The sequence below is a fragment of the Sceloporus undulatus genome, chromosome 1 (assembly GCF_019175285.1).
Source record: "Sceloporus undulatus isolate JIND9_A2432 ecotype Alabama chromosome 1, SceUnd_v1.1, whole genome shotgun sequence".
NCBI lineage: Eukaryota > Metazoa > Chordata > Lepidosauria > Squamata > Phrynosomatidae > Sceloporus > Sceloporus undulatus.
Genome location: NC_056522.1, coordinates 321,992,283 through 322,053,295, shown reverse-complemented (window position 1 = coordinate 322,053,295; position 61,013 = coordinate 321,992,283). Strand labels below are relative to the sequence as shown.

The 61,013-nt window shown below is 41.7% G+C and overlaps 1 protein-coding gene across 1 annotated transcript; it reads left to right on the top strand.

The window, feature by feature from the left end:
• Positions 1-2,787: 2,787 nt before the first annotated feature.
• Positions 2,788-57,808, top strand: DISP2 (dispatched RND transporter family member 2). Its single transcript, XM_042472504.1, is given in 10 exon segments — positions 2,788-2,819; positions 21,734-21,958; positions 34,992-35,450; positions 38,137-38,166; positions 41,100-41,223; positions 43,777-43,889; positions 45,454-45,566; positions 49,120-49,184; positions 49,186-49,218; positions 53,425-57,808. Coding segments are annotated over 10 exon segments (4,611 nt in total). The 3' UTR covers positions 56,842-57,808.
• Positions 57,809-61,013: the final 3,205 nt, after the last annotated feature.

Sequence of the window (61,013 nt, the reverse complement as noted above, 5' to 3'; positions counted from 1 at the left end):
AAAAGATTGTATGTACAGCACTGTGTAAACTGATCTCGATGCCATTATTGGGTCAGAATCCAGAGTAGATGCCTCCAGAGCTTCCGTGGACTCTATTGTACTGGATCATTTTGAGTCTGTAAGTACCGAGGATGTGGACAAGATCCTTAGAAGCGTTAGGAAGACAACCTGCTCACTCGATCCCTGTCCCTCATGGCTAGCGGCTCAGGGAGGAGTAGGTGTAATTACCTTATTACACCAAATTATTAATACATCATCCAGGGATGGGCAATTTCCAACCAGCCTGAAATTGGCCACAGTAAGACCGCTGATTAAAAAGCCCTCCCTTGACCCCCTGATGCATAGTAATTATCGGCCCATTTCGCTATTGCCATTTTTAGGGAAGGTGATCGAGAAAGCGGTGGCACTCCAGCTTCAATCGATCTTGGATGATACGGATTATCTAGACCCATTTCAAACTGGGTTCCGGGCGGGCTATGGAGTTGAGACAGCCCTGGTCGCCCTGGTCAATGATCTCCGTCTGGGCATAGACAGGGGTAGCGTGTCCCTGTTGGTGCTCTTGGACATCTCAGCGGCTTTTGATACCATTGACCATGGTATCCTTCTGGAGCGCCTGAGAGAGTTAGGAATTGGGGGCACTGCGCTCCAGTGGTTCCGATCCTACCTCTCAGGAAGGTTCCAGATGGTGCAGCTGGGAGACGTGTGTTCTGATAAGAGGGCACTTACATCTGGTGTCCCTCAGGGAGCCATTCTGTCTCCCATGCTATTTAACATTTACATGAAACCGTTGGGAGAGATCATCCGGAGGCACGGGGCGCGGTGTTATCAGTACGCTGATGACACCCAAATAGTCTTCTCTGTGTCTCCGACCGATGCAGTGACCAGGGATGGCACCTCTCCTCTAGACGCCTGTCTGGAGTCAGTAATGGGATGGATGAGGGAAAACAGACTCAGGCTGAATCCAAAGAAAACGGAAGTACTTGTGATAGGTTCCCCAGGTCTAGGTTTGGAGATTTGTCCACCTGTCCTTGACGGGGTCACGCTTCCCCTGAAGGACTCTGTTCGCAGTCTGGGGGTGCTCCTGGACTAGTCGCTTCACCTTACATCTCAGGTGGATGCGACGGTCAGGAGTACCTGTTATCAGCTTCGGTTGATACGCCAGCTGCGACCCTACCTGGGCCGGGGGGACCTTGAAACTGTAGTACACGCTCTGGTAACCTCTCGTTTGGATTTCTGTAATGCGCTCTACATGGGGCAACCCTTCTACCATACACGGAAGCTTCAGTTGGTCCAGAACATGGCAGCAAGGCTGGTCACTGGATCTTCCAGGGCTAGCCATATAACACCAGTACTTGAAGATCTTCATTGGCTGCCCATTTGCTTCCGGGCACAATACAAGGTGTTGGTTGTTACCTATAAAGCCCTAAATGGCTTGGGCCCAGGGTACTTAGAGGACCGCCTCTCTCCATATAATCCGCCCCGCACTCTCAGATCTGGGGATAAACATCTCTTAAAGGTTCCAGATGCAAGACGATCTGTCACCTCGCAAAGGGCCTTCTCAATTGCGGCCCCTAAACTCTGGAACTCAATCCCCAACGACCTCTGCTCGACCCCCTCCCTAGACCAATTTTAAAAAGGGCTGAAAACATATTTGTTCAAACAGGCTTACCCCCAATAGCCCTATTATGTTCCCCTCCCCCCATTGTTAGCTTGGAAGTGTTATTATGTATTGCTGTTGTTTTTATGCTGATATTGTAATGTTTTTATTGTATTTTTATCTGTCATTGGGATGATAAATCCCACTATTGTATGCCGCCTTGATCCCTGGAAAGGCGGGATAGAAATAAAATTTTTATTATTTTTTTTATTATTACAGCACTTCATAAATAAAGGATAATAATAATAATAATAATAATAATAATAATAATAATAATAATAATAATAATAATAATAATAATGGTGCTACAAGATCTCTCTACAATATATGAGCCTGTTGGAACTTTAAAAAAAAAAAAGTTGGTAAAGCTGCTTTGGTGTTCCCAATCTGGGAAAGGTGTGAGATCAAAATGATGATGAATGAGATGATGGATGATGAGGATGATGATGAGGAGGAGATGATGATGATGATGATGATAGAATCATAGAGTTGGAAGAGACCAGCAAGGGCCATCCAATCTAATTCCACCGCCAGCGCAGGAAATCTAAATGAAAGCATCACCAACAGATGACTATCCAGCCTCTGTTTAAAGACCTCTAAGGAAGGAGACTTCACTACATTCAGTGATGATGAGGGAATGATGATGATGATGATGATGATGATGATGATGGCTCTTGGTTTCTTCCATTTCTGAATCTCTCATCTTTGGCCTGGGCTTTGCAGCATTTGCTTAGAGCAAGGATAGAAATCATGTGTTCCTTCAGCTGGTATTGGACTGCAAATTCCAATAGCCCTAACCAGCAAAGCCTGTTGTGAGGAAAGCTGGGGGCTGTAGTCCAACAACACCTGAACAGTTGCTTGATCCTTGTGTAAATCCTTTCCATACACGTTAGGTGTGTGGGAATGACACTGAGTCTGCCTGAGTCAAAGCAGCATATCTGGCATTCCCATGCCCCAGTCCATATTGCATAATAACTGACACCAGCCAAGTTATTCTGGCACCTGAGGCAGGAAAAAGTAAGAACCTCTTTCCATCCCACACAATAAAAATAGCACAACAATAAATAAAACAGCTAACCATTTTCTGCCTTTTCATCACTTGCAAGATCTGATGCTGGGGTGGCCACTTCATGCTGCCACATATTAAGGCTGGCCCATTTGGGTGAGTGTATATATGCATGTGTGTGTATAAAAGAGAGGGTATATGTGTGTGGTCTCTGTCATGACGATACTGCATAGGAGGAACATACTTTTAAAAACTTTCTGTGAGCTCTGTGAATGCAGCCTCCAGTGCATTTGTTTCTGGCACTTGTTGTATTTATGCATAAATATCTAGAAATCACCTGTCTGATCTTGGATGCTAAGCAGGAGCAGGCCTGGTTAGTACTTGAAAGGGAAATCACCAGGGAGTACAAGGTATTGTAGGCTACATTCAGAGGAAGCCAGTGGAAAACATTTTCTGAATAAAGCTTTCCAAGAAAACCCTGTAATAGGATTTCCATAACTCAGAGAAGTTTATCACACAGGGGACAATTGGAAATATGAACGATGATTAACCCATGATAATTGTGCCAATGGTTTTCACATGATGTTGAGATTAATCATGATTAAAGTGTCATTGTCCTATGAATAAGCAAGCAAGAAACAGCAGCAATCATTCATGGGATTTTCCCATGAATGGCTTTTTGCTGTTTATTGTCTGGTTATTCCCTGGTTATTCACAGGATAATGGCTCTTGTGTTAATCTCATTTTAATCACATTTTAATGTCAATTGCACAATTTTCACAGGTTAATCATTGTTTAAACTCCACATTTTCCCTCATGTGATAAACTCCAGAGTAAACTTGAAGACACATAACAGCACACCTACTGTATTTGTTAACGATATTCCCCAGCCTTTCCATATCAGCATCCTGCAGTGATTAATACTGAGCTAAAAGCAGTTATGTAGACGTTCTGTCAAGTGGTCTAAACTGGGGGTGTAGCTACTGGGAAGCAAAATAAGAATTCTGCATCCCCATAAGAATCCTCCACCCCTGAATTTTTTCTTCAGTCCCCAAATTTCTAGCATTGCAGAGGATGCAAACTGTTAATACCTAGACCTCTTACATTTCTATGTCTACATACCCTTTATACTTTTGCCTGCCCCTTTTCTCTTGATGCCTAAACTGCATTTCTGAATACTCAACTGAGGATTGAAAAAAAATTCATGGTAAGGGGAGTAAAATTCTTATCTGGTGTGAATGTGATTTTGCCCACCCACCTCCCATAGCTCCACTGCGGCACTGAATGCATTTTCCATTTGAAAAAAAGGCTGGTTAATCAAACAAAACACTAATAAACAAAAAATGGGGGGAAGGGGGGGGGGGGGGTCTCCTTGATATGATTTTTCCAATTTCCCCCTCAACACTACTTTCCAGTACTCATATCCAGCCTCTCAGATTCAATATGAAGGCTAGATTTGGACCGTGTCTCCACTACCCTCTTGTACAACATTTCATTGCTGCCAGAAGGAGAGTTAGCCCTACCAGAGTAGATTAAATTGCTCTGTAGTCTAGTTCCCATCCCAGCTCTGCATGTGAGTGGCATGTCCTCTTGCAGCCTTGAAACTTGTTTATATCCACCACTTCAGCCTCAGATGTCCCACTATACACAGTTGTCCAAAAGCCATTTGTGAGAGCAAGCATGGTGTAGTGGTTTGAATGTTATACTCTGGAGACCAGGGTTCAAATCTCCACTCAGCCATGGAAAGCCACTGGGTGACCTTGGGCAAGTCACACTCTCACAGCTTCAGATGATGACAATGGTAAACCCCCACGGAAGAAACATGCTAAGAAAATCTTATGATGAATTCGCCTTAGGGTTACCATAAGTAAAAAATGGCATCATCAACAGCAACAACCAAAAGCCGCAGGGAAGGGGAAGTCTAGGAAAAACTAACAGAGGCTTAGTCTATCTTAAAGACCAACCAATTCAATGTAACTTGTTCTCATGTTAGTCTTCAAAGTGTCACAGAATTCTTTCCATTGATGTGTGTGTTTTTTCTGCATTGTATTAACCAGGAGTTGGAAACAGTCAACTAAAAAAGTCAATGTTATTTTGCTGCCTGAGCCGACGTACAAAGTGTCCCCACCTCCCATTCCATTTACAAAATCTAACTGGACTAGCAGTTCTGTCTTGCTTAAACACTAATAATGGAAAGGCATCCTTCGCTGACACGGAGAGCAACTAGCTAATGCAGTGGACCCAGGACAGGTCATGTGCTATTTACAGCTTTATCTTGGATTCTATTAAGGAAAACACAGATCTCCACTACAGAACTTAAATGTGGTGCATGCATACATTGGAGCTTGTCCAAACCAAATTGATGCATTGGGCCTGGGGCTTCTTTTTTAAAAAATTTGCACAGTGGACTTTCTAGGCCCAGCAATTGTCCTGCCTTTACCACTACAAGTCATTTTTGGCCCTGCTTTCAGAGTATTTCATCCCACAGTTTCTTATTCATTTTCCAGTGTCCATGTATTGGAAATATTTTTCAAGGCTAGCTATGCACTGTGTGGTACTAGAAGGGGCAAATTAGCAGTATATCATTTCAAGAAAGGTTACTTACATACTAAAATGGTTCCAGATGAATCAGTGGTATTTAAAAACCATAGAGGTTTTTAATTGAAATAAATCAGCTTGATTTTGAGCTTGGGTGAAAAGCATATTACAAAGGTCAGAACTGTTCCTAATAAGATGCATTTGCCAGCATGTATGAAACCATGTACAGTAATTTATTTCTGCTTCTATGGCTTTTATAACTTCAGGGTACATCTGCAAGGTCTAGCTTGAATGATAGAATCTCAGCAAAACTATGTTCTTGTGGTACCTTAAAATGACAGCAAGCATGTTATATATTAGTACAGATATGTTCAGATATGTTGCTCACATTATCCATGAGCCCCACCCAGTATGAGAAATATTAAAAGATTATGGGAGAAAAAAAGGGAGGGCATGAAAAATTTCTACTTCATTATCCAAGTGTTTACTGTTAAATGAGAAATAATAAACACAGTAAAGGATCATAAATGAACACAGTGGGATTCATATATGAGTATACATAGGAAGGGCATATGCTTAGCTAGGTAAATCTTTTGGTAGTACAGCCACCCTTTCACATTTGCAGCTTTGACTTTTGTGGATTTGATTATTTGCAGATTTGATTAATATGTTCTCTCTAGAAACCTCTAGATCCTCCAGTATGACTCTATGTTCAGTTCCTGCTGGAAGCTAACCACGGAGTCATGCTGGAGGTATAGGGTAATTTAAGTTTCCTAAGGCTGCAGCTTTTAGTAAGAAAACAAAAATATTAAATATCTAAAAAAAAGCCAGGCCTGGTCCAGCTTTAAATTAGCAGAGCAGGAGAAATGTGATCTTGTCTAACTATGCTTCTCTGAGAACTGAGACTGACTCAAAAACACAAACATGTCTCTGGCTTTGCTTCGCGAACGAAGATTTAGGAAGGACTCATCCCGTGCTTTGTACAAGCGGTTGGTGACTAAAAAGGCCAATCCGGGACAAACAGGTCCGGTTGCAGAAAGCACAGCGGAAAGTCTCCTTGGGTGATGTTTCTGGGTTGTGGTTCTTTCTGCGTTGTTGTTTCTCTTCGAGACTCGTTCGCCGTGAGCTTTCTAAAAAGCCTGCAGCATCGTGGATAGTGCATCTCCATGCCTCCCGATGTGAGGCCAGGGCAGACCGTTGTTGGTGATCAATTTGGCCAAGCCTGAGATGATGTTTCAGAGAGTCCTTGTATCTCTTCTTTAGAGTGCCCCTCTTACGTTGACCCGTGGCGAGTTCACCATAGAATACTGTTTTTGGGAGGCGATGGTCCTTCATCCTAGAAACGTGTCCTGCCCAGCGCAGCTGCGTCCTCAATAGCATGGCCTCAATGCTGATGATCCCTGCTTGCTCAAGGACAGCAACATTTGTCACATAGTCAGTCCAGTGTGTATTTAGAATTCTGCGTAAACAGCGCTGATGAAAGCGTTCGAGGAGTTGTAGGTGTTGGCGATAGGCGACCCATGTTTCAGACCCCTAGAGGAGAATAGACAGTACAATGGCTCTATACACACTGATTTTTGTGCTTCACCTCAAGTGTTTGTTACTCCAGACTCTTTTGTGAAGCCTTCCGAATGCACTATATGCCTTAGCCAGTCTGTGATCGATCTCTTTATCAATCTTGGCATCTGAGGAGATGATGCTTCCCAGGTAGGTGAACTGCTGGACGGACTTAAGCACAGATTTTAAACTACAAACATGTAGCTTGTAGTTTAAAACAAAAGTTTACTAATGGCTTTAATCTATATTTTCATAAAAGCTATATCCTAATCTAACTAATGAATAGTTCAGGTAAAAAGAAATCATTATCTCACCATATTTCCAAAAAAAGTTAAGAGAGGAAGATGGAAAAGCAACAGTTCAGTTGAAAATCTTGAGAGAGAATAACTGTTAGTCCCAAAGGGGAGTGACCTAAATTACATGGTTAGTTTGAACTGGGGGAGGGGAGGGAGTTTGCATGCAGGAAATCCCTATCAGTCTAAAGGAGGGGGAAAGAGAATGCAAAAATCTTCCAACAGGAGGACTTAGAGATTCCTAGACAGAACACTTCTCTAGGCGTTTGTTGGTCCTCCAACATAATTCTACGGTCAACCGCTTGGTCAAACTCCATGGCCTGTTTTGAGAACTTTAATATTAAATACTAAGTTAATTAATGATAATGGAAGTTGACTACAGAGTTGCACTGGGGGATCTAGAGAAACCTAGTGAGGTGTTCTCAAGTTTTAAAAAAGTGGATTTATCCACTTTCATGGGATAAACCCCTATCACCAACAAATGTGGATGGCCCACTGTAGGTCCAACTTTACTGGAGCTCTCAAAGTGTATGATCCACTGAAGTGGGGTGCGAAAGTGTGTGTGTGTGGGGGGGTGTAAAGCAGAACTGGAGGGGGCAGGAGAGAGAATAGCTAGGTGGGGAGGGAATGGGGTTGGAATTGAGGGAAAACCTTTTGCTTAAATATATATGTTCCTAGTACTCTGTGAGCAACAATAAATGCATTAAAGATGACAAAAAATTTCATAGCATCTCCTCCTCAAATAAAAAAAACATACAACATTGCATATTATACAATACTATACAAAAGAAAACTGAAATGCATCTTTACGCACCTGAGAAAAACATGTAAGTCAAGTCAGGCAAGGAATTGGGAGGCACCAATTCGAAGCAGCTTCTGTTTAGCCCACAGTGTCTCCTTGCTGAGTTCATCTGAAAGGCAGAGGAGGCACAAAGCCAGCCATACAGTCATCCTATGCTACCAGAACTTGGCATGAGTCCTGAGACTCAGACTCAGCCAGTTTCTGGCAGCTTGACTGAGTGCATCTCACTCCTTCTCATCTACACATGGAAGGAGCATTATAAGGTTGGCTGATGTACGCATGCCTTTTACCATCCTCCAGTGGGCAGAAAAATTTGAGGGCAGGACTCTGCCTGTACTGCCCCAGAGTTTCCCCAACCCTAGGGATGTAGCTAGAGGAGGTGCAAAATGAGGACATTTCAACTAAATAAGAATTTTATTCCCTCAAATAAAATTTTCCTCTAGTCCCAAAACTTTTAACATTGCAGAGAATGAAACACATTTGGTGTGTTCACATTCCCTTGGTAACTCTGGCTGCCCCTTTCTTAGAATCTATTTGCCTAGAATGTATTTCTAAATGTTCAAGTTGATGCTATGCTAGAGATTTTGGGAGCTGAAGGAAAAATTTATTTAAAGAGTAAAATTCTTATGAAGGAGTCCCCTAACTGTCCCATCCTCCGTAGTTATATCTCTGCCTACCTTTTATCTGTAATAACTCACAATGTCTCTTCAGTAAGAAGTCTCCATCTAAAACTGGAGATACTGGGAAAGAACTGGGAATGCTTTCGATGCAATGGCCCACAGATGGAAGAGATCAGTATGTATTCCTATTCATAAAAAAGGAGACACAAAAGATTATCGCAGCTACAGAACAATTGCACTAGTTTCCCATTCAAGTAAAGTCATGCTCAAAATTCTGCAGCAGAACCTCTTACCATATATGGAGATTGAAATCCCAGAAAAGCAAACTGGATTCAGGAAAGGAAGAGACACTAGAGATCACATTGCAAATATGCATTGGATAATGGAGCACACCAGAGGATTCCATAAGAAAATCTGCATGTGCTTTATTAACAACAGCAACACCTTTGACTGTATAGATCATGAAAAGCTAAGAGGAATGGGAGTGCCACAATATCTGATAGTCTGATGCATAACATGTACTGAGGACAAGAGGCTGCTAACAGAGCAGAATACAGAGAAACAGAATGGTTTCTAATCAGAAAAAGGTTCAGGCAAGGCTGCATTCTACCATCCTATTTGTATCCAGAAAATATCATAAGAAGAGCAGGGCTAGACTTAGAAGAAGGAGGAGTACATCATAAGAGGACAGTACATCAACAATCTAAGATGTATGATTTCATACTGCTAGCGGAAAACATCACAGACTTGGAACAATTACTAAGGAAGGTCAAAGATGAAAATGCCAAGGTAAGATTAATGCTGAACATAAAAAAACAAAATGACCACAGAAGGTCTATGAGAATTCACCATAGACAACAAGAAAATTGAAATAATTGAATAATTCCCATACCTTGGTTCAAATATTGATCAGAACAGAGAATGCAGTCAGGAAACCGAAAAAAGACTGGGATAAGGAAGGGCAACTATGAAAGAACTGGACAAGATCATAAAGTGTAAAGACGTAACTGTAAAAATCATAAAGGGTAAAGACAAAGCATAAAGTGTAAAGCCATCATATACCCCATCACCATGTATGGATGTGAGAGCTGAACAGAGAAAAAAGCCTATAGGAAGAAAGTCAACTTATTTGAGATGTGGTAGTGAAGAAGGGTGCTGAGGATAGTGTGGACAGGCAAAAAGATAAACAAATGGGTTCTAGAACAGATCAAGTTGGAACTCTCTCTGGAAGCCAAGATGACTAAATTCAGGCTGTTGTTCTTTGACACAGCATGAGGAAAAATGACTCATTAGAAAAGGGAATGATGCTAAGAAATGTGGAAGGCAATAGAAAGAGAGAAAGACCACATGCCAGATGGTTAGACTTGATTAGGGAAGGCACTGACCTGGGGCTACAGGGGATAGAAGGTCTTGGAGATGGCTCATCCACAGGTCAGCATGAGGTTGACTCAAGAGCAACTAACAACAAACAGCTACTGTACTGCTGAACCATGCCCTTCCAACGGTTTCAAGTCAGCCTATCAAAGGTCAACTCAGTAGTTCTTCACCAACATACTTGCACTGAACAAATTTCAGATGCAGATTGGAACTTCACACACACAAAAAACCTGCCTTTGAGGGGAAATGAGCATTGATGTAAATTATGTGTGCTTGACAGAAAGTTCCTGTAAGAATAAACAGTTCCTGAAGCTTTTCAGCAGCCAAAGGGAACAATAGAGAAAATGGCCACTAGTAGAGACCTCCAGCCTCTCATCAGATAGTCAGAGGCCTCCACAGACAGTGCTTTGACAGGTGAATCACAAGAGAGGAATGAGTAACAGTCCATAGACACAGAGCTCGGCAGGAGAGAGTGAGTAATGTGACATTTATTAGATTGCACAGCCCTGGCATCCATCAAAGTCAGAGAGCTGGAGAGTGACATAACTATGGGCAGAAAAAGCTAAGGGGGAGGCTGTCCATATGCATTGGCCTGCTCCTTCCTTGCACCCTCAGTGGTGGCTGTTTTTTTGGAAGGCTGCCTAGAGCAGTAGCTGAATCAAGTTATGTTGACAGTGACAGATGCAAAGCAGTCCATCAGGCTGTTTCGATTGCTTCTGCAGAAGGCAAGGCACCCTGCTGGCAGTGGTGACAGAGCATGATGCTCTGAACCTGGAGAAGTCACAGGATCGAAGCAGAAACAATAGAGGGATGCATTTGGAAAGAGCCATTCCCTGTTTCCAGTTGTAAGTTCCACTTATGGAAACCGTTGGGCGAGTCTTTGTGTCCATTTGCCTGTGTTGCTGCTGGAGATAAGGAATAAAAACAGGGACACATGCATACTACTGTGGAATAAAAAAAAAGTGAAAGGAATAGTCCCAATGCAAGTTTGCAAATAAATCTGGTTTCCATATTTTCCAGCATTTAGCAAAAATAAAAGTTGTTCTTTGTAGGAACAGGAGGAGAAGGAGGCGACAATGACCTTACAAGGAACAGGACATTTTGAAAATGAATGTTTTATACTACAGCTCCCATACTCCTTTGACCATGCTGGGTCCCTGGATGCACCTGACAGAACCTGTAAGCCAACACATTTAGAAGCCAAATGTTCCCTATCCCTCTTCTAGGCAGTGGTGATTGGCGGTTTCTCTGTCACTGGGTCCATGAATTTTAATCTGAACTTTAAAAGTACTGAACCTACTTTAGAGACAGACATCAGCACTTTACTGAGCTCCTTTAAAATTCAGATGAATCCCAATGTAGAATCACTGATAGGGAAGATACCAGCTGGCATAGATGCTAGGGTAATTTTGTCACATCCAGAACTAGTTGCCTTTCAAGAAACATGGAAAAACTCAAATGCATGCTCTTAATTCCATCCTGCCCCCCAAATAATTTTCTTTCACCCTACTGGTCTCATTCTTAGTGCAACAGTTTTCCATGTGACCAGTCATCAGTACACATTACAGAATCAAGATCACACTCACTTCATTGCACTGCTTTGTGGTGGTGGGGGATACTTATGAATGTGAATCTGGTTGCCAGGATGCAATCTGCAGAGACTTTATTTTTTTAATGTCAACATTGCAGCAAGCTGTTGTGTAATCTGGCCTTTTTCAGATCAACCTCTTCACCCACCTGCTTTTTGAATGGAATTTAAGGATTGCTTCACAGCAGATGAAGGAAGATCAGGTGACAGGCACAGCAGCTACATTGTATCTTAGCTCTAACAGTAATATTAGACACAACAGCTAGCAGGACCAACAATGGAAGCAAAACAAACAAACAGCTTCATTTATATACCACTTCATACTGAACTAGCAGTGTCTAAGCAGTTTACAACTGTAAGCTAATTGTCCCCAACAAGCTGGATGCAAACCTGAGTCAAGCTTGAGCCCTTTTGCTGGTATTGAACTCGCAACTTTATGGTTTTGAGTGAGTGGCTGCAGTAGAAGCATTTAACCACAGCGCCACCGGGCGCAACACTCTTCTATTGGAGGATGAATCTGTGTGATATACACATTTTGCCATTCACCTCCTACATTAGCCCCATGCCTTCAGGGTGTTGCAAGATGTTGGTCCATTGCTGGTGTTGAAGCACAGTTCAGCTGCTGGTCCAGTTGGCTTCTGTATGTACATTGGAGGTAGTGCCATCTTGTCCTTTGACTCAGACAGCAAAATTCCTTGGGATAGAGTTCAGGGTTGTGTCCTGGCAATCAGAATTTTGGCAAAACTGGGATTGCAAACTGAGTTCTCAGCAGGATCTTGGCAATAGCTGCAAGATCTATTGCCCATTGAGTGTCATTAATAAATGAATGCATTTAAGTCTGTGGGTTCATTACATACTGCCTATTACATGCTGAAAATACTGAACCCTCCCCCTGGGGCTTGCAGAGAGCAGTGAGATCTTGACTCACTCAGCTCTTGCATTAATCTTTACAGATGAGCAATTATGTAATTCCATTTAATCAATACAAATGGGCCTTTAAACAATGCTCTGCCATTTTGATTGTTTGACAGGAACTGTAATTTGCCAGTTTGCTTCTTACACTTAAACACACAGCTTAAAGAAATTTGATATTGTGTGTGTGTGTGTGTGTGTGTGTGAGAGAGAGAGAGAGAGAGAGAGAGATCTTCAGTCTAGAAATATAAGGGATGTCAGACATCAACTGGCATCCTGTTGGAGAATTACAATGGCATAAATCAAACTTGTGCCATTACAAGTCTAATTTAATAGTCTGAGATCCAGACTATTTGAAAGCCCATATTTCCCTATATGAGCCTGCCTAAGTCTTAGGCTCTTCAGGGGAAGGCTTTCTCTACGTCTCACCAGCCTCCAAGGTTTGGTTGGTGGGGAGAGAACCTTCTCAGTGGCTGCTTTTCGGCACTGGAACCCCTTCCTGGGGGAGGGTTGATCTGAATATAATCATGATGATGATTTTTCAAGTCTGGCCCACTGCACTATTCATGTATTCAAAAGGTTGAAAAATGCCCTAAAATTGTCCCAGCTGGGAGAAGAAAGTCCTGATCTTACAACTGCAAACCAAAATCATATTGCCAAACTAGTCATGGGGAACCTGGATTCCAATTCCCATCAGTCCCAGGCAGTAGTCAAGGATGTCATAAGTTGTAGTTCAAGAACCTCTTCCCCACCCCTCAATCCTAAAATCATGTAATGAGTACCATTAGTCCTGACATACATGTCACTCAAATGCCTGTCACAAATGGACAATTACTGTGTAATAATAACACATTAGTGTTCAGAGTGTGAAAAGAGATTTGAGTGCCAGCTCAGTGAGTGAGTCACTAGACAGATTCATGCATTGTTATTACTTGGCTTTATTGTGTATTGCATGGATGAGGAGTTTGCTCTTGAAAGGAACATCTGCATACCAGGTATACCAGGCCTTCCCATAACCCAGGTAATCAACTCTTCATGCAGGTTGTAGTATCATATGGGGAAGGATGTCTCCAGGACCCTCTGGAAATTATATGCAGGGCCCACTCTACCATCAAGAAGAGGGAGGCCAAAAAAGCAGTCTCTTGGCTATGCCTCCTAAACCTTGGCCAGTTGGGGAACAGAGCTATATATTCCCCACACCATCCTGGGCATCAAACCATCCTGGGCATAAAATACTATTTGAAAACACTGAAGTTCTGGACCATACCAACCACTACCATGTCAGGATGCACGGGGAAGCCACTGAGATCCACAAACATCTGGATAATTTCAACTGTAAAGAAGAAACCCTTAAAGTGAACAAAATTTGGCTACCAGTCCTGAAGAACAGCAAAATAAGGACTCAGCAAATGCAAATGGGAAACCATTCAGAGTCAGGGGCTTTCCCAGCAGATAATTGACCACCAATTAGCAGACATTAATCCTCGTTTGCATTAGCCTCCCAGGCTGAGGCCAGCCATCAACACAAAACAATACACATGCAAATCACTCCTGCATTCCCAAGCTCACACAGTATATATACACCCAACTTTTTCCAGGTAAAGCATTCTCTGAAGATGCCAGCCACAGATGCTGGTGAAACGTGAGAAAGAAATTCTGCTAGAACATGGCCACATAGCCCGAAAAACCCACAAAAAACTATGGATGCCGACTATGAAAGCCTTCGACTTTACCTATCTATCTATCTACCTATCTATTGCATATATTGTCACCCTTGTGGTCTCTTCCAGCTCTATGTTTCTATGATTCATAGAGCTGGAAGAGACCACAAGCACCATCCAGCCCAACCGTCTGCCATCCTGGAGATCTTTAGGACTGGGGGGAAAAAAGATGGGGATCACACAGCTGCCCATGGTACAGTGGGCCCTTCCTATACTCAAGGATCCATTCCACCCCCCCCCCCCCCCGGTGTATGGGAAAAAACACGTATGCTCAAGTTCCTTTGGTTTCTATGGTGGCACTCTCCTGTGTGCGCATGCCTGTTGTATACACACCATTTTGTCCTCCAGGGCTTGCCATAGCATAAGATTAAATTCACATACCGCAAGCCCACATATCGTACAGGTGCATTGTATTATAAAAACATTTTGTTTTACAGAGAGCTTTCTGGGCATGGGTAGGCTTCTCATATTATGAACACAAGGTAGGTGCTGAAGCAGAGCCACAGACAATATTCAAGCAGACATTTTACAAATTCCAAATAAACCACCTCCTGTGCACAACTTATAGTATTTATTAGTACTTAAAAGGATGTCCAAGACTGCAGTGGCAAGAGCTTGTAGTAAAAGGAAGAAACAAATAGAGAGAATATGATGGGAAGTGACAGCGTTACCCTCCCTGTGGTTCAGGGTTGTTCATTCAGCACAGTGATGCCCCTTAAGCATGTATCACAGTGCCCATGGGTGAAAGGCCATATACATCTATGCAGCAAAGATATAGCTCCACTCAGACATCAGTACAAAATGAAAACAGAGCACGGGCCAATGAACATGCACAGCAACTCTTGTCAGCTGAGCCATCAATATATAACAATAAACTACTTTTCTGCATAGGAAAAGTAGTTTATTTTTATATTTTAAAAGTGGCTTTGCCCTTTTATGGAAATAATGCCAATTTTCGACATGAATTTTTCCTCAGAGCTTGAGAGAGTTCCTTTACTTGACTACAACTCTCTAAATGTCTCCTCTCAGCTTTGTGGCAGACAATGCCAGGCAAAAATGACCAAAAATACTGGCATAGCATGTTGGCCCTTAACAGTTTCCCACAAAATGCTGTATGATGCATATAATGCATGCATGGCTTTGGATGCATACATGGGTGAACAGAGAAAGACAATGATGGCAGGATGGGATGATCATCATGAGAAGCTACAATTGTTGTGGAATATTTCAGGGGAGAAATGTAGAAATGGAAACAACAAGGGAGTTAATAGGGCAATAAAGAAGGGAATACAGGGCTGCTCCAGTTCTCTCACAGCTCCCATTCATCAACAGTTCAATTTCCTAGCCAACAAAAACACTTTGCATAGGGGTGCTGGCACTGTTTCACACTACACAGTTATAGCATTTTGATTCCACTTTAACTGCCAAGCTTCCATGCTATGGAGTCCTGGCATTTGCAACTTAGGAAGAGACATTTAGAATTCCCAACCAGAGAGCTCCAGTGCCTCAAGAAACTACAAACTCAGGGATTCCAAGGGCACAGCCATGGCAGTTAGAGTGGACTCACAGTGCTACAACTGTGTTCAATGAAAGGGCTCACTTCAAGCAGCCCCATGTAGGAGCTGTTGAGCTAGGGATTCTGCACTGCTATAGCCTCCAGTTAAAGTCCACCTAAGATTCAAGAGCCAGCATGGTGTAGTGGTTTCAGCATTGGACTATGACTCTGGAGACCAGGGTCTGAATCCTAGCTCAGTCATGTAAACCCACTGGATGACTTTGGGCAAGTCACACTTTTTCAACTTCAGAAGATGACAATGACAAACCCTCTCTGAAGAAACTTGCCAAGAACACCTCATGATAGGGTTGCCTTAGGGTGATCATAAGTTGGAAATGACTTGAAGGCAACCAACTGCAAGATTCAAAAGTGAATCCCTGACAGCAGAGAGAATGCATGTCAGTAGAGGGATAGGGAAGAGGTAGGGGACAAAGAATAAATTATCTCTGGCTTTTCTTCACAAACGAAGATTCAGGAAGGACTCATGAGGGAAGAATCAATTATGTCCATGTAAACAAAGTAGGTGATAAAAAATGTACATTCTGCTCCCATTGATTTTTCTGTCCACCTGCTTTCTCCCCTAGACACTTGCAACATGCACTTCAACATGTCAGGGTGACGAGATTCCAGATACGTGCATATATCAAATATTCACCAAACATTCTGCTTGTTGAATTTGTTTATTTTTGGTTGTTTAGAATTGTGCCACACCAGTCAAGAGCTGAGAATAGGAACTAATGAAGTCCTTCTAGCTTGCACTCCTCAGCTTTATTCCCTGGAATCAAGCCATCACAATAGATTTCAGCCTCCATAAAATCATAAAGTGTAAAATATAATGACATGTTTACAAAAGCTTGTCAAGTCAATCTGCCTATACATTTCAGCAGCTCTCCCCCCCCCCTTTTTTTTTTAATAACTTTTTAAAAAGCATCGTGAGAATAGGCAAGAAAATAAATCAGCAAGCAGAGGTTTTTAACTTCAAACCAAATCCTAGGCTGTCTTTCTGTCAAGTAGCTCATTAAGCAATCTTGGATCTGCCCATTGCTCTCTGTTCCTTATGTGAATCACAGAGGGAAATATTTTCTTAGCCAGCATTTTCCTTTAACCCCACCCTGGTCTCAAGACTCCACCCCCAGTCAATTAGGTCTGTGATCCTATAAAAGCTTGTCTGAGAGTAAGTCTGATAGAACACCATAGAACTTACTTCAGAGTAGATATGTATAGGACTGCTCAGTAAATCTCATTATCCTATGTTAAGAGAGAGTCTCCAAAGTGGTGTTGCAGAAAGGCTTATGTTCTTTATGCTGTCTTAAGACTTCTGCAGTATTAAGAGAGGAAGAGCTTATTCAAAAAGGCAAGTGGATTACTGTGCTTTCTCCACTCCAGCAATTTAGAAATCTTTTCCTTTTTGCTATTTTTATAATGATATGAGAAACATGCAACATATCATTTTCATGATGACAAGGGCCAAGCACACAGAAGTCAGAGGGATCATGAAGATGGTGTACAACTACTTTTATGTAGCAAAGTACCAAAGCATTCAATGGCAGGACTATTTTTTTTAAGTCCAGCACTTAAGCCTGAATCCAATTGTCCCCTCCAACCAGAGTAAACCGACTGAATCAACTGAATCTACATAAGTATTGATCCACTGCTAGATTCCAAAAAGGGCTGCATTATTTTGCTCATTATGATGGCCTGGTTTTGGCCATCACTCACAACAGTCAGAAAAACAAATCCATCAAAATGTTTCACAAATCAAAAGCCAGGGATTGAAAATGAGTGGCCCTCCAAATATTGTTCGAGTTCACTTTCACCCTCCAGCCAGCATGGCTAGTGGTAAGTGTTGGTGGGAGTTTGCCTCAATAAGAACTGAAAGGCCACAAAATTCCCTATTGCTGAATTAAAGCATTCAAGTGCCCAAAAAGGGCACTCTGCCGGCGCCCGTGTTTTCTGCGTGAGGGAGCCACAGCATACAAACCACGCGGCTCCCTCGTGCAGCAAAAAGAACCCGCAAAAAGTGGGTTCTTTTTGCAGTGCAGTTATGACGCCACAAGGCACCAATGGCGCACTTGCAGTTTCATAACTGTGTCATGACGTGCGGATGCTAAGCGTCCCCCACATCAAAATGGTGGCGCCCATGTGTACTGGGTGCTGCCATTTTGACGTACCCAGTACATACTAGGGGTGAGGCCTGATTGGACGCTGCATCCTCAGCCAACCCCTAGTACATACTGAGGGCGGGCCAAAGGCCCATCTATAAGGCACCTGTGATATATGTTGTATGTTTCTTTTAGTTTTACATCCTCTCTCTTCATTCACCTGTTCTGTGTTTCTATAAATCATTATGTGAACTTGGGAGTGGCAGTTGTTGTTTGGAATGAGACTGACCATGTGTGTGAATATTCTGAAGCTCCAGTTTTCCAAAAGATACTGACTTTTCAATAAATGTATTTATCTGTTTGAGAAACTTGACAGAGCATTCTTCACAACATTACAGTGCCATAGTTACTGATTGTGCAACATCTTAGTGTTGTAACTCACATAGTTACTGAATGTATAACCTCTGAAATATTTTTTAATGTCCCCTTAAGCTTTCCACATCATGTCCTTCATAGGAAAGTAAGTGCTAAGCATTTGAGTCAACACCTTTTCTTTTGGTCTGCCTCCTATCTTTTTTCCTAACCTTTCCACCTACAGGGTTTTCACAGGGACTGAGAATGAATTTTTCCAGCAGAAATTAAACGAATGATGCTTAGAATCATAGAATCATTTTGATTGCCATTACTACTTTTTATAACTAACACTGGCTATTTGGGGCAGGGAGAGGTGGGATTATTATTATTATATTTATTTCTATCATGCTTTTCCCCAAGAAGTGACACTCACTTTTTAAAAGAATGATACAATTAAAAACATACAAAAGAGAACATTAAAATAGAACTAAACTATTGGTAGTATTAAAACAAGTCAGCTTCAACAAAAGAATAAAATGCAATAAAAAGACTTCTTAAAAGTTCTTAAAAACAGTTCAGTTAAAGTGAGATACTGAAGACAGAAAAAAGGCATGGAAGAAAAACAAAACAAATAATACGATTGTTACTGGAGTAAGAATTAGATAACAACACTATATAACTTTCACCAAGAATACTTGGAATGAAAAAGGAGAAGAGACAACACTCACTGGAAGAACCAATGGAAAAAAGATGAAGAGGGAACAGAAAATGAAAGATAATGCAGATAGACTTCAAATAAATCAGAAATCACTGAATGTGAAAACCAATGGAAATAATGAATGTATAGAAGGAATGAGTTTATCAGGATGAATGATGACATATGATTTTTAGATATAAAAATATAATGGGGAGGGGGAGTGAATGAACTGTATGGATTTATTTAGTTTGTCCTATTTTATATATATACCGAATAATTATAATAAATAAAGTATGAAAAAAGAATAATTCAGTTAAAACTCCTAGTTTGACTAAAAAGATTTTAGCCTCCTTCAGGAAAGGACTACATGGAGGGGGCCATTCTGACCTCCCTGGGAAGTGAGTTCTCAAGTCTTGGGGCAGCCACCAAGAAGCCTCTCTCTCTTTCAACACTGACTGGGGAATTCTGGAAGCTACAGACCCCAAAGCAACATTTCCCTGTTTGGGGAACAACAAGGGTAAGGAGATTTGCTCACAAAAGATATTAATTTCATAGCAAAATACAGTAACATCCAAAATCCACAAAACTTTTATGGTCACATGCTCTCAACCTCAGGGGCAAACCTCCTTAGAACAAATATTGCCAAGAAAACCCCAGGACAGGGTTGCCCTTAGGGTTGCCATAAGTCAGAAAGGACATGAAAGCACACAACAACAACAAAGCAGGCACCCCAACAAAGAATCCTGGTGGCACAGTGGTTAATAGCAATTGCAAGTGAATTTCCATACTGCTTATCAGTGCACTTAAGCACTCCCTAAGCGGTTTACAAAGTGTAAGCTAATTGCCTCCAACATTCTGGGTACTCGTTTTAGCTACATTGAAAGGATGCAAGCCTGGGTTGAGCTTGAGCCCGTTCGCTGGGATTGAACTCACAACCTTATGGTTTTGAGTGAGTGGCTGCAGTACAGGCATTTAACCATTGCGCCACCAGGGTTAAGTGCCAGTACTGCAGCCACAAGGTTCTAAGCTGGATCTGAGGAAGGGCTCCAGAGTCCATTCAGCCTTCCATCCTTTCATAGGTCAATAAAATGAATACCCAGCTTGCTGGGGGCAATTGTCGTACACACTGTAAAGCACTTAGGGAGTGCTAGTTCACTGATAAGCAGTATAGAAATGCCCTTGGTAGTGCTAAAGTAGAAAGAGAGGAAGACACCATGCAAGATGGATGGATGTAGTCAGGGAGGTCATGGGTCTGACTTTATAGGACCTAAGCAAAGCAGTGGAGGACAAGGGATCTTGGAGATGTCTCATCCACAGGGATGCCCTGAGTCAAGGTCTACTCGAGGGCAGCTAACAACAACAAACATAGCCAACAAGGTTAACCCTCTTCATAGCAAACAGTTTTACTTTTCTCCACACACCTGAAACATTGAGACCTCTAGGAATAGGGGAGAAAGAGATAAAGAAGCAGCCAAACATTCATGTCTGATTTTTGAGCCAGGGTGACCAGATGTCCTCCTTTTCCAGGACATGTCCAACATTTCAACCTTCTGTCCAGGAGGGATCCCAGAATGTCTTCCATTTTGAGCATGACTAAGAAGCATGGATTTGTATTTCTATGAGTGCCTCTTTTGCAGTTATGACATATGGTCACCCTGAGGCAAGGTGACAGGATGTTCTCTTTTTCCTGGACACATCCAACACCTGTCCAGGAAGAATTTTCAAAATGTCCTCCATTTTGAGCATGACTAAGAAGCATGAATTTATATTTCTATGAGTGCTTTTGGCTTTTCTTTGGTCATGTCCTCCCTTGTAACCTACTGTTCAGGAGGAACTGCAAAATGTCTTCCATTTTGAGCAAGACTAAGATTTATATTATCTGTGAATCCTTTTGGCTTTTGTTTTATCATGCCCTCACTTCTAATCTGATTCTTCAGGAGGAAATCCAAACTGTCTTCCATATGGGACAGGACTAAAAATAAGGATTTATATGTCCAATGTGCTTTTGGGTTTTATGTCCTACATTTCTCTGGAATGCCCCACAGTGCCTTGTCCTCTTTTTCAGTTATGACATCTGGTCACTCTAAAGCAGGGTGACCAGACATTCTTCATTTTCCTGGACACACCCAACATTTCAACCTTCCAGAACATAGTCACACAGCCCACCCCCCCCCCCCCCCACACACACACACTATGGATGCTGGTTGTGAAAGCCTTCGACTTCACAATTTCGACTTCTCCCCAGGAGGAATTTCCCACAATGTCTTCCATTTGGAGCATGACTAAGAAGCATGGTTTTATATGTCTAGGAGTGCTTTTTGGTTCTTTTCTTTTATCCTGTTCTACATTTCTCTGCAGTGCCCCACACACAATCATAGAGCTGGAAGACCTCAAGGGCCATCCAGTCCAACCCCAATCTACCATGCAGGAACTCTCAATCAAAGCATTCCTGACAAATGGCCATCCAGCCTGTGTTTAAAAACCTCCAAAAAGGAGAGTCCACCACTCTCCAAGTCAGCATATTCCACTGAGGAACAGCTCTTACTGTCAGAAAATTGTTACGAATGTTGAGGTGGAATCTCTTTTCCTATAGTTTGAATCCATTGCTCCATATCCTCGTCTCTCGAGCAGCAGAAACAAGCTTGTTCCATCCTCAATATGACATCCCTTCAAATACTTAAACAGGGCTATATCATATCACCTCTTCACCATCCCATTTTTCATCTCATCCCCCTCCTCTGGAGGGGATTCCCATCCATGGATCACCCACCCACCCACAGCTTGTGTGTTAGAGCGCCCCCTAGAGATGACCTCCTGAGCCCTAGGAGAGCAGCTTCCCCACCTGGGCTCTCCCTCCAGCCCTCTCCCTGGGCTGCCATTGGGCCACATGCCAGGCTCCCCCTTCCTTCCTTCCTCCCTCCCTCCCTTCTCTCCTCAATTGCTTCTCTTCCCAGGATTGGCGCATGCGCTGCCTCTGCATTGTCAGCCAGCCAGCCAGAGCTTGGTTTCAGCACCAGAGAACTGCGGACAGCGCCTTTCCCCTTTGCAAAAGCGAGGGCCATGGCCGATGACGGGGCTGGGGCTGGGAATGCCCAGTCTTTGGAGGAAGGAGCGACGGAGGAGGCCAGCGATAGAGGAAAGGCCAGGCGGCCGGAGAAGGAAGAAGGCTGCTCCTCCAGGTAGGCAAAGGGTCCCTCCCTTTTTCTGAGCAGCCCATTGCAGCCCCTCACCTCCCCCTGGACAGAGACACCAACATGGCCAGCCTCTTCCCAGACAAAGGAGTCGGAGGGAGGGAGAGAGGGAAGGAAGGAAGGAAGGAAGGAAGGAAAGAAAGAGGGGAGGGAGGGAGGGAGGGAGGAGAGGAAGGAAGGAAGGAAGGAAGGACCTGCTGCTCCTTCCAAGAAGCCTGCAGGCAACCTCAGTCCCCGACACTGGGTCCCCTGCCTTGCAAAAGTTGCCGTTGCAGATTTTGGGATTTATTGCAAAGAGGAAGGGTTGGGAAACATGCATCCAGCCTTGCCTCCTCTTCTTCCTACTCCTACTCCTTCTTCTGGCCCCAGCATGGACCCCAGCGTGGCTGGATTCACTTCGTTTTTCAGGGCTGGTAAGGCTGGGGCTTGAGTGGGGAGGGATTGCCTGGAAAACATTGCACCCAGGCAACCTTGTACCTGGACAAAATCTTGCAAAAGGGATCCTTTGGTGTTGCTTTCCGGGAAGACTGGATGGATGGGGCTCATCTGGAAAAGCTTGCATCACCCAGGTGATCTTGTCAAAATCTTGGAGGTTTGGGCTGGGTGCAAGAATGGGTGCAAAGATCACCTGAGTGCAATTCTCTCTCTCTCACACACACAGGAACCCAGCCACCATAATAATGGTAGAGCCTGAAGGAAAGCCCTCTCCTGGGTGAGGGTGATATTCTGCTTGCAGCCCCCTCAGGCCAGACCCCAGTCCCAAGCTCTGGTGGCGCAGTGGTTAAATGCCTGTACTGCAGCCACTCACTCACAAACCACAAGGTTGTGAGTTCAATGCCAGCTAGGGCTCCAGGGTCGACTCAGCCTAGCATCCTTCCATAGGTTGCTTAAATGAATACCCAGCTTGTTGGGGGCAATTGGCTTGCACTTTGTAAACCACTTAGTACATAAGTAAGTGGTATAGAAATGTACTTGCTACTTGCGACTCTTCTTTTCTTCCTTCCCTCCTTCCTTCCTTTCTCTCTTCTGTCATCTCCCACACAGGAGGCGACAGAAACCCAGATTGCAGTGGGGGGAGGGGGGGGAGGGGGGGGGGGGGGGAGGGAGGGAGGATAGGGGTCTGGCCTGAAGAGGCTGCAAGCAGAAGATCACCCTCGCCCAGCAGAAGGGTCTCTTTCAGAGTCCACCCATTGGATGCCTTGCCTGTCTGTCACCGGTCCTTCAAACCAAACCCAAGCCCAGCTGCAAACAAAAGGAACCCAAGAAGAGACCCAAAGATTTTGCCCAGAGATTCCCCTGAGCAAGCAATGCAACAGAAGGGGAGTCCAGGATGGGGGGGGGGGGGAAGGCAGCCTTGTTTTCTCTTCTTCCTCATCACCATCAGCTGCCAGGCTCTTTGAGTTGTTGTCAGTGAAGATAGACAACTGAGTGCCAAAGTTAGACTCATACAAGCATTGTATTCCCTGTTACTGTGTATGGATTTGAGAGCTGGATATTTAAGAAAGAAGATAGGAGGGAAATCAATTCATTGGAGTTATGGGGCTGGAAACCCACTGGGTGACCTCAGACAAGTCACATTTGCTCAGCCTCAGAGAATAGAATCATAGAGCTGGAAGAGACCACAAGGGCTGTGGCAAACCTGCTCTGAAGAAACTTTCCAAGAAAATCCCAGGATAGAGTTGTCTAAGGATCCCCAAAAGTTGGAAATGACTTGAAGGCACACAACAACAGCAGTCCTTTGGGAAGAGAGAAAACTGGATGTGGGATGCAAGTGCTGGGAACATGGTTTTAAAGAGAGCTCCCCTACTGGGCTAACTTCATGAGCCATTAATTGGTCAGGGAGATCATATAAGCATAGACTGTTGGAAGAAACCATCCAATCTAATCCCTACCATGCAGGAAGACACAATCAAAGCACTCCTGACAGATGGCCATCCAACCTCTGTTTAACAACCTCCAAAGATGGAGACTCCACCGCCACATATTTTCCAGTGTCAAACAGCTTTTACTGTCAGGCTGTTCTTCCTAATGTTTAAGTGGAATCACTCTTTCAGTAGTTTGCATCCATTGCTCTGTGTCCTAGTCTCTGCAGCAGCAGAAAACAAGCTTGCTCCATTCTCAATATGACTAAACATGGCTATTATGTCAGATCTTAATCTTCTCTTGCCCAGGCTAAACATACCCAGTTCCCTTATAGGGCGTGGTTTCCAGACCTTTGTCTGAGAGAGATGTCTGGGCTCACCATTGAGAGGGTTGGCAAAGACTCTTGTTAAAAATGAAGATGGAAGAAGACCAATACAACCACAGTATGATAAAGTGGTTACAAAGTTTTGGATGTACAGTGGGCCCATGGTATCCACAGGGGTTTGGTTCCAGGATCACCTATGGATGCCAAATATGTGGATACTTAAATCCCATTATATACAATGCCATAGTAAAATGGTATTACTTATATAAAATGACAAGAGCAAGCTTTGCTTTTTAGATTTTTTTAAAAAATATATTTTTAAGCCATTGATGGTTGAATCCATACATGTAGAATCTGTGGATATGGAGGGCCAACTGTAATATACATTTGGATCAATGAAAAAAACTTTGGTTGAAGTGAATCAAATTTACATTATGTTATGATTTAAAAGAGAATATAAGTTGGTGTGGTGATGATATTTGACACCAAACAAATTGGCCAAAATGCACAAAGCTGTTTCAAACTCATATTGGAAATGCAAGCAACAGATGGGATCATTTTATCATATGTGGTGGACATGCAAGTGAATAACAGGTTGACTTTAGGTTTTAACAATTAGTAGATTAGGTTAAGCAATAAAAGTACATAAATGGGAATGATCTTTGAAGAAGCTACACTATCCAGTTATGTAAAATCGCCATGAGGCAAGTTGCAAATAATATGTTCTTCTTTTCTCTATCACCATTTCTTACTATTTTTCTTTTCTTTGTATTTTTGGGGGGTTCCCCACCCCCACCCCTTTCTTTGTATGTTAATTTTTTACTTGTATTTTAACTGTATTTGGAAATTCTTAATAAAAATATTTCTAAAAAGAGAGATCTATAAATTTAACTGTAACCCTATTTTGATCCAAATAATGTCATATGGATATCTCTCTCCTCCCAACCCTGTTCATCAGAGGGTTTGAAAGCACATAAAGTTCTAGGGCCCCATAGCCATCCCACACCCCTGATCTAGCCATGTAGAGGCCATAGTAGGGCTCACCCATAAGCCGCTTTCCTCATTTCAATTTGATGGAGAGAAAACTTCAAGATACATTTTCTGGAATGGCCACGAAACCTCCTCTGAATAAATCTTATCAAGAAAATCCTAGGACAGGTTCACCATAAGTCAGATCAGGGAACAAGGACTCTGCCTGCGCTGGATGCCCCCCCCCCAAAAAAAATCTCAGGCTCCCAGCTTGAATGTTTTCTTGGATTCAACCCTGAGCCTGGATGCCATGGTTTTAGCAGTGGCCAGAAGTGCATTTGCACAGCTAAAACTAGTGTGCTAGCTGTTCCCATATCTTGATTAGTCAGATCAGCATGGGCACACTTGTTCCTTGAGAAGTCAGATCTGGCTGCAATGACACATGCTTGATTAACCTCCTGTTTGGGCTTCTGTAATGCTTTTTATGTGGACCTGTCTTTGGAAACTGTCTGGAAACTCCAGTGGGTCTAAAATGTTGTGTCTAGAACAGCTTAACTGGCTGCCAGTTCATTTCCAGGCATAATTCAAAGTGCTGATCATGACCTATAAAGTCCTATGCAGCTTAGGTCTAGACTACCTGAAAGATCATACCTCCCCATACAAACCTGCCAAAATTTTAAGATTCAGAAGGAAAGGTTTTCATTTGATCCCACCACCATCACAGGCTCACCTGGTGAGAACAAAAGAGAGAGCCTTCTCAGTGGCTGCTCCCACCCTCTGGAACTCCCTTCCACTGGAGGCCAGTTTAGACCCCCTTTGCTTTCCTTTCATTGGCAGACAAATATATTTTTGTTCAAGCAGACTTCTAATTGGAAAGCAGGGAAGGTTCCTATTGAGTTGTTGTTTCTTGCTGGGTGCCTTCAAATCGTTTCTGGCTTATGGAGACCCTAAGGCGAACCTATCATGGGATTTTCTTGGCATTTTCTTCAGAGAGGGTTTGCCATTGCCATCCTCTGAGACTGAGAAAGTGTGACTTGCCCAAGGTCACCCAAGGGGTTTCCATGGCCAATCTTGGATTTGAGCCCTGGTCTCTAGAGTCATAGTTCAAACCACTACATCATGCTGGGTCTTGCTAAGATGTGTGTTCTGTTCATTTACATTTGCATGGTTTCTAAATATCATATAATATGGAGATTTTAAAATTGTTTTTACATTTTTGTAAGATTTATTTTGAAAATATCCTCTTTGGAAGCTGCCTTGAATCTCACTCTGGAAGAAACGTGGCATATAAATGAAAGAAAATGAATGAATAAATAAATAAACAAACTTGAATTCACATAACAGCAACAAAATCTGTCTTACAAAGTGAAATATTTAAGCTGTTGCTACAAACAATGTGCAACCAAAGACCACTGGAATTAACTGTGTTAGTAGCAATGCTCTTAAGTTATCCCAGACTGTGCTGAGTTTTTTCCAAAATGGATGAAGGTGGGGCAATTAATGACAAACAGTCAGTTGCTGGGGATCATAAGTGGGAGGATGTAATGGCATTCATGATCTGCTTATGATAACATTTGGTTGACTACTATGGAAAAAGAACAGTAGACTACTTAGATTCTTGGAAGGACCTATTAGACAAGGTGGAGCAACTGCCTCAAGCAGAAAATGTTGGGAGGTAGCACTGGGAGCTTCCCAGCTGTTCTTTTTGAATTTTCCAGCTGTTTTCTTCTGTTGCATGACAGAACTGTGTATGCCACCAGACTTGTTCTGGGCCCTCTAAGGAAGCCTGGGGTGCCTCAAGTACTGCAAAGGATACTCTCCCATTGGCAATGCTGAAGTAAAATTCATTGCCCAGTGCAGTCAGTTTCTGCTTACAAACCAGGGAGGAGGCATCATCTTCTTGTTTGCTTCAGGAAGCAAAATGTTCTTGGAAGACAGTCTTTCAATTTGGTCTGTCCCAGTGTGGTGGTTCTTAGGTTCTTAAAATTCTATTTCTGTAAATGAAGCCTTCATGTTCAGAGGCAGTATACCTCTGGAAATCAAGGGCTGAGGCCTAACATGTCTTGCTCATAACCTTCTGAAACAGCCATTTCTGAGAACAGAATGCTAGGCTGTGGTGATTTTTGGTTCAAACCTGCATGGCTCTTTTGTGCTCAGTATTTGTCTTTTAAACCTGGGTCTTCCACAGTATTGATGTACTCTCACTTTGTTTATGGCTGACATCATTTAGAAAGGAAGGAAAGGCCATCTTTCCTTTAATATCAATTAGTAGTATTTTAAAAAAACCTGTGTGCTATTTCATGGTTCAGAGAAACAAACATTCCCTCAAGATCCCCATCAAGCCACTGCTGAGGTTTTGTAGCATGCAAATATATTATGAATTAATGAAAGTTTTGATGGATTAAAAGATGGAAATGATTGTTGTGTTTTGTTTTGTGTTTGTTTGTTTTTTTTAAAAAAAGATCATTTGTGAATTGATAGCTCTAGTAAAACTGTGGATAGGACCAAAAGGGCAAAGAAGAACATAATTGTCCAATGTGATCTTTTCCGATGTGGATGTGGTTGATGTTGCCTTCAAGTAGTTTCAAACTTATGGTGACCATAAACAAACCTATTGTGGAGCTTTCTTGACCAGATTTGTTCAGGGGGGTTGCCTTTGCCTTTGCCTTTCTCTGAGCCTGAAAGAGTTTAACTTGCCCAAGGTAACCCAGTGGTTTCCCAAGGTTGAGTGGAGATTCAAATCCTGGTCTCCAGAGTTGTGGTCAAATTCTCAAATCACTAAACCATCCTGGCTCTTTCCAGTGTAGTGCCCTTCAGACACTTTGAGTGCTCCAGCTTCCCACAACCACCACAAAGAACCCTCAGTAGTCATAATAAACAATACTGGACTAGATGGAGCAATAATCAGACACACATAAGACAGCATCCTGTGGGCAGCCCATCCAAGATCACCAAAACATGCCCAATGAAAGAGTTTATTGCATCCTGCTACTGTTTTCCACAGTTCTGGTTGTATCATAAATCACTGGACTGAGGGTGCTGATCAGCACCTTAGGACATTACTACATGTGGCTTTTAAATCACTTTTACATCAGGAAAGAAGCAGCTGTGGAGACACTTATTGCACAATGATGCCTCCAACCCATACCTGCTGTATCCCAAATCCTTTCCTTTTATGATGAGGAAAACCTTTCAGTGACATGGAAGTGCAATTCCCCAGGTGTAAAATGTCACTCCCAGGGCAATGGTACAATTGCCAGTCACATAGTGTCAGTGTCTCCCTCTGTCCCCACTCCTCTTCACTATTCCCCAGCACTCTCATTACCTCTATTTATTTTTTCTATTTCTTTTCTTTCTTTCTTTTTAAACCTCCGTCATGGTATCAGAGTTCCGGAATTGCGTGGAAAATGTGGGGATTTAAAAAAAATATTCTAAAGGAAGAGGATAAGGCAGGGAGACAAGGTTAAGAGACAGTATGGAAGACAGCAGCCCGTTGCACAACTGAGAAGAGCAACAGTGATGGCTTTTCTGCAAGCACTATGTTCCATTTTTTTTTTATAGTGGGTCCTTGTTATCTGCTGGGGTTTGGTTCCAGGACCCCCATGGAAAACAAAATCCATGAACATAAAACCTTACTTTTTTCTCACTTCCATATAAATGGACTCAATAACAGGTACTACTGGGTAATTATTTATTTAGAAATCCTTGAGGAACATAACATGCAGGTCTAGAAGCCAACATTTCTAAATGTTGTGCCATTGTAACAAAGTGATGTCATTGCTGACTCAGTCTCCCACACAGTACTTTTTGTTTGCTTCTTCAGAGTTATAGCTTAATTGATCTTTGATTCTAGTCCACATGGGAACCCACCCTTCCTCAGTGGTGTAGTCAAGTGATCATGTAGTCAGATAGTGATACTTCTCCTCACCTCACCAACATATACATATGGACGTTTCTTTGTGAAATGAAGCCAGCTGCACACAAAGAGGGGATCTTGAGGGGGTGCTTGACAAGAGGCATGCAAGATTTTTAAAGAGCCAGTCTTTAACCTGGTAGAAATATGTGAGCAATAATGAATAAGTAAGCATTATAACTGTACCTATATTTTACATTTATTGTGTTTTGGGTTGCCTGTTTGTGCTATAATTCTTTCCTTTAGCTGAATTATGGAGAAAACCGAAAAGTCATGCAGATAAGATGCAAGGTGAATCCAGACAATTCTGTGTGAAGTTCTAGGATTTGCCCTTATGTAAAAATCCTTATACCAGTGTAGAGGTGTTGATACCATTCCATATATACTGTATCTCTTCCATCAGGTCGCTGTATTATATCAGTCTGGCTGGAAAGAAATGAGCCTTTCTCCACTCATATTCAGTCCTCCCTGTTCTAAACATTGTGTTCTCCCAGCATTCTCTACTTTTCTTTCAATTTCATATTAATATCCTATTCAGAAAATTCCTGCTATGAGTCCTGGGATGCGGTAGTGGTATAATTTATTAAACCTATACAAAAATGTGATTAACAGCACAAAGCTGTAGATTAGTTGGGGGGGGGGAATTCCTTATGTCAATATTTGATGATGAATCTCACTGCAGAGAGAAGCCTCTTTTGAGGGAGGAAGGAAAGACACATAACCGGTGTGCAGCTCCCAAACTCTTTCACACTGCAGTTATTGTGCTATGATTCCACTTTAACTGCCATCATTCCATTGTGGGGGTATTTAGAATTTCCAGCCAGAGCGCTCTAGTGGCTCACCAAACCACAAACCCCCAGGACTCCATAGGATGCAGCCCTGGCAGTTAAAACAGTGTAGGACTATAATTGTGTAGTGTGGAAGGGCCCTTAGTATTATGCTTTAACTCTTCTAATAGACACCTCAGTAAACTCCATGAACCATTTTTATCTTATCTGCTCATTTTAAGAACCGAACCTTTTTTTTTTTACTTCCTCCCTTCTCATCCTTATTCTTTGTGTGTCACATCTTAACTTTACACTGTATACCTGAGACCAGGGACTGTCTTTGAAAACCACTCTGCAAGACTTTTGGCTAAAGGACAGAGTTTTGATTGTTACATGCCTACAAGTCAGCTCTGACATTTGGTGACTCTTTCATAGGGTTTTTTTTTTAAGTTTTAATCAGAGGAGGTTTGCCATTGCTTTCCTCGTAGGCTGAGCTTTATATATAACCATATTTTATATTTTATTGTGGGTTCAGCTATTTTAATTTTTTGTGCAGTGGAAGAATGGGTGGGTACATGACGTCACAGATGCCCATCACTCAGTGCTGCACACAACTTCCTTTTATCACTTTAAGCTTAGAAATGTTACCCTAAAAGGTGGGGAGACATTAGGGGTCCTTCTTAGTAGTGTCTCCTTTAAATTTTGAGGAAAGTTTAGCTCAAAAGGAGGCCTACAAGAGGAGAGTGACATTAGAGATCTTTTCATCTATTTATACCTGTTCTAACTTCAGAGAGCACTCTGGTTTCAGTGAACAGAAGGGTTTTATTTAGAAGTGTGCTATGATGCATGCAAACAGACAAATATTAATGTAGCCTTAAGAACCATGCAAGGCTATGAGAAAGAAAGGTATGGAAGGTTGGATAGAGAGGAATTCAGAGATGAAGAGGGCAATAATTACCAGCTGAAGAGAGAACCACGGAAAATGGGGAGTGGCTCAGGTTACACAGACAGCGTGGACTAGAGCCCTGATCTGTGAACAACATGGCTATAGCTGGGGTGGATATTTATATCCCATTTCATGCCCTTGAGCCATGTTTGATTTTACCAAATAGAGTAACAAAGACTTAGATGGTTTCCCCATGGAAATGACAAAAGGGATCTGGAACGACTGATGGCCCCCACTCCAGAGTCACAAAACATTGATTACATTTGACACAATCCCAGATGGTTGGGCAGAAAGGGTGAACAGGAACATGTCAGGAGTTGAGGTGAAAGATGTGGTCTCTGATTTGCTTTGCAATAGGACTCCCTTTGTATCCATTGCAAAAGGACATGAAAAGACCGGGGGGGGGGGGGGGCAGAGGGATCAGAAAACTCATTTAGCATTTTTTTTAGTACTAGCTAGGCCTCTGCATGTCCTCAGATTGCGTAACTCCTTTCATGTGTAACTTCCTAGTTTCCATAGGTCATCATGACATCTCAAAACATACCCAATGCTGGATATTAATTATGAAATCCCATATCCAGCAGGAGGTGTGTAGAGTATGCCAAGATGGAGAAGAACAAAATGCAGATGAGAGCTGCCATAACATCTCAATTGTTCCAGCTATATACGATTGTTAAGACACAAACATAGCTTTCTACGTTGTTTCTTGGTTTCTATTATTCTTTACTGATTCTTAGATGAAGGCTTCTGGGTTCTAATCAACACAGGCATCCTTTTTGCATTGCTTTAGGAAAGTGATAGGGGAGACAAATAAGGAGAGGCATTCAAGCAGCTGTGGTGCCAAATCAGAAGTGTTGACTCCCACCTCTTCTTTGTTGTCTGCTTCACTGAACCACTCTTTTTGTTTCTTTTCTGATTACATCCAGCTGGGCTAAACAAAATGGAACTGTCAGACTACAGCTTTGAAGCTGCAGGCTGTAGCTGTTTTGTGAATGGGGGGACATTTTTGCCTACATAAAGCTATAACATCACTATTGGAGTCCTTTCACTGGGAACCTAATTTCTCCTTTCGCATCTCTTTTGCTGCTTTTGTTCATTGGATCATCACCATGGGCCATAAATGTGAATGAATGAGGTAATGAAATTAAAGGATTGTCTTGATTAAATGGGCTTGGCCAAGAATCTGTTCCTTAGAAAATCATCTTAACAGGCTGCCCAAATGTGGGGATGCATAAATTGCTGCTGACATATCTCTCTGGCTTTCCTGTTCATCCCCAAAATATTTCATCATCTAGAAAGGGCTAGTGAATTTTGTTAGTACCCAGTCATTTTCATCAGAGAGATTAAGACTACTATCAGTAACTGAGAAACGTACATTTATTGTAGAATACAGAATGTCTCAAATACAGAATGCTTGAATTATCAGTTCAAAGATCATTCTACTATGATGTCAGAAACATTTGGGCTGACGTTCAATGAATCTGACCTATGTTTAGTACATTGCAGCTGAGTATACAAATTTGCTGATGGATGTGCTTAGGTTGTCACACAAATAAAATAATTTGAATGCCTTCTCTGCTTTAGTGCCACAGTGGGGGATGGTGTTCCTGTTGGACACTAGATTGGTACCAGTGCTGGCATCATTCTGGTTCTTAGTTAAATCATAGCTTTTAAAAGCAAAACCTCTGACAGTCCCAATCTGTACATAGCTTTAAATCATTCTGTAACTGTGTTTAAATTGCTTTATATATGGTCTGTTTCAATTGTTAAATTATTTATTCTTTTAAATTGTTTTAAAATCATCTTACTTGTCTGCTGTCCTGAGATCTTGTGATAATTGGGCGAGATATAAATATTTTACTAAATAACGTGTGCCTGTCCACACATTTGCAAACTTAGCTATTTATGCCTCACAGCTGCCTAATCTGGATGTTGTGGTTGGAATCTTGTTAGTACACTATACCAGTGTGTAACTATGACAGCATTGGTGTTGGTAATAGGAGGGAAAAGACCACAGGGGCAGCAGCCATAAGGAAATAAGGCAGTGAAGAAAAGACTGCTCAGAGTCAGCAGACTCTGGGAAAAGACCAAAAGCTAACATGGTGCAACCCTAAGATTCTGGCCTGTATTCCCAAGACATGTTAAGACACTAGCAAGACTACTTCTGTCCAGGAGAGTTGACACCTGGGGCACCACCCTAATCTGGTGAATCATAGAAATCTTGAGTTAGAGGGAGTCATGTAGAACATATAGTCCAATCCACTACTCAATGAAGGATACCTAGAACTACAGGAACTGCAATATATTGCTTTCCAGTCTCTGTGTGAAGTTCTCCAGTGCGTGAAAGCCACCAGTTCTATAGTTCATTGGTTCTATTGAAAGGCATTTCTTATAAAAAAATGATACATGGGCATCTAATTAAATGGACTGGGGTGGTTATCATAAACATTCCCACTGTTAGAAGAAGTACTACTGTGCTATGAACAGAATGAACCCATTCAAGAGCAGTAAGTAAATTTTTATTATTGGATCTAAACTCAGGGTTGTTGTTGTTGTTGTTGTTGTTGTTTTACATTTCAACCATCCATTTCAGAACTTGGAAATGTGTGGGTTGGGTGGTGGATTACAACTCCCAGAATTTCTCAGCCAATTTGGGATTCCAGACACTGTAATCAAGAAAGGTAATTTCTATAAGCTGCATCCATTACTGATACCAGATGTCATTTCTGAACTTTATCTGTCTCACCTAAATTAGATGGGGGAAAATAGCACTACAAAGAAGTGTATAGTAGGAACACTTTTCCTTTCAATTCCTAAATGACCAGCCTTAGTAGTTTCCTCTTAAACATTTTGGGGGATAAAGCCTGTAATAATAATAAATAATAAATTTTATTTATATACCGCTTTTCCACACAGATGTAAAACTCCATAGCACAGATGTAATGCACAGAGCTAATGGCCTGCAGTGCTTGTTGTTGTTGTTGTTGTTTGCCTTCAATTTCTAATTTAGGGCAACCCAAAAGTAAACCTATCATGGGGTTTTCCTTGCAAGATTCATTCAGAGGGGATTTACAATTGTCATCCTGTGAGGCTGAAAGAGTGTGACTTGCTCAAGGTTATCCAGTGGAACGCTCAAACCACTACACCACACTCAATGCCACTTCCGAGAAATGATCACATTTTGGAAAGTGATTAGTAAAACACAGTATTACCAATTCACATTTCTAACAGAAGGATACCATGATTATAATACTTAGTCCAGGAAAATTAGCAGAGTCACAGCACCTCTGTCTTCTCCAAGCAAAGGTCATTCATCATCCATCAGGAGGAACAACACTATTTTAGTTACAGATGAAAGCCAGAAGCAAGTTTGAAATTAATCTGGATAATTGCTGTCATCCAAGACTGCAGTTAATCTGTCTTCGCATACTCAAGCAGTTAAAAAGTGGAGGTTTTGGAATTGGCTGGTAATTGGAATAATCATCAAGAGGGTTTCTGTGTGTCAGAATTTCAGTATTTCTTATGGCATTATGCACAAAAATGATGTATTTGCCACTAGAGCAGAAGGTCAGCATGTGATAAATTTAAAGGGCATGTGCTGTCAACAGACAGATGGAAAATGGGAGATGGGCAGAAATTAATTATCCATTGCCAATTTTCTATCAAAAGCAAACAATTCCCTGTAATTTATTCATTTTTATTTGTTTAAATATTTATACCTAACTTTATTTATTTATTTATTATATCAGTCAGTCAGTCAACCTTTATTAGGCATACAACAACATATATTTACAGTAAAACTTCAAGATCGTTATTAAAATTTAAGCCATAATCTTGTTGCCTCCACCAGAATATTGGCCATTAGCCTGGTAATATGCGGGCTCCAATCTTCCAATAAGTATCCCACTGATAACCCATCCAAACAAATATTCATTTCCAATAACCTTCTTAACAATCTTTCCCTCGGAATTTTATACAATGGACAGAAAAAATATTTATTATATTTATACCTTGCTTTTCTCCCAACACTGGACACAAAGCAGCTTGAATTTTTTTTCCTCCAGGGTGTTCAAGTTAGCAAACAAATAAAATAATACATTTAAAAATTAAATCTTTTTGTTCTCCTCCTCATATGTAATGGTTGTGCGAGAAGGTGGCGATGATGATGATGATGTACTAGTAGTAGAAAAGCACAGGGCATGACCGAAAGTGTAAAACGAAGACATTTCTTTTTGCAGAGAAAAAATCAACCCAGAACTTTGTCAGAGCTGTCTTAATGTGCCAGAGGTCAGGAAGACTGAGCCAAGCCCTGGTGGCATTTTCTGGGAAAGGAGATGCCCAGTACATCACTGCCTGATCAATGCTTCCCCCAATGCTGCAAGGAGGACCCAACAATCTTCTTCCAGTCATATGCATGCCCCGATCTCCACTCGATCCAATGGGCAGCTGCCTTGTGGCTCCCAGGACTCATTACAACCTCACTTCTATTACCACTGCAACAAGCAAGAAGCGAGAAGCAGCTATGCCTTGCCTCCTCTGCCTGGGCATGGAGAAAGAACCACATTGTGCTCCCATCGTTCCAGTGGGGATTCATCATCCACCTCACGGCATGATGAGACTGCTGAAGGTCGATGGAAAGAGTGGTCCCGTGATCAGCAGCCCTTACGGCCAATGCAGCACCACGTTGTAACTGTCAGGTAAGAAAGAACTAGTTCCTGCAGTGGGTTCTGATGCAGGAAACAAGGGGATGGAGGATTGGTCTGGATATCACTGAAGAAGCAGGGACTTCTTTCCCAAGTAGTCCCTTAGGGAAGGGCTTTTTAAGGAGTCTTTGCATGGGAATCTTGTAGCCCATGGACATTTATGTGGCCCATGGCGGCCATTTGTATATTCATTGGAATCTCCAGAGCCGCCCCCCATTGTAAATTTATTTCCAAAACAGTGGTTCATTCCTCTGGAAACCTCCAGAAGGCCAAGTTCTTGTTTAAAACAGGACCTTGGCATTCCTGCACTGTGCTTTACCCTATCATGTTCAGAAGCTTTCTGGAACCTCTGGTTTAATGGGAAATCAGAAGTCCAATGGGGATCTGGAGAGAAGAAGAAATGGAGCAGGTCTGAGACTCTCAGGAGCCACCCATCTGGATTAGGCCACAAACTGGAAATTTCAGTGTATCAGCTAGCTACCTGAAAGAGTGGATGAAACAAGCATGTATTGTATGCATTAGGGGATCAGGATTGGTTATGCTCCCTATTAAATATGCACTCAGTGGCACACCTGAATCTGCAGTCATGTAAAGAGTGAAGTAGAAATGGGATGAGTTTATGGAATTGTGGCATTTTAACTATTTCTTTTAACACTCTTGACCCTAACACATTTCTGATAGGTGTGAACATAAAGATAAATGTTAACTTCATTTTGATCCTAAAACTACTTTCTAAGCAGAAATGTAACAATTCTCATTCTGGCTTGAAACCAGTCTAAAGGTTGTTTGCTATATTACTTCTAAGGCATTCACTCACACTTTTGGGAGATAAGCCTACCTCTAAGGCTCCATAAAAATGTCATATTAGCATTATGCATCTGTCTCCTTCGAGCAATTTCTGCAGCTTTGCCCTTCATGTGTTCTCTTCTTCTCCAAAATTTCCCTGTGCATTTTAGCTTAATTATTACATTTACATAAAATTCTAGAGACAGAGAGAAAAATTTCCAAAAGTTCATCCAGTTCTTTGAAAGGTTTTGTGAAATTTGGGCCTAATACAGCTCCCTCGCCCTGTTGTTTCTTTCGGTTCCTAGTGCAGACAATCCTTTTGGAAAGATGGGACTGGGCAGGCATTTTGATTAGACTAGAAGTGGGCAACAGCCACTTGTGCAGTTCCTCACTGCTTATCTGTTACCACTGAATCCAGTGGCACATTGCTGAATTTTAGTGGCAGCAATTAAATGAACTACTTTTGATTGCTAGAATATAGTGCACCCTGACCGTGCATCTTGCTTTAAAGAAGGATTGTGCCACTGTAATCTATAGATCTCCTTTAAAATAAGGTGCATGTTCACCATGAGGTCTGTTTTAATGCTAAATCTGCTTTCTGAGAAATTAAGGCTGCTGCCACACTCAGTGGCATCACTAGGCTTGGTGTCATCTGGTAGGGGGGCTAACGGGTACCCCTTCTTCCACTTGCTTGCTCAGCCACCCATCCGCCACGCACCCTGATCTGCCAGGTGGCAATGAAGCCAAGAGGGGTGGGCTCACCTCTACTCTTTTTCTGCTGCCTTGACTCCCTCCTGAGAAGAGAGCTGGCCAATAACAAAGCCAGGAGAGGCATACCTGTCTCTCCTCCTCCCACTTCTTCTCTCCCCTGCCCCACTCCTCTGCTACTGCCCAGCCAGACCCACAAAAGGCTACCAGGCAGTGGCAGCCTACCCGACCTTCCCTCCATCCCCTCCCAGTACCTCACTCATTTGCCTAGCTGCCACCCAGGGATGCAGCTGAACATTCTGTGAGGCAGAAGGAGGTGACAGAAGGGGCATGAACTAGCCCTCCTCCTCTTGCTCTGCCTTGCCTTCCTCTTCATGGAGAGAGCCAGGGCAGCAAAGAAGAAGGGACAGGCACAGCAGCAGCTCACCCACAATGGGAGGAGAGCATGACCGGGTGTCATCCCTCTTATGAGACGGGATGGCAGGGTGGAACAAAAAAGAGATGCCCCCAAATTTTAAAATTAAAATTTAAAAATTTTAATTTTAAGATTTAAGTTTTTAATTTTTTTTGAAATTTTGAAATACTTTTTAGTTTTTCTTTTTAAAAAATCATATTATAACCAAATCTTCACTATGAATATGTAAATACATTTAGGTTGTGTGTATGATATTGTAATTTGAAGGTATCATTTTTAATTTTGCCAGTTGTTTATGTCACAACTGTTAGCATTACGTACACTGTTATATGGGAATTATGATTTACAAGTACCATTAGTGCAAACAGCATTCCTAAGGATTCTGTATGGTGTGCAAGGGGAGGAGGCCAAGGGGATGGTGACACCATGAGTTACTGCACCAGATGACACCAACCCTAGGGATGCCACTGTCTTAAGTTTACCCAGTGGTATCAAACTGCATTATTTCTGCAGAGTGGCAGCAGCCTGAGTTTCATGGTTCAATGGTAACTATATGGTTAAAAGAACTAAACATTGGGTTACAGTAAGGAGTAGATAAGGACAGTTATCAGACAGCCACCCTTACCATGCTCTTTAGGTCTTCTTGACTAGAGGTCCTTTGCAGAGGTCTGCTCTTGTCCTTTGCCTGCCCAGAGGGGTTAATAGGCTCATTAACAGAGAACTCTGCTTTGCGTGAAATTAATAAGCCAATGAATATCTTTCTCCCCACAGACATGACAAAGCGTTCAGGATGCCAAAGAGGTAGGTTACCATCAATCATATCCTGTCCTTCTACATCATTATCATTTTCCCCTTTTGCACACCCTGCTGATACAAATGAGACAATGTATTATTCTTGGTGACATCCGAGACTGGCAAAGAATTGTAGCTACATTAGCAGGCTCACTATTCCTCATTATGAGCTTCCCATTTGTTTGAATTTCTCCCCTTTCCCCTCCGCCCTGCAGTACACACATATGCAATTTACAATAAAGGTATTCTGCTTCCCTGAAAAGCTGCTAGCCTGGATAGCTTCTTCAAATAGCCTGTTTTGGCAATGGTCATCTGTTGCTCTTTGGATTTGGGTTGTGGCACTTATAGATCAAGCCTATATATGCTTCCTCAGAGGTACTATCTTCCTGTGTTCAGCAGTGCTTATTCCTTAGTGTGTTCAGGGTGGCAGTTTCAGAGCCATTTAACACATTACACTAGATTTGAACCAGGTATGTTGCTTTACTTAGCATGCTTTACATATGACACTACAAAAAAAATGTTCCTTTATTTCCACCAGGAATAGGCAATCTGGTGACTTCCAGATGTTTTGGACTACACTTCAAATATTGCAAGATTATTTTTTATGCTGGTTGGAGTTTATGGAAGTTGTAGTCTGAACTGTTTGGGGTGACCAATCAATAAAAGTTGATATCCTACGCCAGTGCTTCCTTAGCTACCTAATGGGACTGAGATTCCTCCCCAGCGTACCAGGGACCGGCACTGTATTTGTGTTCATTGGTTACAACTGTTTCTTTCTTTCCTGAAAGAAATGTTTCACACATTGCGCTGGTCCAGAGATCACCACTCTGAGTAGCACTATTTGTGTTGTTGTTGTGTTCCTTCAAGTTATTTTTTACTAATGGTGACCCTAAGGCAAATGTATCATAGGGTTTTCTTGGCAAGTTTCTTCATTATCATCCTCTGAAACTAAGAGAGTGTAACTTGCCTAAGGTCACCCAATGGATTTTTGTGCTCGAGTGGGAAATCAAACCCTGATCTCCAGAGTCATAGACCAATGATCAGATAAATACACCACACTGTATGCCATGACATATGAGCTAGCAACATGCCCTTGTGACTCCTTTCCCACACTTATACATATGGTGTATGTGTGTGTGTATAATGCTGCCACTTGTACATATGGTGTGTGTGTGTGTTTTAGAGGGAGGAGAGAACAGGTGTAGCTGCCTTCCATGCAACAGAGTGTGTGCTAAACCTTTAAAGGCACAACTGAAACATTCAGCAAAAAATAGAGAGACAGAGTGTTCCTATAAACACACACATGTAAACTTTTGTGTGCTAAACATTTTTTTTAAATGGAAACAGTCAAGGAAAATGCAACATTGAGAAAAAAGAAAAAAAGAAAAAGAGAGAGTACACATAAATCAGAAATGACTTGAAGACACATAACAAAAACCCGTAAGACATCTCATAAATCTGGGGGGGGGATATATGCACACTATAATTGATGATAACTCAATATTATTCCTTATTTAACCATTCAGTTTCAAGTACTGATTTATTAATATTGCAAATATTAATTTTTTGATATTTCTATTCACTCTATCCCTAAGTATCTGACTGAGGTTTTTGGAGTGGGGGGGTGGGGGTGTTACATTTTAGTTTTGGCAGATGTTAAAAAAATTCCACAGTATCTTTATTACTGTGGGAATGTATTAAAACAACAAATACAGAATATTCAAAACACAACAACATCCAATGGTAGATGCTAAATTTTTAACAGGTGTGCTGTGTGAAGGTTGCTCTTGAAGCTAACACTGGTGTAGTGGAACTCTGATCCAGAAGCATTTGTGGCTAATGGGTTCTGTGTATGCTTTTAGTTTGAATTTTAACAGAGCTATCCAAAGTTCTGAATCCTACCCTCCCCTCCCAAAATACATCTAGCACCTTAGATAACTAATTTAAAGTTAAATGTGAAATCAAGTGTAGATTTATGGATTCATTGATATGGGTGTGACAAGCAGTCACTGTTCAGAAAAAGGCCAGTCTCTGCTGTAGAAAAACTGGGATTCCATTCTGCTGCTCCTGTTGTGCTGAGCATCCTGACTCACAGTTTGGTGATAGTGGTCACATTTCCTGACTTCTGTGTGCTGCAGCTTCTTCATCTGCCAAATGATGACATTGTTTATTTACCTCAGTAAGAGATCTGCTACCAAGCTGTTTGTCTGTCAGATGCATTCTGCAATAAATAACATCTTAATGAGAGAGAGAAAATTCTGCTGAAGATAGAGAGACTGCACTAAGAGCCAATCAACACTATTGTGTTGATACTACTTCTGAATGTAGGGTTGCGCAGCAAGTGATCACACATCAGAATGCCAGGGCTGGTCAGGAGGACAGGTTATTTGTCATCATAGAAAGGGAACAAAATATTAATTCATTATTTTGTTACTGTATTTTTACTGCCAAGCATAGGGACTGGGGTCTTATGTGCCAAAATAAGCTGGCTTGGCTAGTTTGGATGTGGCATTGGGTTTACTATCCCATTAGAAGTCACCTACTGTTTGAAAAAGGGTTTCTCCTAGGCATTTGTGTCACTGAAAAAAAAATGGAGCAGGGGAAACCTTGAAGTTCAGGGCCACACTACCCCTATCCTTGATCTAAAGAGTAGGAGTCAGATTGCAGGAAGGCTGGTGCAGAAGACAAAGAAACCCAGCGGTATATATTATTTCTGCCTAGCATTGGGTTGGCAACGTGTCTCCTTCCAGCTGTAATTGAACTATAACTCCCATCAGCCTTGACCATTGTTGCCAGTGGTGAGGAATGCTGGGAGTTGCAATCCAACTGCATTTGGAAGGCCACACTGTGCCCACCCCACCCCAATAAATCTGAACAGAAATGAATAAAATATAGGGAAGACCTGAGTAACAGTTGCTTCTTTTTCTTTTTCTTCTATCTAGCTTGTCCCAAGTTATTGCAGAGTGGCCAGTTGCTGTCTTAGTGCTCTGCTCAGTGACAGTCTTGGTCTGTACTTTGGTGGGCCTGCTAGTGGGAAATTTACCAGATTTTTCTGAGCCCTTAATGGTAAGTTCCTATTTAGGAAATGGGTGGGTCAGCACATATTACATTCTTAATTGTAAAGTTTTGTCATCCTCTTCCAAGTGGGAAGCTACCCCATAACAGAAAACTTTGCAATCTGGTGGCTTCCATATGCTATTTTTTTTACTGCAATCCCAATAGTCCCTTACCATGAGTGACACTGTTTAAGGCTGATGGAATCTATAGGCTAATATATATATATATATAAGGCTGTGGTTACCCAGAGAACGTGGGAGTTACTTTTTGAACTACCATTCCCAGAATCCCCAGATAGTGTTACCATAGCTGTGCTGGCTAGAGGATTCTGGGTGTTGTAGTCCCCAAAAGTAACCTTTTCATGCTCTAGTTGCCCAGCCCTGTAATAGAAACTGACCCTATTGTTTCACCAGTTCACTGAAATAACAGTAATTTAATAACCTCTACATGCATAACTCATATTTTAGGCATCTTTTGAGAAATACTCTTAGCTGCTTAATGAGATTATGCATACCTACTTAAATATACCATATCTGAAAAATATTTAAAAGAAAAAGAAAATATATTCTACTCATTTATATTTTTAAAGCTTGTTAAATCGTATGATCTTAATATACTCCTGGGGTAAATTATGAAGAGAATACATTCAAGGTATATAGATTGGCTTCTGACCAGGATTTGCCTGCTGTGGACAAAAAGGCTCAGCTCATGAAAGATCCTTTTGACAGCTTGTTTCATACACATATCACAGTCCAGCTAATTCCAAGTCCTCTAACCAACTTTGTCATATTTTTAGATGGCTGTAGGTGGTGTCAAGGGGAGAAAGTTAGGATGTGGCTATGGGGAGGGGGTGGCAGCAAAACGAGGGCATTGCCCGTTCCCCAAATAAGAATAATTAGCACTGGCTTTTCAACATAAATGGAAATAATGAAAAATTTAAAAGATTTTAAACGTAAATGTAATGTAGTGATACTTCTTCACGAACACCTCCTCCTGCATAAGTGATGACTTATTAAGTTCCCATTGATTCAAAGGGTCTGCTGTTGCTGAAACTAGACATTAGTTTTAGGCCTTAAATTGGTACATATTCCAGAAAACTCATTTGAACTGACATCAGGATTATAACTGTTCTAGATGAGATCTGACTTGGCCTCTTGTTGGCAAATTACAATGGCATAAGTTGGACATGTCAGTGCAACTGCTGGGGTCCAACAACCACTATCAACAACTCAAACGAGTCCTGGGGTTAAATCAGACCCTTGGAGCAGAGCTGGCAAATTTCCAGAAGCCGAAGCATGGCTCCAAAGTCCAAGTTGGGATGACAGCAACTGGATGTCTTCCAGGAACTGCAGCAATGCAGGAACCTCCGGGGACATACAGCAAACCTATGCTGTAGCTTCTTCTGATAAACCACCAGAGAAACTAAGTCCTCAAAGTGCTCTTTATTCACAGTGCTATAATACAAAACTAGGGCCTGTTACAGACTGCCAAAATAAAGCTGCTTCGGGTCTCTTTGGAGGTATGCTGTTTAAATGATGCATGCATCCGAAGAATCCGGAAGCTGCACCAAAGCTGCACTCCAGTGCTTAGGAATGGAGGGTGGCTTTGGCGCAACCTCCAGACTCTTAGGACCCATGCATCATTTAAATAGCATACCTCCAAAGAGACCCAAAGCAGCTTTATTTTGGCAGTCTGTAACAGGCCTAGATCTCTAAAACTCCAAACCATACCAATCCAATTCCTTCTACAAACCCACACCACACCCTTGCAACCCCTGGGCTTATATAGTCTCCAGACCATGTGGTCTCTCAAACCCAGTGAGTTCAGGTGTGTAGCCATGTCATGTGTCTCCTGTGCAATCTAGACACATGGTTTCATCATCCATGGCTACGTGCACTTGGGCATTGAAGTGTCCTTGAGCCAATGAGCTTCAGCTGTGCTGATCAACCTTGCCACTCTGCTGAATGCTCATGGCCAAACACACACACATCAAGCATTTCCCTGTGTGCTGTCTTTTAACCCTTCAAATCCCTGACAGGACATGTGTCATGGCAAATCCCTTTTTGGTCACTGCAAAGGCCAGAATTCTGTTCCAAACATACAACATCCAAAATCCCACCCACAATTCACCCTGTAAGTGCAGCACAGAGCAGTGCAGTACACACACACACACACACACACACAACACAGCCATTTTTGTGTTGCTGGAGAATTGCGGGATCAACAGAGATGTGTCCAGCTCTTTTCCTGTAGCTGGATGTGCTGCAACAAGCACCTACAGTGACCTCCAAGGATTCTTGGGAGATCTCTGCAGACAACATTCTTGCAAAGCATTCAGCTACAGGAAAATAGCTGGACACATCCCAACTGATCCCCCAGTTCTCCGACAACACAGAAACAGTCATGTTGTTGGGAGGATTCGCTGCACTGGTTACAAGGGGAACTTTTAGGGAGACATAGCTATGTGATATACACGTCTCCCAATGCAGGATCTCAGATATGGTATATTTTTTAAATGCCCAGATTTAATTCTTTTTAAAATGTTCTTCTTTCTACAAATAGGGATTTGAACCACGAGACACAGATATTGGCAGAAAACTCATGGTCTGGAAGAATATGAAAAGCCAGACAGGTTATAAAAAGGCACTTTCTCTTTCTCCCTCTACTGAAAGCAGGTAACTTTTTTTGCTGGGGAGTGTGTGGGCTAGATTAGAAATCTAAGATTCTAACAAGGGATTTATTATATTTATATTTATATTTTAATATTTATTATATTGCATGCATAAATAAATAAAATATGAAAACATGATATTTGCCTATAAGGATAACTAGAATTACCAGATATCAGGACCATGCCCCTTCTTCTTTGGTTTTCAGGTCAAGAGGGAGAAATCACAGGACAAGAGCATTGTCTTGAAAAGTGTGTGCATTCTTCTTTAGAAAACATATTGGGGGGTACTCGTGTTGCCATGTAGCAAAGCACAACATCTGAAGTCCACAAAACAGTGATAGCTTTATAGGACTAATCAAAATACACAATGCAAGCTTTTGGCACTCCACTGGCTTCAACATTAGGCAAAGGTGTTAAAAATCATACATGAGAAATTTTCTTTTAAAATATGACAATGTTTGTCACAGGCCTGCATTTTCCTTTATTAGACTTTGAGTTTTTATTTGCATGACATATTCTGAAATCCTGTGGTTGATGCTTAATGTGTCAAAGATATCATTGGGACCTGAGACACTACCAGGAACTGTCAGTTGATATCAGTTTTGGCCCAGTCTCATGGTCTGGGATGATACTAACCTGACAATCCCAAGTCTTAACAGAAGCTAGTGTATTACAACATAGTGATACTGCACCAGGATTTCTTGACCAAGGTTCCCTGGACCTTAGGGTTCCATGAGACATAGCTATGGGTTCTGTGAGAGATTGTGATTGAAAAGTATTACCTTTTTTTAAAGCTGTACATATACAAGCAGAGTCTTCCTCAGCCAAAATACTAGGGACCAGAAGTGCTTTCATTTGGGATTCTTTTTGGATTTTGGAATACCTGTATTTGCATATATGTACATAATGAGATATCTAGGAAATAGGACCCAAGTCTAAACACAAATTTCATTTATGTTTCATGTACACCTTATACATATAGCCTGAAAGTAATTTTATGCAATATTCTAAATAATTTTGTGCATGAAACAAAGTTTCTGTTCACTGAACCATCAGAAAACAAAGGTATCCCTATTTCAGGGACCCATAAAAAAAGTTTTGCTTTTGGAATATTTTGGATTTTGGGATTCCAATAAGGGAGAGTCAAGCTGTAATAATTATTTTATGCAGGGGTTCTCTGAGACGTGAACATTATTTCAAGGGTTTTCCCCCCCAGTAAATAGTTTGAGAAAGGCAGTGATGTGTCTAGTTCTACAAAAATGGGATGTGGGACTATAGTGAACTACATAATTGATCTAAATCAGCCTTTCCCAGCTTGGAGATGTTCTGATGGAATGGACTACTACTCCATCATCTTAAAATAAAACTAACAAGAGAATTATTTGCATACTTTATGTGCTAAGCAAACATTTTGCTTTGGCCTTTAGAATCTAAGCCAGAGAAATGGTAGTAATAAAAGTACTTCTTCTTATAGCTTGGTAACATAAGAGGAGGTCAGCCAATTGACTTATTGGAAAGTGCTCAAGTCAAGCACTTTAAAATATATGTATTGTTGTTTCTTTTGTTAGCTATGGGGACATGGGCATGAACAGGGGGCAGAGATCAATACACAACGAAGCAAGAATCAAGAGGATGGTAGAGCCAAACTATGAAAAGGATGGTTTCTTTTGTGGCCCCCCAGGTAAGTCTTATTTCAGACTGGGCTTCTATTGGTTTTAAAAAAGGAAATAATAGGGAAATAATTCTAAATGCCTGTTGGAGTAAAAAAAAAAGTACTTACCAGCTGATACATGGGTCTCATTCCCACTGTACCTTTTAAATCGGATCGTGAATCGGTTTCAAATGACCCTGGCTCCCACTTAATCTGAAGCAATTCCAAGAGTGGAGCCATGTGCTAGACCCATTTAACCCATGTCTTTTTGATGCTGATTTTTTCTGCTGCTTTTTCGATAAATCAAATATGCGCAAGTGTGAACCATATGCATATCAGAATTGGTTTAAATTTCCCCTTTGGTTGGCTGGAACCGAATCATTTTGAGTTGATTCATTTATGAATGGGAACTACAAGTGGATTATTTTAGAGAGAAAAAAAATGCAATTGGGGCAAATGTAGTCGGAGAAAATTAAATCGGGGCCAGTGTAGTGGGAACCATGCTCTGCTGTCGAATCGATCCATCAATTTATTTGTAAGTGGAAATGGGTCCCTAAGGACAGCTGCTCAAGGAAGGGAGTTCCAGAGCTGAGGAGCAAACACTGAGAAAGCCCTAACTTCTGATCCCTCCAACTATATCTATGAAATTGGTGGGACTAAAAGAAGGGTTTCCCTTGAGGATCTGAGAACAAGTAGGCTCATGAGTTTACCTTTTATTAATGTGATTTTCAAGTTGTATTTTAATTATCATTTTTAAAATTAAAGTTGAACTATTTATTGTGTGCCACTTTGAATGCTATTCTTGGAACAAAGGCAGGATACAAATTTAATAAATAAAATAAGGGGAGAATGTCTAGGGGCACCCAACCACCAACCCCAGCCAATGATTGAGCATCTCAGTGGGGTGACAATATGTTGAATTTTCTGGTAGGAGGGGTATGGAATGGACAAAGAGCAGAAGTGGAATGGCATATCTCAAAAAAGGCCTGGCTGGCTGGTAACCACACTGAATAAGGGCACTGGAGAGCTGCAACACTGTATTGTACATGCTATTTGTACTTTAAACCTTCCTATTTTTATTCTGTGATGTCCTCTGGTTGCCAGTACCACTGTCTCAAAGCAATGTCATTGAACCTATTGGGGCTTTATTTCTCAGAGCTTTCTCAGAATCTTGGTACAATATGAATAATTCTTGCATAAGATGACAGATACTGAAATGAGGCATTGCAGATATTTCATTGTTTCATTGGACTGTTACTGGACTGTTATTTATATTCATGTGCATTCAGTTCTCTGTATGAGTACTCAGAAATATGTGTGATGAGACTTAATGCAAGGTAAATAGGATTTCAACCTGAACAGGATTAAAGCTTGTTTAATTATATGATTGAAAAAAATAGCTATTATTTATTTTTAAATAAATCTGTATTTATAAAAATACAGAAACAGCCCTGAAGAAGCCAGCCTGTAGGTCACATGAAACAATGTCATGCAACTGTACTAGCATAACAGTTGGGTTCAAATGTACTAGCTCATAGTCCCATGACCATTACGTCCAACCACCTTGTTTCCTGCTTGCTACAACAAGGATTAATCCTTAGTCAAGTAGAAAAAGAGCACGCACACACACACATATATATGAAGAATAACAAGACTAGAGAGGAAATATTGGTCATATACTCAGACCAATATATGCAGCAGGTCTGATTCACTGGCCTTAAAGGGGAAAAAAACATATTATTATAATGTTTCTAGATGAATTGCTTACATTAAACAAAGGTGCCTTGCACTCCAAATAAGAATTCTCCCCCCCCCCCCCCGAAGTTTTCCTTCAGTCCACTAATTTATCATATTGCAGGGTTTAAAACTTCAGTTGGGCATTTTGGAATACAAAAACAAAGGGACAGGCAAAGTGACCAAGGAAATGTGAACACAGCAAGTATACAAGTATATTCCAAAAGCAGACCATGCTCGCTGGGGGCCGGTGCTTTCCAGGAGCTGGATTAACCCAGTTCCTTTTTGCTCCGGTGCAAAGGACCAGAGCGCAGCCTTGGCGCAACTTCCAGCCACTGGGAGGTGTGTGCATCATGTAATCGGCATACCTCCAAAGTAGCCAGAAACTGCTTCTTTTTACCCACGTGTTTCACTCCAAGTTAAATGTGAGTTACTCCCAGGTGAATGTGCAAGGAACACAGCCAAAGTAATGGGAAAAAAATGGTGATTAAGTAAACAAGATAATCTTTTATTTGCACAGAAGACAAAACAATGAAAAACAACTGCAGGGATTTTGTTTGCTTTTGGTGCTGATTCCACAGAGTTGTGAGTGCTCTCCACTTTCTGCACTGGCTTTGGCTAACACGGACAACTGTTAGAGCCTTGTTGCATTATTGAACAAACTCGAGAGGCAAATGAAAAGATGTGTCTTTTTTTCCCTCCCTTTGCATGACTCTCATTTCTCTCATGTTGTAAAATCATGGGAGAGTGTTTGTGTAAAAGTGTCATTTTTCCACAAACAGATTATTTCAATTGGCAAATGGGACAATTTTAACAACATTTTTACAACTCTCTCCCACAGTTTTCAACCAGAAGAGAACAAGAAGGATTTCATGCAGAGGAGGAGAAAAAAGATGTTGTCTTTGTGTTTGCTTCCCGAGTTTGTTCAGTAATGTGACAAGGCTCCAAGTAGCATGATTTACATGCGCTTCCGCTTGCAGAATTTATTATTAACTTTAAGTGTATAAAGATACTGAAGGATTCTACAAGGGCAAAAACAGATCACACACACTCAGCTCAGAAGTGTGCTGGGGGAGATGTCTGAACGACATGCTTCCTGGAAAGTACAACATTCCCCACTGCAAAGCTGAAGAATCACAAGACTGCATTAAAGCTGGCTAGGCATAAGCTTCTTCAAACAAAGTTTTACAATATTATTGAAGAACCTTGGATGACCCAGGCTGAACTCGCTTGAGCAAGTAATAAATATTGTATGTAGATATTCAAACTTCAGTCTTCACTGAAAAAAGGTTTGAAAGTGACATTAAGGGTCAGAGGAGGAAAAAGCAGCTTGATCCTAGGTTTTCTGAAAGTGGGTCGAAACCTCGCTGTCCACACAGCCCACTCCCAATGCAGGCCAAACACCCATGGGCTATCTGCACCATGTGGTGTCAAACCACACTGTGCTGTTTATTTTTGGGCATCACTTCCCCACCATGTATGTGCTTCATTGAGAAACACATCACCTGCAACCTCCAGTTACCTCCCCTTCCCTCACAGATGCCATTCTATTGGATGCCTGTCTGTATGACTGGCCCACACAGTCTCACATGTCATGTACCACCTGTACAGTGCATCAGCGCATTGGTGTGTCCAGTGATACATTGGCAAAACACATTCATGGAGGCCTCCCCATACATGTCCCTTCACCCCACCTTCATCCCATGCCCCCTGTTGGACTGTCTGGTTTGTGTATGCTGTAATTACATTCACTGATTATGGTGATCATATTTTTCCTTTGGTGCACTGATTCCATAGAGTTTGTGGAGCTCTCTCCACTTTCACACTATCCACTTACTTTTGCCTTTAGGGAAGAATTATTCTCAACTGGTATTTATGTCCACAACTGCTGGGAGCTTATGGAACTTGCAAGCAAGATACGTCCATGTGTCAAATGGAACAAGACAAGGTTTGTAGTGCTGCAGGCAAGATGCCCACACTTTTCATTTTAAAGTTTTCATTCAGGTTAAACTTCTAAATAAGAGACAAGTCAGTGTTTCCATATATAGTTATACTTGTTCTCTCATATTTTCTCCCCCCCCCCCCACACACAACACACATGTGTCTGTTCCTAGTCTAACTAGGGTAGACCCATGGAATGGAATTTAACTGTGCCCTGATTTGCCATTCAACAATTGATTGAATGGGTCTGCTCTGGCTGAAACTAGCCAGCAAGATTCCGGCTCCCACACTACAGCATCAGAACACTGGATCCTGCAACACCTAAAGAGTACAGAAATAAAATATTATCACTCAGGAGATTTGCATTTCTGAAAGCAATGAGGTGAAACATGAAAGGCTGGCGGGGGCAGTAATAAACAACCTACACTGTAGCATTTTAGAGTTGGAAGAAACCTTTAGAAGGCATCTTATTCAACTATCTGCTCCAGTACAGAAGGGATATCTTCCATACACTGGGATAATAACTCCCATTATCCTTAGCCCTGGCCATGCTGCCTGGGGCTGATAGGAAATGTAACTGAACACAAATGGAAGAGGGCTCCATGTTGCCTCCTCCTTGACCTATGGCACATAATGTCAGAGTTCCATTAAGGAATTAGGTTTCAATGAACAGCCAAAATCTTGAGCTTGAAAACATGGCCTATATCAAATGTCACCTAGTGCTGCCTAATCGGGGAATACGTAAGATATCTTTTGTCCACCACAAATATTAGTTTATAAATAGGAATGTGTTGTGTGTGCCTTCAAGTTGTTTCTGACTTATGGTAACCTTAAGGTGAAACCTGTCATGGGGTTTTCTTAAATAAATAAATAATAAAACTTTTATTTGTATCCCGCTTTTCTGTAACTAGACAATCAAAGCAGCTCACAACATATTAAAATCCACATTTACAACAATTGTGTCCCACATTCCCCCCCCTTAAAACAGGATTTAAACATGTTACAATTAAAATATCTATTAAACAGTGGTGTGTGTGTATATATACATATATATATATATATATATGAGAGAGAGAGAGAGAATACAGAGTAGTGGGCTAATACATGATGTGGGGGGGGCAGTCATTCTGTGGCTGGGCACTTTTTATTCAGGAAAGGCCTGCTGGAAGAGATCTGTCTTGACAGCTTTTTTAAAGCTGTCTAAGCTGGCAATTTTAACGGATCTCGTTCTGGCAGGCCGTTCCATAGTTTGGGAGCAATTGCAGAGAAGGCCCTCTGGGAGGGTAGCAGTTAGTCTGGTTTTTAACGGCTGCATAGATTCCTCCCAGAGGACCTGAGGGTGCGAGGCGGATTATGGGAGCAGGCGATCCCTCAGATAGGTTGGGCCCAAGCCATGTAGGGCTTTAAAGGTTATAACCAACACCTTGTACTGTGCCCAGAACAAGGTGTTGGTTATAACCTTTAAAGCCCTACATGGCTTGGGCCCAACCTATTTGAGGGATTGCCTGCACCCATTAATCTGCCCCGCACACTCAGGTCCTCTGGGAGGAATCTATTGCAAGATTTGTTCAGAGGAGATTTGCAATTGCCTTCCCCTGAAGTTGAAAAAGTGTGACTTGCCCGAGGTCACTGAGGGTGTTTTCATGGCTGAGCGGGGAATCAAATCCTGGTCTGCAGAGTCATCGTCCAATGCTCAAACCACTATGGCATGCTGGCTCTCATAAACAGGAATGCTTTTGAGTTTTACTTAGCTCTTCATCAAGTAAACATGAATTTAGTCAACTTGTCAACTAATGAAGTAACTGATTCATCACCAGCCTTTTAACTGTGGTTCCCTCATTTGCCATCACATACCACTGAAATCAAAATACTGTACCAGAGTGGTTTTAAGGTAACGAAGAAAGATAAGAACTTCCAATTTCATAAGGATAAAGTACCATCACTGTTAGGACATCTTTAAATTATAATTCTGAATTAAACCAGCAGCTTCAGCAAAGTATAGTCTTAATTTTTAGCCTTGTCAAATAAAGTTAGTCAATACTGGTTTATTTAATAACTCTGACATTAAACTGGATATAGAAACTATAGCTCTAATGTCTAACCAAAGAAATACTTACGGTAACAGAACAAGTTTCATTGAATTTAGTGGGACCTCTGAGTAAATCAACAGCTGCTTTAAAACTGTCCCAGTTTCTCTCTCCTCCTCCACATCTCCCATTGTCCTCTGCTTACTTCAGTTGTTGCAACACTGAGTTCAAAGTGCAGAAGGAGCTTTCATTCAGTTAACTGCTCAATTGACTGTGGGATGGGAGAAGACAGGAGAGGTGGAGTCTTGCCCTTCCTATAGGCTAAGGCAAAAGCAAGCTTCTCTTAGCTTGTCTTTCTTCCTTATTTATAACTTTTGCCATCTGGCCTCACTCTGATGTTGCTTGGCCACACAGATCCAAGTTTTTTTATCTGTGAAATGGTAAGTACATAGGGTTATATTATGGAGCATATATCTTAATATTCAGAATGAGGCATTAATAGGTATCTTAAACCCATAGTGGGGGCAGGGAGGTGTGGCCTACAGAGTCATTGGATTGCAACATCGTTATCAGCCAACATAGTGATGAGGATGAATGGGAGCTGCAGTGGGGACAGCATCTAGAAGATCACATAGTCCCCATTTCTAAGCCATTAGAAAGGCAGCACAATGTTTAATTTTCCATTCTTTGTCATTTCTAAGGCAAGGTCTGACTTCTGATAATTAAATTTGCTCTTGGCTGTTCTCATGTTACTGAAACAGAAGTACAGTGGTACCCCGGGATACGAAATACCCACGTTACGAAATTTCCGGGTTACGAAAAAAATCCATTGAAAATAATTGTTCCGGGTTACGAAGGTTATTTCGGGTTACGAAAAAATTTTGGTGCTTTCGGCGCTTTTTCGCACGATCGCGGCTTTTCCCCATTAGCGCTATGGCATTTCGGCTTGCGAATGCTTTTCGGGTTACGAAAGCGGCGGCGGAACGAATTAATTTCGTAACCGAGGCACCACTGTATGTATACAGTCAGCCCTCCATACCATGGATTTCTTATCCACTGATTCAACCACCTCCAGCTTGAAAAATTTAAAAATATGTTTAAATTCTGAAAAGAAAATCTTGATTTTGCCATTTTATATAAGGGATACCATTACTGTGCCACTGTATTTAATGGGATTTGACATCCACAGATTTTGGTATCCAAAGTGATTCCTAGAAACAAACCCCAGTAGATACCAAGGGCTCACTGTTAAAGTTTTGAGTAAAAGAGTAGAAAGGGCACGGTAGAGCAATGTATGTCACCCTTTGCTTAATGAGAAGTTAGGTGAAACCTGACAAGATGCACACCTTTAAAATATCTTGAATATCTTTGAAAATCCATGATTCCGTGTATGAGTAGTGTCTCCCCAGATGCAGATCACCATTATTTTATGCCATTACTGTATTGTAGTTTGTAATTGTATTTGCAAACTACATGCAGTCTTCTAGATTTAGGACTGTAAACCTCAACAGCCATATTGAGCACAGCCAATGGGAAGGAATACTGGGAACTGCACTGTCTGGCGTACTGCATGATTCTGTCTCCTCACCTATAGCCATGCTGGCTGAGGATGATGAGAACTGCAGTCCAACACATCTCTATGGCATAAGGCTGGGGAAAACTACCGTGCCTCCTGTTCATTTGAAAGCAGATGTGTATGAAAAACTTTTCCCCAAGAAACAATTCCTGGGGTAAAGGCAAGAAATAAAGCAATTAATTGTTTGATTAAAAATGACATTATCCCAATTTGCCCACCCTCAGTATCACCAAAGAGTCACTTGGCAGCCTTCTACAGGGCTGCATTGTGCCTGTGGATTGCCAGTTGCCAACTCTTAGATTATTACATTGTATTTGGACAAGAAGAAGAGATCATCAGAAAGCCACAGAAAATTAAAAATTTGTCACAAAAGGAGGGAGAAAAAAAAGAAAAAGTGGCTTAGAAAAGAAAGAATGATAGAATTATAAAGTACCACAAAAGCCACATAGTCCTGCCCTCTAGCATGCAGGAATACAGAACTAAAGCAACCCTGAAAGATGCCCATCCAGTCTCTGTTTAAAGATCTCCAAAGTTGGAGAATCCACCGCCCTCCAAGGCAGTCTATCTTGGCCAAGTCTGATTCATTCTTTTCCTCTTTGTTGTTTTTCAGATTCGGTCTCATCCACAGTTTGGGAGTCTTTGCCAGCGTACTGAAGCCAACGAATGCTGTCCAAGTTGGTCTCTTGGGAACTACATTGCTGTCATGTACAACCGGTCCTCTTGTTTAGAGATCACACAGGCAGATGTTTCCCACACCCTCTCCCTTCTGCGTTCTTGTGCCCCTGACTATCACAGAGGTGTCCTTGTCCCTCCTTGTATTGGCCCCAAAGCTGAAAGAGACAAACACGCACAGTGTTCCAAAGTCCCGGAGAAATGCACTCGGTTTCATGCCATTTACCAGCTCCTTCATTTTGTAGTCGACAGAGATTTTCTCAGCCCACAGACAGTGGGATACCAAGTGCCAACCCTGAAATACAGTTTGCTGTTTTTGCCTACAGTGAAGGGAGCATCCATGATGGACATCTACCTGAACAACCTTGAATCATGGGAGTTGTTTGATAATTACACATCTATTACTGGTATGGACCTGGGCCTTAAGCAGAAACTATTCCAGCACTACCTTTTACTGGATACTGTGTATCCAGCCATGGCAATACTGGCCATATTTCTAAGCATATTTTTTTATTCACGCTCAGTCTTTATTACTTGTATCATCTTGATGATCGTCTTTGGTACCTTGATGATTTCCTATTTCTTGTACAAGGTGGCCTTCCGATTCCCTTACTTCCCTTTTATAAATCTAGCAGCAGTCATCATTCTCAGCAGTCTCTGTGCCAATCATACCTGTGTTTTCTTTGACCTCTGGAACCTTAGCAAGAGTCAGAACCCATCTGCAGGACTTCTGCAATGGGTTAGACTAACCATGCATCACTTTGGTTATCTCATGCTGGCATCCTGCCTGACCACTGGTGCTGCTTTCTACACCAGTTATACAAGTTACATAACTGCCACCCGCTGCTTCGCCATCTACATGGGCACTTCTGTCCTGGTGAACTTGGTATTCATGTTAACATGGCTGCCTTCCTCTGTTGTGCTGTATGAGCGTTACCTGGCAAGAAACTGTATTTATAAACCAGAAGATTACTGGAATAACTCTGGGCACAAGAATGTCATTCTGTCTTTCCATCAAATCCTCAGGAGTATCCAGAACACCTGGAGTGAAACCTTCAAGTTATTATTTGAGAAAATTCTTCCTTGTGGAGTGATCAAGTTTCGTTACATCTGGATCTGCTGGTTTGCTGCCATGGCTATGGGAGGGGCCTACATTTCGTGTCTGAACCCTAGATTAAAACTCCCTACTCTAGAGCTGTCATCTGTGCAGGTTTTCAGGCTTAGCCACCCATTTGAGAGGTACGATGCTGAATACTGTAACGAGTTCATGTTTGAAAGGCTGGAACAAGGAGAAGACCTGCCCATGCCTGTCATCATTGTATGGGGTGTCCTCCCCGTCGACAATGGAGATCACTTTAACCCCCAGAGCAATGGCACTCTGGTGATGGATACAGCATTTACAGTGGAAAACCCTGAAGCACAAAGGTGGCTTTTGGACTTTTGCCAAAAAGTAAAGAATCAGACCTTTTTCTCCTCTGACCTAGAACAAAAACCCACCATTTGTTTCATGGAGGAATTTCAACGGTGGATGGACAGCCGTCAGTGCTCCAAGCGAGATCACAGCTTCAGCCTCTGCTGCAATCACTTTTCCTTCCCATATGGCAGAGAAGTCTTCCTTCACTGCATCAAGATGATGGTCATGGAACAAAACCGAGATAAGACTGAAGCTCATGACTTGGGCCTCCGATTCAATGAAAAGGGCAACCTTGTTGCTCTAGTGCTACAGTTTCAAACCATTCACCATTACAGCTTCAACTATAGCAAAGCCAAACATTTCTATGATGAAATTGGCCACTGGATAAAAGAAGAGATGAAGGCAGCCCCTATGGGGCTTCAGAATGGCTGGTTCACCAGTAAACTGGAGCTCTATAATCTCCAGCACAGTGTGGACACAGAGAGTATGGTAGTATTGGGCTTATCCATAGTTATCTGTTTTGTGGTTCTATTGCTCACGACTTGGAATGTCCTTCTCAGTGTGTTCTCTGTTGCAACTATTTCTGGCACTGTTCTGGTAACTGTTGGGCTTCTGGTTCTTCTGGAATGGCAGCTCAATGCTGTGGAGTCTCTCTTCATTTCAGCAGCTGTGGGCCTCTCTGTTGACTTCACAGTGAACTACTGTATTTCCTATCACTTGTGTCCACACTCTGATCGCCTGAGCCGTGTAGCGTTCTCACTGAAGCAGATGAGCTGTGCTACCGTCATGGGGACCTCTGCTTTGTTTTCTGCAGGTATCATTATGTTGCCTGCTACTGTGCTGGCGTACAGGAAGCTAGGCATCTTCATGATGATGCTCAAGTGTATCAGTTGTGGCTTTGCAACCTTCTTCTTCCAGTCTCTCTGCTGCTTCTTTGGCCCAGAGAAGAATTGTGGACAGATTCGTTGGCCTTGCACTCATGCTCTGAAGGACTACTCAGACGGACCCAGTTCATCCAACAGAACTTTTACCTGTGGAAGAAATGAGAAACAGACCAGAATACAAAAAAGCCAGGAATCCAGCAGTGCAAATGAGCAGTATGAGCTCCAGCCTTTAGCCAGGAAACTTAGCGACAGCTTTGACAACAGCACCTCCACTAGCAAGCTGTCCAACCGTCCCTCTGTCTTATCTGAAGATATTCAGCTCCAAGACAGCAGATGCCCCAGAATGGAAATCCACACTTCCTTTGAAAGGAACAGACAAAGCCTTGAACAAACGGGGGAACATCATATAGCTCTTTGTCAGTGTCCAGTCTTTCAAACATCTTCTCCTTATAAACATGGAAAAATCTCAGGAATGGAAGCTGAAAGCCATCAAGATGGGCTTTGCAGAGACTGTAGATGTCAAAAATATGCCCCCCAAACATGGGAACATCTCCAGTCAGCCACCACAATAGATGGTGACAGACTGTTCAATAAATCACACTGTTCAAGCAACACTGATCAACAAAAATCTGATTATACCTCAGAAAACAGTAATCTACCGGAAACTGAACTGTATGATCTCCACAGATGCCTTTATTCGACTGGCAGCTCTTTCAGTGTGCAAAATGTCTCCAGTGAGACCTCCCTCAGTGACTTTGAACCAAGCGCAAAACTTGTGGAATCAGCCAGTTCTTGCCCAGGTCATTTAAATGTAGCCGATTCTTGTTGTTCAACTCAGAGAGGTCATTTGAATGGAAAGAGAGACACACTGAAGCTGGACCTGAGGGAAACAGTCTTTGATATGTCTGCATCAGCATCACAGCAAAACAATGGTTTGAGGAGAACTCGGTTAGGAGGACTAGGGATTGAGGAGGAACCTGTTGTTTTACCAAACAGCAAGCCAGATATGCCCGATGTTTGGATCAAGCGGTCCAGTGTGCAAAATTCTGGTTACTAAAGAGAAAAACTCAGAGGGAACAATTTTTCCTACTACTTTAGGGCAAGGAAAATAAATGTCCATTTTGAATAGCATGTATGTAGCTGTGCTCTGACATGAGAACAAAGTGTGACATGAGAACAAAGTGTGCTGTTACAGTACAGTGAAAGTGACACATTTTTACAAAGCCAGCAAAGCTGATGTGGATTAGAAGCAAATGTTAATGCCACGTCAGCTGTTCAACTGCCTACTCAGTAGTCAGTGCCATATTCTCAATTATACTGTAGGATTATCAAGCAAGAGTTGTGTGTCATTCTCTCTAGAGCAATTTGTTATGGCGTGTCAGTCCTGTGGGGAATCAATGGAGAGGCATGATGATTAGAGGAATAAACAACTCAATAAATATTGAGAGACAGAGAGAAACCTTATACTAAAAAGTATTTGGTGTGATGAGTCACTGTCATCTTGCAGCTGACTGACTGACTGAATATTGTTGACTCAAAAGAAAATGTGTTTTTAGTTTAAAAATCTCTTTTTACCGCCATTCATACAAATCTCCTTACAAAACAAATATTCACATAGAGAAAAACATGTCTCTTGGGCATTTTCAGAGAAGATTTATCAGTAGCTCTTTTAAAAAAATATTGCTGTACTTGCCACTCTTTTCTACATATATTTTAGCAATTTACTCTAAACTGAAAGTTTAGATGGATTCCTTCCTCCCCTCCCCTCCTCCATGACGATGTGTTCACCATAATTCTTTTCTTGTAGTTTTTCATTCTTTCATTCTGGGTAATTTGTGTTTTACTGTGGAGTCTAGTCTTCATGTTAGGTGTTCTGCTCAAAGCTGTACATAGAATTTTTTTTAGGTTTGCCTATCTATGGAAGCCTGACATTTTCTTTCTCTGCTGGCCCAAGGCCATGGCACAGCCCTTAAGCCTTTCAACCACCACAATTTGTTTTTTCATCTGTCTGATTAAATGGTAACTCAGCATTAATGAATAAACGCAATGTTTTTAAACTGGTCTTAATGCTTTTTTTTCCTTCTCTCTTTTTCTTCATTTTTAATAGCCTAATTAATAATTATGCCATAATTAGTATTTCCAGTTTCTATGTATGATTGTGAAAGCTGGACTGTGAAGAAAGCTATTAGGAAGAGAATCAACTTGTTTGAAGTGTGGTGCTAGAAAAGAGTTCTACAGCTACAGATAGCAATTTGTGTCCCATGCTAGAGAAAAGGAGGATAATGAATGAATGAGATACCATGGACTACCAAAAGATAAATGAATGAGCCCTAGAGCAAATGAAGCCTGAACTCTCACTAGAAGCCAAGATGCCTAAACCATATTTTGAATATGTGAGGCTATATAATTGACTGGAAAAGGTGATACTGGTAGGTAATGTGGATAATGCTACTCGGTAAAGGAGAAGACTGCATTACAAATGCATTGATTCAATCAAGGATGCCATGGCCCTGAATCTGAGCTGTTGATTACCAGAGTTCTTGGACAGCTCTCATTCATTGTGTCACCAGAAGCTGAAGTTGGCTTGACAGCAAATAACAAAAATATATGGAGAGCTCAACCACATAAACCCAGGACTATCTTTGCCCCTTAATCATCTCTCACTGCTATTAAAATAGTTCTTACCACAAAGCTTAAAATAGTTACTTTTCAAACTACAACTCCCCAAATCCTCCAGCCTGCATTTTCCAAGGCATGATTTAACATTCATATTAAATTTTTCATGAATGGTCACATGCATTTACTTTCAGAAGCCTCTGCAGCAGCGTTAAGGCAGACCTTGCAGAAGGATTGAGCAAAGTGTGGTACTGAGACTGCATGTGGTTCAAAAAGCTGTTTTGGGGCCTGATTTCCTATCAGTGTCCTTCCTCTGGCAGCCAAAGGTATATTGCATGTGATTTTTCTTTGAACAGGTTATAGAACACCCTTGAATCCATTTTTTGAAACCAGAAGAACGTTCCTGGGTTTTTATTTTCTCTTTTCTTTCCCTTCCTTCCTTCTATTCTTCCTTCCTTTTTGGAGTCTCTGAAGTCCCTGAATTCAGATCCAGCAAAGTTGCCCATCTGTGCCTTGGGATATAGCTACCAGGAGAGATAAAATGAGGACAATTTCCCCAAATAAGAATTCTGCCCTCCTTGAATGAAATTTTCCTTTTGTCTCCATATTTCTAGCATTGCAGAGAGCAAGGCACTGAAAATCACTGACATCTAAAACACTTTCATTTATTTATTTTCCTCACATTCCCTTGGGAACTTTCCCTAAACTGTATTTCTAAATGCTCACCTGAAATGTTAAGTTACTGCAATGGCAGAAAATTGGAGACTGATATAAAATTTCAATTTGGGGCATGCTTCTTATTGGGGGGAGCAACGCTATCACTTTGCACCCCCTCCCCACAGCTACACTCCTGCCCATTCTTTGTGATATAGTTTTAATGTAAAACAGAAGTGTGTAGTAGCTGCACAGAAATACTGTACTATTAAAGCAAATCCTATATCTTACACAAAATCTTGTTCTTATGAATCCAAATAGAAAGGAGATGTTTCTTTGACAATATCAACCACACATCAGTCCAGCTCCTGTTCTCATCTGTCTATTTGCCAACTAAAGAATAGACCATTACAAGAATACAGAAACTAAGCCCCTAATGTCGTCTTTAACATTACAATCATATTAAGGATGTACAACCTACTGTGTTGACAAAATAATTTGACTCGACATAGGATTAATTATGAAGCCAGGAGAATTTAAGAACTATTTTTAAGCTTTGCTTCTAGCTGTCCAGTTACAGAAGAAACTAAAGAGAACTTCAGTGTGCTGTAAAACAAGGGTGGGTCACTGTGGCTCTCCAAATGTTGTTCCTATATCCTATACTTATTTTGTTGTTGTGTGCCTTCAAGTTCTTTCCGATATATGGCAACCCTAAGGCAAACCTTTCACAGGGTTTTATTGGCAAAATTTGTTCAGAGGGGGGTTTACCTTTGCCTTCCTCTGAGGCTAAGAGAGTATGGCTTGCCCAAGGTCATCCAGTGAGTTTCCATGCTCAAGCAGAGATTCAAACCCTGGTCTCCAGAGTTGTAGCCCAGCGCTCAGACCAGCACACCACAATAGCTTTCATTATACTTACTTGCTTGAGAGCATCCTATTTAACACAGTAGGGCTTAATTCTGAGCAGAATTGTATAGAATCATAAAATCATAGAGTTGGAAGAGACCACAAGGGTCATCCAGGCCAACCCCCCTCCCATGTAATATAGGATTGCAATATAAAACAAAAGAGTAAAAATTTCAAAAGTATTTTCCATCTTTCATTTATGAAAATTCAGAATTAGTAGGGCAGTCTGCTCCCCCTGATTTCCAGGTATTAAAACTTTACAATACTAAGCCCTACATTATCTCAGTCTGGGTCATACACTTTCAATAGAGCACTTTGCACCTGACAAATTTTGTCATGCAGTCAGTCTTGGCTCAAATGGCTCAGCCTCAGATTTTGTGTGGAAATGACAGGGTTGGACCCAGGCCAATCTAAACTTTGACCTAGAGATGGCAAGTTAGCATTGATAAGTTGGGCAATCTTGAAGGGAAGCAGGAACACTGGCAACAGGATAATGTCCTCCACCCCATTTAACAGGGACAGGCAGTTGGGGGAGTTAGAAGGTGTTTGGAACAGGCCGGATCATGCAAACATACAAAAACAAATCATTGAAAAGGCAATGGTGCTAGGAAAGGTGGAAGGCAGTAGAAAGAGAGGAAGACAACATACCAGATGGTTAGACTCAATCAGGAAGGACATGGGCTTGGGCCTGCAGGACCTGAGCAGAGAGGCTGAAGACAGGGGGTCTTGGAGAGGTCTCATTCATAGGATCATCATGAGTCAAAGTTGACTCAAGAGCAGTTAACAGTAGATAACACTGTCTACTATAAAACCATATCTCTAAAAGAGTGTCATGACTGAGGAACTATACCAGGTGTCTGCTGCCTAAGGTGCACTGCTGTCTAATGTGACTGCCTTGATCTGTCTAATGGCAGAGCCAGTCCTGGTGCATTGTTAAAACTTACATTGAACTAAGGGTAGGCACTAAGTGATGTGACTGAACTTTTAAAGTTAAGATCTACCTTGGCCATGGACAAAGAAAACAACAGGGGGGAGCTAGGGCTGCCTCTAGATGGA